Source organism: Capsicum annuum, chromosome 5 (genome assembly GCF_002878395.1).
Source record: "Capsicum annuum cultivar UCD-10X-F1 chromosome 5, UCD10Xv1.1, whole genome shotgun sequence".
Classification (NCBI taxonomy): Eukaryota; Viridiplantae; Streptophyta; class Magnoliopsida; order Solanales; family Solanaceae; genus Capsicum; species Capsicum annuum.
In genome coordinates, this window is record NC_061115.1 from 190,002,886 (window position 1) to 190,074,974 (window position 72,089).

Sequence of the window (72,089 nt, forward strand, 5' to 3'; positions counted from 1 at the left end):
TTAACACAACTATATATGATAGAGATATATGTTGTTTGCTGATGTTGTACAACAGAAGGAGATGTAAATAGGCTGTCATCTAAATAACATGAATTTAAGTTTGATGCATTATCAGTATATTTTTTTTATACACTATTAGATAACTTTTACTTGTTGTATCAAGTTATTCATTTTTCAGGTAAAAATATAAAAATAAATGACCTGCTATAACAAATAAAAATCATGTGATAATATAAAGAAATAAATAAACCAACAATGCATCAAAATTAAACTCAAATAACATACCTTTTGCGCTATGTTGTTGAATATGGATCAAAATACTGTGTTATACTTGTTGAAAAAGAAATAGAACACGTCAGATTGGAATGTTGTACTAAAACAAACATTGCTTGTACTGTCAATCCACATGTATGTACTATTTTGTAGATACATGTGCTAACCTTTTTATCAGCTGTGTGGGGGGACACCTGCTATCCATATCCATTTTTATTTTTTAGTTCTCTCTTCTTTCTTTAGATTTTTTTTGTTTCCCAAGATATTTCCACAGCCGACAGTCGTGAGACTAATCATCCATTTTTCTATGTTCGTTCTACTTCTCTCATTGTATTTTGAATCGCTATTATTAAATTTTCTAAATTTATATATAAAATAAAGGAGAATAGTTTAATTTAAAAGTAAGTCGAGTTGCATTTTGAGAATTAATCACTTGATATTTTATAATATAAAATTATTTTGTATATTATTTGATTATTTCATATATATATATATATATAAAGGAGAATATTCTAGCATGAAGTTATGTCAAGTGTCATTTTTAGAACTAGCATTTTACAACAAAAATTATTTAATAGACTATTAATTATTTCATATTTATTTCATATTATGGTTTAAAACAACTATGTTTGACACCTATTGGATGAAAACTATTAAGATTGACTCCTGTTGGATGAAAAATAACTAAGATTTGTCCTTAAAATTATCTTCGTCAATGATACATATTTAAAATCTGTTTTATATAAAAATCAATATATATATATATATATATATATATATATATATATATATAATATATATATATATATAATATATTAAAAGTGTGAAGACCCTTAGAAAAGTGATTTGAACTTTTTGCCCTTTATTAAAAGTCTCCTCTTTAGACAGAATCGTCTTTTCACTATTTTCCTCAAATTATTATTTAGTTCTTATTAATATTAGAACTTGGAAATTAATTAAAATTCTTATTTAAGTCAGGAAAGAAAGTTCTAAATCAATTCAAATCTTACCTTATATGTAATTTATTAATAAATTAAATAAAAAAATAATGTTAATTTGAATTGAAAAGAACAAGAAAAAGAAGGTCCAAAGCAAAAAAGAGAACAAAAAAAGGGGAAAATACATAATTGGAAACAAAATTAAATTGAATTGAAAAGGAAAAAGAAAACGTGTGGAGGAAAAAGGAAAAAAAAAAGGAAGAAAGAAAAAAAGAAAAATAAAATAAAACATAAAAACAAAAAAGATTTACATTAAATAAATACAAATTGAATTGACAAAGAAGGAAAGTAAACTAAACCTAAAATTTCTTATAAATTGAGAATTCTTCCTTTCTAGAATAATATTTCCACAATATAGTTCTCAAATAATTTTTATTTATTATCGTTGGTTATAAATTTGATTGTGATTTAAGGTATGTTTTTTAAATTTTTTGTTTTTGATATTTACTATCTTGATAATATCTATGATTAAATAAATAAATTAGCTTGTGATTTGAGGTAAATTTTTAAAAAAAATTAATTAGTATGTTCTTAAAGTTTATAATAATAAATCATCATGTATTCGTGATAGACAATTGCTAATTGAGAAGTTTTTGGTGAAATATTAACAATATTTATTATTGAAGAGACAAATTTTCTTGTGATTTGAGGTAAGCTTTCTAAAATTTAGTATGTTTTTTATGTTATAAAACTAAATTATCATGTATTTTTATTAGACTTCTACTAATTGAGAAGTCATCTTTCATGATTTTTGTATGTTCTTGAAGTTTAAATGGAGTAATAAATTATTGTCTATTTTGGATAGATAATTGATAATTGAGATGTTTTTTGTAACTTTTTTTATAATGACTTATATATAATAAATAATTTGAAATTGACTTATTTACAATTTTGACCAAATTCTTTGGATTATATTTCATCATAAAAAATTGGTTAGCCACTCTAATTGTATACGAATTTCTTTCTTTTTTCCTTTTATCCACGTGAGATATTATGAGATTTAGTTAAATTAACAATCTAGCTTTTAGAAAAGTACTAACTGAATTGAATTCTAATGATATCATATAATTTTATCCAAAAATAAAATTAAAAGAACTGAAAGTAGAATTTTAATCCAATGACTATATATTTATAGTATAATAGGCATGTTTATTTATTAATCAAGATATATTTATAGTTTATTCGTCATAAATAAATTTATAGGTGGTAGATGAATGTCGGTCGGCTTTGAGAAATTTTTTTAGATAAAGGTTAGGTTTAATTGTATTGTATTTATATCTTTGTTTTGAGAATTTTTTTTGTAAAGGTTAAATTTAGTTGTATTATTTTGATATCTCTATTATCGTATTATTTTGTTATAGTTCACATATGGTAGATGAGTATGAGACGGCTTTGAGAATTTTTTGTGTAAAAGTGTGATTTAATTATATTATTTTGATGTTTCTATCATCGTATTGTTTTGTTGCAGTTTACAGGTGGTAGATGAATGTCAATCGACTTTGACAATTTTTTTTGGTAAAGGTTAGGTTTAGTTAATTAAATCCCAAAAGATGTTGAATTTAATTATTGTATTCCTTTATTATTTAAACAAATATCCTACTTAGTGCACCGTTTGAACTCAATAAAGTGAGGTACACGCGCGAGGCGCGTACACCTAGACTTGTATATATAATAAAGGAGAATAATCTAGCATGAGGTTATGCCAAATGTCATTTTTAGAACTAACATTTTACAATAAAAATTATTTTATAGATTATTAATTATTTTATATTTAGTTCATATTGTGACAAAAAACAACTAAGTTTGACTTCTATTGGATGAAAACTATTAAGATTGACTCCTATCATATGAAAATAACTAAGAATTGTCCTTAAATTATGTTCGTCAATGATACATATCTAAATTCTATCTTATATAAACATATATAAAAAATAAATATAAATGATTTTAATATAATTGAGTAATCAAAAAGTATTGCAAGAAAATTAAGTGGGTAAAAACAATTAAAAATTCCTCCTATTAGATAAGATTGACTCCTATTGAATAAAAACTATAATATTTTGATTTCTAATATTCTAATAAGTATATTATTAAAATTGGTAAGATTCTGATTAAGATATTGAATTGTTAATTGTAAGAAAATATTTTTTTTGTGCTTAAAGGACATATATGAAAAAGATATGACCAAGAGCTATTCCAAAAATAAAAACCTTTATCAGAATAAAATCTTTGGCACTTATAAGGATACAATCTCTTAATTTAAATATTAAAATTAATTTTAATAATTTTTCAATTCTTATTAAGATTGAAAAAAAAACTTTTAAAAATTTTATGGTACATCAAAATATGAAGTGAAGAAAAAAAATAATCAAATTTTTAAAAAGGTCATCTTTTATAAACGAAAATTGATTTAAAACATTAAACTATATACTACCAAATTTGTACACTTAAATCTTCCAATAATTTGTATCATTATAATGTATAGGGAAATAAATATGCAGATCAAATTAAATTGTGACTACAAAGTAAATATATTATATCTTTGTTGTCAAGTCTAAATAGAACTAAAAATTTCTTAATTATAAAACATCAACATTAATTTATAATAAATTCTTTTATGATCAAATAAAACTAAAATATTTACATTTTAAATATTAATATATATTATATAATATTATAAGATAAAATATTTGTGATGATTTCATTAAAATTGATTAAATCAAGGAGACATGACATAGTTGATTGAAAACTATAATTGAAAAATAAATAATCAATTAACATTCAATAAATATATATGGAAAAGAATATTTCCACAAAGTTAATCCAAACGAAAAAAATCATAATTATTGTATCATGATTAATTTAAAAGTTCTAATGACATATTAATTTAGCACTATATATGAAGGCTATATTTAAAACAATACTTAATTTCTATCATCGTATGTTAGAGAAGGTGAATTATTCAAGTAATGCAACGAGCTACGTCTCAAGAATCATAAGTTGGATGAGTATCTCATGATTGAAGCCAAATCTTGGAACTAAAAATTCAATATCTTGCGTACTTAGTGATTCAGCTGTTTTATATTGTTTAGATCATGCTTCCTCAATTTTCAAGATCAATTGGACTTTTTGTCTTGCAATTATTTTTGGGTTTGAAATCGAGAGGGCATCATGCGGAAGCTAATAGTTTGCAAATCAAGACAGTGAAAATTGAGATGACATAAAACTAAACTAAAAAGCATAATATTATTTATGATTTGACCAATATAATTGGCCTACATATAAAACTTACTATTAAAAAAATATAAAACTAATGAAAGATAAAATCTCCCAATAAACTAGACTCTTTAAAAGACTACATTGTGGATGTTATTGTGTTATGACTTGAGAAGAGAGATGTTCTATTTATAGAATTACAAAACTCTTCCTCTAAGAAAGAATAAACCTAATAGAAATCTAATAGGAAAGAAATCTTTTTCTACTAGGAAACCTTTTCCACTAAGAAATCCTTTCCGAAGTAAAACACAATTATGGTAGAATCCAAGGTAGAAATTCAGGACAAATCCTAACAAATCTCCTATTGGCCTGAATTTTCTAGCAAAATTGATCATCATCCTTTTTTTGTGTGTAATCTTCATAACTGTTGCTTGTCATGGTTAAAAATAAAGTTTAAAATATTATGGGTTAAAAATGATTTTTAAAAGATATCTTATTTTTATTTTCAAAGATGCAGCAGCAGGGATGTTGAAAATATGTTTTAAGCTCCTTCTCCATATGTAGCTAGACAAAAATCTTCGTTATCGCCAAACTGTTGCAGCTTGATTTTGAAACTACTTTGGACCTTTTTAATCTCATCTCACCACACTGTAAGACCCCACAAAAATTCTTGTCATTTCAGTCCTATATAGCATGCCAAAAGAGGTCCCAGACTTAGAAAATTTCAGCTAAGTGTCAAGACTTAGAATCATTTTACCCTTCAAAATTGGAGGATCTTATTTTCGACCTTTCCAACCTTAGTATGTCAATTTTCAAGTTGATTCATGATCAAGGTCACTTGTAGGTCATCTCAGGCGAGTTTCAGATTTTTCGGACTAGCTTAAGGGTGAGTTTGGATCTCCAAAACAGTAAGGGGTCGCGATAAGGTCGCGCCGCGGGGGCCAGTTGATCCAGGCTCAGGGTCACGCCGTAAGGGTTTCTTGATCCAACTGGGGTCACGTCGCGAGGCCCGCTTGACCCAAGCAGGGGTCGCAACATGAGAACACCATCCAACATTCTTTAATCTAGATTTGTGGGGGCAAATGGCTCATTTTTTCCTTACATTATTCAGCCTTAACATGAAATTTGATATCCTAAAAAGGCAAAATTCATTCTTTATTGACAAATTCCTCTCAAGAAAGAAACCCTAGTTCATCAAGCTCAAGATCAAGTTTCAAAAAATCCCCAACAATCTTCACTAATTCTGTCATTCAGGTATGTTAGGTGTTCATCCTTGGGTTTTCTTCCACCCTTGGAGTTCAAGAACCTTTTTTAAACTACAAGTTTATTGATTTCGTGATTTACATGTTTGAATTGGATTGTTTTCATGTATGTGTTATTTTATGGTTTTCAAATCAAGATTCATATAAGTTTCAAGTGAATTAATTAGCAAGTATGTAGAATCATGTGTTCCTCATGTTAAACCCTTGAATTTGCAAGTTTAATGTTGTAGCCATGATGTTTATATTTTGATGATTTCTATGCGCATTAATTATGCTCCCCAAGTGTTTGATAGAATGTCTATGTAAATTGAGTAGCGAATTCATAACATGTTATTATGTGGTCCCATTCATGTAAAAGTTCATGCCTCTCAAATATTTGACAAAATGTCTAAATGAATGCATGGTGGACAAGTAACTAATGTAATGCCTTCAAGATTTTGCCATGTTTTACTATTGATGCTATCGAGTCCTGGAGGTATTCAATATCCGATAATCTAGTTGTTTACCTAGAATTACAGTAGCTATAGAATAGTCTCAGTAACATCACAAACAGTAGTACTCATTCAGTTATAGAACTCAGTGAACTCAGTCCAGTTCATTCAGTCAACATAATCAGTAACAGTTCAGTCAAGCTTAGTAAAGTGTAGTGATCCGTTCAGTATCTATTAAGTTGGGAGTAGGATTTAGCACTGATCTAACCCTGGGATGGGGGAATTCCTTCCAGCAGAGGGTTTGACCCTTACTAGTAGTCCCTGCGTTATAGAAATACGTAGCCAGCATAGGGTAAGTCGTCCTTCTACCAGATTAGGGTTGACGTAACTATATATACAATTCATGAGTCTTTCTGCCAGGTTAGGGTTGACACAACATTGTTAGTATCCCTTGTCAAGGTGCTAACACCCTTCCAACTGGGGTTACAGGTTAGACCCCAACTCAGTTTATAATCGGGGTATATCAGTTAGAAACACTCCCACACGTACAGTTTCAGTATTCAGTCAATAATCAGTATTTAGTCTTAGTATTCAATAAAGAACTCAGATAGTTCTACAGAACCATGGCTATCAGTTATTTAGCCATCAGAATTCAGTACTTCAGTATCAGTCTAAACTATCATTTATCTATATTCAGTTATCAGAACTTAGAACTTTAGTTTCAGTTTAATTTAGACAGATACTATATGCACAAGTATTGCATATTCAGCATGTTCAGTAGTTACAATTTTGCATGTACTCTCATTCAGTTACTTTATGATATTCATTCAGTCAGTTATCATCTCATGCATATGAACCCATGTATATCAACCTACCTCACTTAGCATACCAGTACATTTCACGTACTAACACATACTCTTTCTTTGTGCTATGATGTATCATACCATAAGTTTGGACGCTCAGGGTCCTAACCGTACTTAGCAGCTCAGACTATCAGCAGCAGATATAGTGGTGAGTCCTCATATTTTGAGGATAGGGTTTATTTATCTCAGTATTCCAGTTAGTTCAGTAGTCGGAGTTAGTTGGGGACTTGCCCCATTACTCCATATTCAGATAGTTAGAGGCTTTCAGACTAGTATAGACAGATATTCAATTTTTCAAATGTTCTTTTCAGTACATTCAGTTATTATTTCAGTATTTTGAGAACCTTATGGCATTTTCAGTTATACTTCCCTTATGATTTTCATTATTATTATTCAGTGCTCACAGTAAGTACCAGTCATGGGTTAGCTTGTGATCCTTCGGGGTCGTCTGCACCGTGTGACATCTAGGGTGTAGGCTCAAGGAGTTACACACACCATTAAACCATTGAACCACAAGCTCTGATACCACTTGTTGGGTTCGAAATTGAGAAGGCATTATGCGAAAGCTAATAGTTTGCAAATCAAGATGGTGATAATTCAGATGACACAAAACTAAACTAAAAAGCATAATATTATTTATGATTTGACCAATATAATTGGCCTACATATAAAACCTAATATTAAAAAACATAAAACTAATGAGAGATAAAATCTCTCAATAAACTGGACTCTTTAAAGGCTATATTGTGGATGTTATTGTGTTATGACTTGAGAAGAGAGATGTTATATTTATAAAGTTACAAAACCCTTTCTCTAAGAAAGAAAAAAACTAATAGGAAAGAAATCTTTTCCTACTAGGAAACCTTTTCCACTAAGAAATTTTTTTCGTAGTAAAACACAATTATGGTAGAATCCAAGTAAGGTAGAAATTCAGGACAAATCCTAACAATTATTACAGAAAAGTTATCATATTTGTTTCATACCATGAGTGGATATTGTAACAATACATGTAACGTTTGTAATAATTTTTTTTAATAGATATCACACTATAAAGTTCTTACTTTTTAGTTTTAGCGAATATAAATAGACAATTAGATAAATCACCTATCTTCACATTCAAAACTTCATCTTAGAATATTATTATTTTTGGGTTCAAATACTATCAATGTTGATTTATTCTTCTTTACTTAACACTCCCCCTCAAACTAGAAAGGGGTGAATATGTCACACAATCCTAGCTTAGAGCTAAGATAAGCATGTTATTCCTTGGTAACTCCCTTTTTGAATAAATGTGTAGGCTGTTGTTGAGTTGCTATGTAGCTGGTTGCAATTGCTCCTTGTATTATTTTTCTGATAAAATAATAGTCAATATCTATATGCTTAGTTATTTTATGGTAAACTGGATTAGCTGTTATCTGTAATGTTGACTTATTGATGCTATATACTAAATCTGAAAGTGTTATGTTAAGACCAATTTCCTTCATCTGGCCTAGAAGCCATACTAACTCAATTGTTACATCTGATAGACTTCTAAACTCAGCCTCAACTGAACTTCTAGACACAATGACCTATTTCTTATTTCTAGGAAACTACTGAGTTACCAACCATCACAAGATATCAAGTAATAGATCTTTTAGTTTGAGGGAATGAAGCCCAGTCCGCATCACAATAAGCACTTACATATTCATCTGTATTACTAGATAACAACATACCCTTCCCTAGTTGATTTTTTATGTACCTTACAACTTACTACTGCTTCCATATAGGACTTCTTAGGGTCCTGAAGAAACTGACTTAGTGTTTGGACACTAAATGAGATGTTTATCCCGGTCATGGTTAAGTGAAATAGTTTCCCAACTAGCTTCTGATAAGCTTCTTGATCTGCTAGAGGATTAGTAGTTGATTGTAGTTGTTTCACATGGTTAATAAATTCTCTTGTAGTCAAATTTACATTGTAATCCATAGGAGTCACAGCAGGCTTGGTTGCTCCCATACTAATTTCAGAAAAGGAGGCTAATGAATATTTTCTTTAGTGCATTAGAATTCCTTCCTCAAACATCCCTTTTCCTTAATTCGATGCATAATATTCGAAAAGTGTTAAAACCCCCTTTTTAAACTAAATACCTTCTCCAGATTGAAACATCGGGTGTCAACCCAATCATCATACAAGCCACACATCCCCTAAATCCCAAATAGGATTTTGCCTATCTCCTCGGTCAACCCCTTAGAAAGATCAATAGTATTTTGAATTACAGTCTATATAACGGCCTTTTGTTGAATCGGTGCCTTTTTCTTAGATGTGGTTCAGAAGACCTTTTGCATGGTAGATGTGCACAATGACTCCTCTACCTAACAAATAATCCTAAAATATTTTAAAAGCACAGACTACGACAAGTAACTCTTGCTCCATAAATGTATAATTGCATTATGCATCATTAATACTAGCATAATAGATTGGATAAGAAAGCTTGTCTTTTATTTGGCCCAACACTGAACCTAATGCCAAACCACTTGCATCACCCATCAATTTAAAAGGTGATGTACAATTCGGGGACACAATGATAGAAGACGACACAAGTTTCTCCTTAAGATAATTAAGCACTCTCACACAATTACCATCAAATTCAAACTTTATTTCTTTTTTCAAAAGCTTACACATTGGAGCAATCTTTGAGAATCTTTGATGAACCATCCATAGAACCCGACGTGGCCAAAAAAATTTCTAACACCTTTCACGAAGATAGGAGGGGTTAATTTAGCAATCACTTCAACCTTTGCTTGGCCAACTTGAATGCCTTTATCCGAGATCTTATGGCTAAGCACGATACCTTCTTTTACTATAAATAACACTTTTCCTAATTCAAAATAAAATTTATCTCCACACATCATTCAAGGACCTTACTTAAGTGTTCGAGGCATTATTCAAACAAGTACCAACAATGAAAAATTTTTCCACAAAAACTTCTATGGTATCATCCACCATATCAGAGAATGTAGACAACATGCACCTTTGAAAAGTGGTAGGTGTATTGCATAGCCTAGAGGGCAAGCATTTGAAGGTGAAGGTCCCATAAAAGGCATGTAAAAGTGGTTTTCTCTTGATTATCGGGCACAATATATATTTTATTATAGCCAGAATATCCATCAAGGAAACAAAATCACCCATGCCCCATAAACCCATCAAGCATCTGGCCATAAATGGCATGGGAAGTGGTATTTCTTCGGTCCAAGAATTCAACTCTCGATAATCCCTATATACTCTTCAACCCGTGACTAGGTGGATGGGTATAAGATTATTGTTCTCATCTAGGGCTACTATGTTACCACCTTTTTTGGAAACATATTACACTGGGCTCACGCATGTGCTATCTAAAATTGGGTATATGACACCAGCATCCAATCACTTGATTATTTTCCTTTTGTCCTTCTCATGCATTGGTGGTTTAGTCTTCATTGGTGCTCCACACTAGGCTCTCAAAAGACCAATAATTTTATTTTATAGGTGCAAATACCAAGAGCAATCCCTATGATGTCCGCTATGGTCTACTCTATGGCTCGGATAAAATTCCTCACAATTAATTTTATGGCCTCCACTTGCCAAGGCAATAGATTTTCTACAAATATAATTTTCAAAGTGTTACTCTTACCTAAAAAGATGTAACGAAGATATGTAGGAAACGACTTAAGCTCAGTTGAGGTGGTTCAACTATTGAGAGCTTAGTGGGAGGATTTTCTTAATTTTTTAAGTCAAGATCCATTTGCAAGAATTCTTAGTATAAGAGCCAATACCCTTCAATGATGCAATTACTTCATCATATTCTTTAATTTCCTCGCTTTCCAACTTCCATAAGACACCCGCCAAAGGCTCACTCACGAAATCTACTTTCATGGAATTATCCATTCCATCATTAATCACATCTATTACAGAGATAACTTACAAATCCATAGGTTGTTTCATAGACTTGTACACGTTGTAAGACACCTCTTTGTTGTTTACCTAAAATTTTATTTCACCGCACTCAATATTGACTAAAGCCCATTTAGTAGCCAAGAATAGACTACCAAGAATGATAAGGACCTCATAGTCGATTTCACAATTCAAAATCACAAAGTTGGATGGGAAAATAAAATGACCCACCTTTACAAACACATCATACAATACTCCCAAGGTTTTCTTGATAGAATGGTCTACCACTAAAAGCCTTATAGTGGTGGGCTTGGTAGCACCCAAGCCTAGTTTTCAAAACACGGCTAATGAAGTCAAATTAATACTTGCCTCAAAGTCACATAATATTTTTTAAACATGCACACCGGGATGGTATATGGGATGGTGAATGCTTTCGGATCTTCTTTCTTTACAATTATTGTGCTAGCTATTATTGCATTACAATTATGCTTCACTTCAATTATTTCAAAATCCATGACTCATTTCTTCATTACCAAGTCCTTTATGAATTTAGCATATTCGAACATCTCTTGTGAAACTTTCAATAATGGTATATTTACTGATAAGTTGCTAATTTTCAGAGGAACTTCTTGAACTTTGAATCATCTTCATCCTTCTTGAGTCTTTGTAGGAATAGATGAGGAATTTTGATTTGTGGGTTTAAGACAACCAAGCTTTTCTTTGGTTTTGAACCATTACCTTTAACCTCTTATCGTAGATCTTCATCTTCAACCCTATCCTCCACTACTTTTGGCTTCTCAATATTTGGATCATTTGAAATATTGACATCTTCATTCGACTTATCAAGTTGCTTTCTCTTTCCACTCATTTGTTCATCACTTACTCTCTCGTTAAGGTCTTCATTAAGATTAACCATATAATTATTGAGAGTCTTGTCACTCCTAGTGACAATTGCCACAATATACACATCATTTATTGGATTCGCCATTGTATCACCTGGTAATCCACCCTTTTGCTTGCATTTAGATAAGCCGAATTTGGCCGAATTATATTTTAAGTTGCTTGATGGTGGCCGAGTATGAGGTGACGGTTTGATGAAGTTGGGAAAATTCACTCTTCATCTATCTTAATATCTTATCACTTTCCTCAACTCCCATAAAAATACGAGCAAGAACTTTTTTTTTATAACTTTTCAGGTCAACGGTGGTAGACTCTTTGCTTTTTTGCATATCGCGGGGAGGGATGTATCTATCATGGTCATGTTTTTCATCTCTCCAATCACTATCCCCATCTATTTTTTATCCCTCTAATCTTTATCACTATTACAATCTCTCCAATCACAATCTCTTTTCTTCTAACCTTGATTCCTACCTTTCCTTTTATAGGTAGGTGAGAACCCCCTATTTGATTTGACAAGTACCGAATCTCTGCATCAAGTTCCTTTGCATCATTATATCCATATGTTTTAGGTCTTTTAAATGCTATGACATTGACTGCCTTTGAAGATGAGCCAATTACATATTTGGTGAGGAGGTCCAATGGTACTATTACTTTAGACATATTTTCATCTCTATCCTCGTCCTCCTTTATTTGTTCTTGGCTCACAAAATATGTGTCAGGATCCCCCATGGACACCTTGTTATCTCTTGTGTGCCATCCTTGACTTAATCCAATAACACTGAAGCAACACCATAAGATTGTTTAACTATAGATCCTCCGACCGCATTATTCTCTACCGATTTATTCAATTGATCTAATGCTCTACAAAAAAATTAAAAGGAGCATCTTGTAGAACCTCATAGTTTGGGCATTGCAACAATTTATTATTAAACCTTTGTCATGTATCATGCAATGGCTCACTACTCAATTGCTGGAAATTTATGATTTTATCCCTCAATTAAAGCATTGGGGATTGTGGAAAGTATGTCTAAAAATGCTTTCATCAACTCAACCCATAAAGTTATAGAATCTCTAGGTAACTCCCATAACCACAATACTGCCTCACCCATCAATGAGAATGAAAAGAGTCTCAAATGGATGAATTCTTATGAAATATGAGCTATGTAGAATGAGATACACACATCAGTAAAGTTCTTCAAATAGCGGTTGGCATCTTCGTAGGGTTGACGAACAAATAGACCCTTTATTTGAAGTAGATGGAGCATCACACTAATGGAATGAAACACTCCATTACCTTTCGCATGTGGGATGCGGATTACGCTATTCCTCCTGGCATCTCCTTGGTGATTTTAATCCTTAAGATGTCCATTAAAGGTAGCAATGTTGCTACTATTTTAACTCATTGTGCTGTTAAGACTTTGATCATCACCTATTCAAAATAAAAACAAAAATAAAGTAAAATTACACTACGACTAACAAATGAAAACTTATAACACTAAAAAGAATGAATGCTACTCATTCTCCAACAATCACACTAAAATTTGTTAACGATCAAATTATACCTTAAAAATACAAGTGATCATTTGTCAATATAAATACCCAACTTGGAGTCGTGATCGAATCCACAAGGAATAAATGTGATAGCTTCACCTTTAATATGATACCATGAGATACACTTCAAATCAACGAAAACTAGAGGATAATTCAAGCTTAAATGATTAAAAAATTAGCAAATTGTCAACTTATCATTGGACAACTCCCGCATCCATCGGTGATGTATCTAATTTTCATGGATTAAATAGTTTGATAGGCGGTTTATTAAAGTATTAAACACCACAGACGCCTCCTTGACTAAGGTGATCCGAAAGGATACTCCTTTCTGTTGGGGTGGGAAACAGGTAAAGGACTTTTGTCATCTTGAAATAAAGGCTTAGTTCTGCAGTGTTGTTGTAATTACCTAATTTTCATAAAACCATTTAAATGGAATATGATGCAAATAAAGTAGGCATTAGGGCTATTTTGATGCAAGAATTAAAATCCATTGCCTATTTTAGTGAGAATCTTGGAGGTGTGACGTTGAATTACTCCACCTATGGCCTTGAGTTTTATGCTTTTATTTGGGCTTTGGGTAATTGGAAACACTATTTTTAGCCTAAAGAGTTTGTCATTAGGACCGATCATGAGTCATTGAAACATATTAGGGCCCAAAAAAAATTAAACAAGCGGCATACCAAATGGGTTGAATTTCTTGAAACTTTTTCTTATGTGATTTAAACACAAAAACAACACAACAACAACAACAAACCCAGTGTATTCCCACCTAGTGGGGTCTGGGGGGGGAGGGTAAGATGTACGCAGTCCATACCTCTACCTCTGATGAAGTAGAAAGGCTGTTTTCGATAGACCCCCGGCTCAAGACACGAGATACCACACAAACACATAGTAAAGCACAGAAGCAGATTACATAACATAAATACGGCACCCATAAGTAATATAAAACAGAGGAAAGCAAAGGAAAGCACACAGATTCGTAAAAAAACATGGAACACGGAAGACGGAATCATAACAGGAATAAAACCCCCACCAAGTAATTCCCTACACTAGCGACCCAAATTGGCCCTAATCCTCTGCCGAAATTCGCGCCCTCCAGACCTTCCTATCTAGGGTCATGTCCTCGGTGAGCTGTAACTGTTCCATGTCCTGCTTAATCACCTCGCCCCAGTACTTCTTCGGCCTACCCCTACCCCGCCTAAAACCATCCAATGCTAGCCTCTCGCACCTACGGACCGGGGCATCCATGCCCCTCCTCTTCACGTGTCCGAACCATCTCAATCGTGCTTCCCGTATCTTGCACTCCACTGAAGTCACACCAACCTTCTCCCGGAAGGAACCATGTTTTGGTTTCTACTTTGGATTCTAAGTAGTTGGGTTTTGAGAGATTAAAATCTTTGTAGCCCAAGGACCCTATTTTTGCTCAAATATACAAAGATTATGGAGCATGGAAAAAGTAGCATAGGCTTAAGCATAAACCTACTACCTCATTGGCTAAATTTGATGGTTACTTGTTTAAGAACAAGCGACTATGTATGCCTATGAGCTCTTGGACGGATGGGGGTTTGATGGGGCATTTTGGTATTGAAAAAACCTTGGGGATCCTTGAAGAACATTTTTATTGGCCTAAAATGCATCGTGATGTTGCTAACGTTTGTGGTCAATTTGTAGAATGTCATAGTGCTAAGTCTAGGCTACTTTTATATGGTTTATATACCCCTCCCCTAAATCCTCAAAGACCTTGACTTGACATTTTTTATGAATTTTGTATTGGGCTTTCCAAGGACTAGGAGAGGCATAGATATCATTTTTGTGGTTGTTGATCATTTCTCCGAAATGGCACATTTATTGCATGTCATAAGTGTGATGATGCTTTTGATATAGCATCCTTGTTTGTTGAACATATTGTTAAGTTGCGTGGTATTTCTTAAATCATAGTGAGTGATAGGGATCCTAAATTCCTTATTCACTTTTGAAAGGAATTGTAGGATAGACTTGGAATAAAATTATTGATTTTTACATCAGGTCACCCATAAATCGGTAGTCAAACCAAGATTGTGGATCGCACCCTTGGGTTTATGCTTCAGGCCATGATTAAAGAAACACACATCTTGAGAAGAACAATTGCCTTTAGTTGAATTAATATATTATCGTGTCATTTATAATCTTATTGGCATGTCTCCATTTGAGGTTGTTTATGGCTTCAACCCCCTAACTCCTCTTGATCTAACCCTTTTGTCTCAAGATGTTTTGTTGAGTTTAGATGGTATCAATAGGCTCGAGGCCATGAAAGCTTTGCATGAGAAAGTGCGACTTTAGCTTGAAAATAAGAATCAAGAGACGGCCAAGAAATTCAACAAGGGGTGAAAAAAGGTGGTGCTTAAATCAGGTAATTAGATTTGGGTCCATTTTTGAAAGAAAAGATTTTCCAACAAGAGAAAGACCAAGCTAATACCTAGAGGAGATGTCTTGAAGTGCTTGGGAGGTTAATGATAATGCATACAAGTTGATCTTTCCCGGGATTACCAAGTACACAATACCTTTAATATTTTTTATCTTTCTCCTATGGATATGCTTGATGAAGACCCCTTGAATTTGAGGGCAAAACTTTTTCAAGAAGAGGTGAGTGATGCAACCCAAGGTTCTCCAAGGCATTTCACAAGGCCTTTAACAATGAGTCAAGCTCACGAACTTCAAAACTAGTAAGAGTTAGTCATTAAGAAGGATGCACTTAAGTGCATTATGGAGTCCTCCCAAGATATTCATATGTTCGTGATAGCATTTTATGGAGCATACGTTGAGAAGAAGAAGATGGATCATGCAGAGGTGGAGGTAGGATTTAAACTCAGGGGTTTGATATTTAAATAAAACCTAGCCGAAATGAGTTCAACACCTACTATAAATACACAAAGAATAATTTTAATCATGTATAAATAATATATTTTTTTGTTGAAGGGAGTTCGGATGAATTCCCTTCCAGAGTTGGTCTGCCCCTGGGATCATGCTTCTTGATGAATTCTTGAATTCATCCCCAAAAAAGGCATTCAAACAAGGCCCTTACTTCATTAAGAGTAGAAATATGATAACATATGACCTTTTTTATTTGCTATAAATAACTTTCTTTTATTTTTTGAAGGCTTAGAATATTCATAAACCAAAAACTCATTCTTATTGAGAGACTATGAGAGCTTGCCAAAGCTTTTAGTTGTTTCTTGTTTGAAAAGAAGAGTTGTTTGGGATATCAATTTCCTTGAGATTCTTCTTAGAGTTAGGTGCTTATTGAGATATTCGAAGAAGGTCAATTTTATTATTAAAGTTGGTTGACTTTAATTTTCTTTTTGTGTTTATATTTTATCTTCTCTTGTTTCCTTATTAATTTCTAATTCTATTCTAATCGTGGTTTTATTTTTTCTTGTTCATCTTAACTTTTGTTTTTAAGTGTATATCACTGGGTGTGTTTAGTACGGAGGAAAACTAATATGGAGGAAAACATCTCTTGAAATGTCTTTCAATTTTTTATGTTTGATGGATAAAAAATTTGAATTTTTTTTTTTTTTAGGAAATAAATTTTTAAAAAATAAAAAAATAACCTTTTTAGTAAAAATAGAAAAAACAAATTTTACAAATAACATTCCACATTTATTATGTTTTTCTACCCCAACACATATCATATTCACCGCACCTCAATAGTTATCTACCCGCCAACCCACCCTCCACTTATCATAGTACTTGTCTAGATAATATATAAATTTTATTTAAGTAATACTATTACTTTTTACTTACGTGCAAATATTTAAAGACTTAATAAAATAAGTTACGTTAACTTACGTTATTTTTCTTTAAAATATTTTCGATCAGAACATTTTTCTTTGTACCAAACACACCCTCAAATATTTAGCCCTACTTGTGTTTTTCCATTTCTTTTTATACTACTATCTTTCTTCTTGAACCAACTCAACACGCCAAAAGCCCCTTCCTTTTTTCTGTCCACTTCTCTACACCAATAACCATTTAGTCTTTTCCTTTTTCATATAATAAAAACTTCAGAGTACTTTCTAAATTTGACTTGCAATGGAAGATCACAAAGAGGTAATAAAATGTCTATATTGTTATCCTATATGCTTATATTTTTTATTTTTATTTCTAATTTTTAGTCTTACTTCTTTTTTCCGTCAAGTTTTGCTTCTTCTTCTTGCTGTTGTAGAATGAATTTGGAAGGAGTTTAAAGTTCACTTTCTTGTTTTTCTCTACCTTTCTCCACGTAAATATTTACTGACACTCTGTTATTTATATCTAGTCAAGCAATTTAATCTTTAACAGTTAAAAAAAATATAAAATATATATACTCTATTGTTTAACCATAGTTATAAATGTTTATACAAAACACACATGACTTTTCATCATGTTTCTTTATGTGCATTACGGTTGTGTCAGAAACATATACTTATGCTCCGCTCAGTGGCGGGCTTAAGATTTTTACTAAGGTAATTTAGAAGATAAAAATGTAAATCCCACAAAGAAATTAAGGAAATTTAATATTGTGAAGAATTTATGTTAGTTAATTAATAGGGGTAAAGTAGTCAAAATTCTCTCTCTGTTTTTTTCTTGCATACTCTTCTTTTGGGGTTGTCAAAGAAGTAATGGGTATCACGACTATAATTTCCTGATTTCTATTCTTCCATTTAAATCTCTTTTTTATTGAAAAAAAATTGTGGCTCATATTTAGTCAAATTTGGACTTTGAATGCAAGCAAAATCACACAAAATATTTGAAAATGTAAAGGTCAATTAAAGGAAATATATATATATATATATATGTACTTAGCTGTTCCAGCTGGACCATACAATGAACATATAATTTTGTTAATATTTTTACAAGTAATTTATAAATGTATTAGTGATGTGATATGCATATATCTCTGACTTGATCTTGTATCACTTGGCGTGATAAATCTGAATACTTAAGTGGACGTTTAGACCTTCTGAAGAATTTTGTGTTTAGTTATTTCTAATTAAGGAGTAATTGCAATTATATGGGATAATGGATTGTGTTTAAGTTAGTACTTATGCTTGGACAAGGTATAAAAAGTGCTTCCGGAAAAAACGTTAAATTTTCAACTTTTGAAATAACTTCCGCTACGACTGTTCCAAGTCACTTATTATTTTTCTTAAAAAAATTGGTCAAACATTTTAATTATTCCTGCTCGATGAATATAATATCTATTCCTAGATATGATCGTTTACTGTTAACTTCAAAATTCTAGATTAAGCACTTATTAAAAAAAGCACTTTTAATTTCCTAAAATTTGACTGAAATAGTAAGGGTGAATTCGAAACAAATACTATTTTATTTTACTTAAAATAATTTTTCCAAAACGATTAATATTTTGAAACAAATTCAATACACTATTCTTTTCGTTATTTTTACTCGTTTAGTATTCCAAAAATAGATGTTCACTTCTGCTACTTATCACTTTGAATATTCTTTCTCCAGTCTAAATTATTTGTCCTAAATTTTTTATAGTTTCTCATTTTACTTTTTTTTTTCATTAAGTAAGAACAGACAATTTTTTTTTTCTTGTTTTACCTTTTGCATTAATTACAATTTCTTCAAATTAAATTGTAAACATCATTTAATAAGTGTATTATGATAAACTAGGCATGTTATTAATTATTTTTGTTAATCAATATGTCTCTCAATTTGAGACGGAGGAAGTATTAAAAAAGAACAACTCTTTTTTTTAATTTGTTTTATCCTTAACATTAATTACTTATTTTTCAAAACCTAAGAATACATATCAATTAATGAGGGGCGGATCTAGGGGGTATGAGAGGGGGTTTTCAGGAACCCTGTAACTTTTGTGAGGATCTAGTATTTATATAGAGAAATCTAGTAAATATATAAGAATTGCATGTTGCAACTCATAAACAAAGTGTATTATTGATTTGATAGAATAAAGGGGCTTGTAAAAGTTTTACCAACCTCTTGGTTGTAGTTTCTAATCTCGTTACTTACTATTTACTTTTATTTTTATTTAACATGGAGAATCCACAGCGAAGGAGAAGGAAGTAATAGATTTGTTGATATGCAATTGATAATTTGTCTTCATTTTACCAGAAGGCATGGCTATCAGTGCCAACATTTGGGGACTGGGATCAAAAAGGAGTTGTGCCAGACTACTCAATGGATTTCTCAAAAATAAGAGAGAATAGGAAAAGGAACAAATCAAGAGCCAGTCTAGGAAATGAGGAAGAACTCAATTCCTCCTCAACTACAAGTAATAATAATGTGAATACAGTTCATTCATCAGCCCAAAGCAGTGATCAACATTACCATCAAAAACACTCTCCAAATGTAAGATTGTGCAACATTAATTCATTTACATATTACCCCCTCCGTTCCTAAATAAGTGATGTTTAGATAATTAAGAAAATAGTACTCTCTTCGTTTCATATTAATGGACCCTTATAGACTTGACACACCCCTTAAGAAAATATTTATTGGAGTTTATTTTACCAAATTAACTTTATTAATTATGCTTTGAAAACATAAACTTGAGTATATACACTTTGTTTAGTCATTTAATAATAAGGATAGTATTGAAAGAATATAATAAAATCCTCTTGATTTAATCAAAGAGACAACTAAATTGAAACAAAGATTTTTAGAAAGAGGTTCAACTAAAACGAAACAGAGAGAGTAATGATATTCTTTCAATTTTAACCTTCATTCGTTAACTAAAGAGAGTTTGACATAACCAAGAAATTAATAAAGATCTACATCTTTTACAAGGTACTTACTACGGATAAATTAATAAAATTATTCTTTAGTTTTTAGAAATGAGCAGTTTCTTATGGAGTGTGTCTAAGCTAAAACAACTTATTTAGAAACGATGGAAATATTATTTTGCTTAGACTTGTGTTGCATCATTTTTGGTTTGAATGTTGATATAGTTTTGAACTCTCCTAAAATGTTGTTAAAGGTGTGTGATCCTTCAAAAGTAGTAGATTTTGGAGGATTCGATATGTGTGTAATAATATATTTTGAAAGTTCAAGCAATATAAATTAATACTTCCTTCGTCTCAAATTATTTATCGTGATTTTCTCCCTTAAGAAATACTGCCTCTAGTCGATACTAATTGAATGTATGATGATATCAGTCTTTTGATTATTTCCAGTCCATTCTCCTAGAGGATATTACTCCCTCTAGTACCCCTTCTGTTTTTAGTTAATTAGCCAAACCAATATAGTTAGAATGTCGACTATGAATTCAATTAAACTTAATAACTTTAGCTCAAATCTTATATTTATTTTAAAAACATATTATAGAAAGACATTATTATTTAGAATTCAGTAATTTTAAAAATTCAAAATTTAAACTCTATAAATTTTAAATTCTAATTCTGTCGCTACAAATATGCCATTCAATAGTCAATTACATAGACGAGACAAGTAGTTGTCAATTATGTACTTCCTCTATCCATATTTATTTGTCAACAACAATAACAACATCAACAACAACACACCCAGTGTATTCTCATGTAATGGGGTCTGAAGAGGGTGAGTGTACGCAGATTATACCACTACCTCAGGTGAAGTAGATAGGCTGTTTTCAATAGACTCCCGACTTAGGATCGATAACAGTATAACAAACACAAAACATAAATGCATATAAATTAGTATAGTATGCAAAATAAACTAATACCGTTAGCCACAAGATAATACTAAAAACTATCTAACCAAAACAGACATCACACAACACCACAAACAAGAAACTTCAGACACAAAAGAACACTCCCCCACTGTTACCGACGCACTCCCACCCCCTAACCCTTTACCCTAATCCGCGTTCTCCACACCTTCTTATCAAGGGTCATGTCCTCCGGAAGTTGTAACTGCCCCATATCATGCCTAATTCCTGCCCTCCAATACTTCTTCAACCTATCTTTATCCCTCCTAAAATCATCCATAGCCAAGGTCTCACACCCTCCACACTGGAGCATCAAAGCCTCTCCCCAAAACATGTATGAACTAACGTAACCTCACTTCTCGCATCTTGTCCTCTGCCGAAGCAACTCCCACCGTCTCTTGAATAATCTCATTCCGCACCCTATCTTTCCTGGTATGGCCACACATCCATCGCAACATCCTATCTTTATTTGTCCATATTATTAAATATCTCATATCATTAAAAATAGATATTTAATAATATTTATCCAGTTTGAAAAATTAATGGATAAATATCCATTTTTGCCCATTTACCCATGGTATTAAATATTATTCATTACTTAATGCATTTCTCAGAACATTATATTAGGAAAAATTACCTAAAACCACAACATAACTATCTAAACTTCTAAAAATCTCCCCACTTCTTAAAAATTACCTAAATCCCAACATTTCATATTTTTTACTATTTCTAAGATACAAGTTAACCCTACATGTATTTAATGTATGTATCTACTGTGATACAAGTTAATCACATTAGATACATGTATCAGCAGTATATATCTAATGCAATTAACTTGTATTATCAGAGGTCAAATGTTGGGATTTTAGAAGATTTTGAAAGATATTGAAATTTTTGGTAAGTAATGGTAAACATGTCGGTATATATGTAAAATTTACTATTTTTATTATATTTAAAGGGTGATATAGCTAGTAAAATTATCCTTCTTGTTTATTGTTTCTTAAGGTGTGTATTAAGTTAAAAGTATACAAATAAAAATGAACGGAGCGAATAGCATAAACAATAAGGGAAGGTTGAATACATTGACAACTCATTCAATATATTTCATTTAAACACTCAATTATGACGTGTTCAAATCAAACACTAACACATGATAAAATGTTCCTATTAGACATTTTTGGTTCAAATTTTAAATCTTTTCTTTTTTTGTGTAGGCTCACGCTCGTTACATAGATAAATCAATCACACAAACTATATATGTCACATATTTTAATTATACATATCAGCCTCAATCGAAACAGACTTGAGATCTTTCATTTATTGAGACTAATATATATAATTATGAGAAATAACATATATTAAGTGATTAACTTATAATGTAATGAACTCCTAAAAATACACAAAAAAGTTTTTTATAACTTAAGCCAGAAACGTCACTAGATATAGAACACTATATTATGCAATCAGGTGTTCAATCGTAACATATCAAAATTTAAAGAGAAAGAAGCATAGTTGTTTGGATACATGTGTGCCCCATACATAAATGGTTTAAATTAGGCACAAAATGGTGTTCTCGTGTGAATTTCCTCTCATTGATGTTGATGGTACGTGTGTTGTCATTGGATAAGTACAATATATATCACATGAACTCTGTATACAAGTTGCAAGAGAGGGATGTTTGCAATGCCTTATTGGGTAAGCAACTTATCTTGTCCAGAAAAAAGTTGTTTGAGCAAGTGTTGTATTTGCAAGGCACATACAATTGCTGTTATTTATGTAAGGTAGTGTCTGGCTTGTTGTGAAAATAGTGTTTTAGGTAGGACAGAACATTTTTTTTAGAGTGTATTAGGTAGGACAGAAAATATATTCCTGAAAAATGTTTTTATGAAAATAAGTGAATTTTTTATTCATCTTCTTGTATTTGATATGTAAGTAACACAAAAATTATTTTAAAAGTACTTATATATAATCTAAACAAATAATAAGGAAGGTGAGGGTGATACGTGTGGGATGATGGAGATGGGGACTAGAAGGAGTGGGGTGCAAATGATGGTGTGTTGGAGAGTGCGGAAGACATAATTAATGTGGAATGTCTCCCGTGAAACTTGTTTGGTCAGTCAATAGGTTCAGATTTTTGGTTGGTTCGCTTCCGCCCTCTCATGCTCCATAAGTGGGCAGAATGATCAACTTAGAGGCGTCCACCTCCTCTTGTTCAGACATGTCCTCGTGATATATCAGAGGGAAGCGTTTCCTCTTTTATAGACTCTGCACATGCAACTCGATTTTAGATTAGTCGGATGAGTGAGTTTTAAATATTAAATGATTATACTAGAAGAAAATAAAGAAGATAAACATACTAGATTGAAGACTATGCTCAAATTCTTAGTGCTATATATGTTTCACTTAATTGATATGAATATTTTGGAATAGCTGTTGCTTCTTTGTATTTCTTTTTTTAACATTCATTTTATTTCTATTTTTTTTTTTTTTTTGGCAGACAAGGAGAAGCATTTTCAGTTGCTTCAATTGTTGTGTGAAAGCTTGAAGCTTCATGCGATTAATTTTGGTGTTCTATGTATTGATAAATGTACCAATTATATAATCAAGTTGATTTCATTTCCCATGTTTTGAAGTTGTTAGAAATAGGAAATTAATATTGTTTTTTTTTTTTATCTTCACATTTGATGATCTAACAACTTTTGTCAAGAACAGGAGTCAAGTGCTAATGATGATTGCTTCTTATTATCCACAGCTTCATGCTACAATATTTTTTTCTTAACAACGGTGGTATTCGGGTCAAATTTTAATGCATTTGAACTATTTCAGAGTATTTGTTACATAAATTAAGTGTTAGTGATGATTGCTTCTTGTTGTCCACAATTTCATGCCACAATATTTTTTTTCTTAACAACGATGATATTTTAGTTAAATTTTGATACATCTCAACTATTTTATCGAGTATTTGTTACATAAATCAAATGATCGTGGTAATTGTTTCTTGTTGTCCACAACTTCATGCTACAATATTTTTATTTTTAAAATATGATGGTATTAGGGTCAAATTTGGATGCGTTTTGACTATTTTATTGACTATTTAATGCTTATTGTATTTTTGATGTGAATAGAATTTGATTCTATGACCTTTAAATTAGATGGTGAATCGAAACAAATAAGTAAAGGAATTTATCATCCAGTTTAGATGATCTTTTAGAGCTGACATAATTATCTAATTTGCAGCTAGCTAGGTATTAATTTTGAGATGGCCGAGTTTGTCTAAGGCGCTAGATTAAGGTTCTGGTCCGAAAGGGAAAGGGCGTGGGTTCAAATCCCACTCTCAACAAACAGCTCGACTTTTCTATGATCACATAGGGGTGTGCATCAGTCGGTTCGGATCAATTTTATATATTATTGGTTTGGTTTATCGGTTTTCAATTTTTAAATATGCAAAACTAATAACCAAATCAATAAGATATTTTTTAGCGATTTTTGTTTTTTAGTCCTTAAAGGTTTGATTTTCGGTTTAACCGATAAGAAAGTACCCATAAAATAAAAATAGTAGTAACTAACATGAAAAAGACCTGAATCTTAGTTTCAATCAAAAATCCTACATGATGTGTTTTAATTGACAAGAAGTTTCAAGTTTGAACTAAATGTTATTAGGAGAAATTAAGAATTTATATAATTGAAATAGAAATTAAGAGAAATATATAATAAGTCATTCATATATATATATCGATCGATTCGCTTTTTGCACACCCCTATAATCACAGGCATTCTATATTTTTAGAGGGAAAAAAGAAGATTTTTTCATAAAACTTTGTTTAGGAAAATAAATCGTTTAACAATGGACAATATAACTTCTCTAATGAAAGTATCTACCTAGAGGTAGAGTCAGAATTTCAACTAAGAAGTTCGATAAATATCACTTTCATCCACCACATTGCTATATTCTCACCACACCAATGGTATTTGAATAGACTGCATACAGATGTTTTTGAGATAATATTTTCTGCTATACTTATAAATATCAAAAAGTAAGTAAAGAATCACTTATTTTCGAGAAAACTAACTCATTTGTACCAAAAACACTCTTTATGACGTGAATCTAAAACAAATATAGTAGTACCCAATAGTCATTTTTAGAAACAAATATTATAGTACCCAGGAGTCATTTTTAGATAATAGTTTAATTTCACGTGCCTCACATGTGTAACTTTTAACTATTTAAAATTAGATGATTTTATCTATAGAGATTGTTAATGGAGTGAAAAAAGTTCAAATCACTTCTCAAAGATCCTTCATACTTTAATATAATAATGTAAATATAACATGTATTTTATTGTAAGCACATGTATATTTTATCACAGAAGTTTCAAGTGGTTAATGAATCGTCACTTTTGCGTTTATCATGCAGTACCTCTTTTCTTACTGCTAGAGGCTAAGAGAGACGCATCGATTTGATCATATTTGTAGTAAGGTTATTTTTTTTATATTTAAAAACTTTTCTTATTTTTAATGTCAAATCTTTAAAAAATCTTTGATTAGTTACTTAAAACTTTTAAAAATTTGGTACTTTTTATATTTTCTTAATCTAATGCTTTCATATTTATTTCTAAATTTTTGAAATCTTCTTAAATGAAAACGATAGTAGTTGTCATTAATTCTAATGACTTTTAATAAGAAAAGGTTTACTATAAATATTTAGTTATTTTTCAACATTTAAATATTAGGAAAATAGTGAAAAAACGATTTTATCTAAAACAGAGATTTTTAATAATGGATAAAAAATTCAAACAATATTTCTAAGCCCCTTCATACTTTTAATAAATATAGATCTAGATTTATATTAAGCTATTTCATTTCCTTACTGTGAATCCCTGATTGACACTAAAATTGAAATAATTCTTTTCCTAAAGTTGATGGCTATTATATATATTAATTTATAATGTAGCTGAGGAATCTACTGTTTCATCTAATTACAAAGCGTGGACCTCAATTGACAACAAACACTCTGGAGAAAAAAGGGGTGTACTTAGATATGAACTTTGTTATTAACCGATCTCTAAATTGCTAGTCGATAATTTCTTTTGTAATTCGTTACTAATCAACCACAAAATATAATTCGCGGCAAATTTTACTGTTTAGCTTTTCATCAATATGTGTTTATTTAGTAGTGAAATAACTAAATATATAAAAGAATATTTCAGTAGAGTATTATTTATTATTATTCTTATGCACCCTATACGACATCTTAATGCCTTCTTTGGGAACTTTAAGATTTAAATAGATAATTGTGTGGAATGACACATCTAGACATAAAAAAAAATCATAAATATTATAGGTCTTTGTAGTTAAATACCTCGACTTAATCCCAAAATTTTCCAGTAAGACGGTAATTGAGAAAGCCAGTGAAACTAAAATTAATAGCTTTATAGTATCATTAATTAGCACCAAATACCTTTTTGTTGGTCTAAACACTTACTAATAAGATTAAAATATATGATTGATCCTTTTTGTACTTTAATATTTAATCATTTCCTTCTTATATAAACAATTTAATATCTTAGTATCTATATCTATAATCTATAATATATTAAAAATGTGAAGGGCCTTAGGAATGTCGTTTGAACTTTTTGCCCTTCTTTAAAAGTCTTTTCTTTAGATAAAATCGTTTTTTCACTATTTTTTTTCTAATATTTAAGAGTTGAAAATTAATTAAATATATTTATGGTAAAACCTTCTCTAATTAGAAGTCATTAGAATGAATTACAACTAATACTTTTTCCATCAGTTTAAGAATTCTAAATCAACTAAATTTGATTTTAAGAATATTTAAAAAATAAATTAAATATCTTATGGTAAAACCTTTCTTTATTAGAAGTCATCAGAATTACGGCAACTAATACTTTTTTCATTAGTTTAAAATGTTTAAATCAACTAAATTTAATTTTATAAGATTTGAAAAATCTAGAAATAAATATAAAAGCGTTAAAATAAGAAAAATTTAAGAAGTGTCAAATTTTTAAAAGTATTGAGTACGTAATAAGAATGTAATCAATGATTTTGTAAAAATTTGACTTTAAAAACAAGAAAAGATTTTAAATATAGAAAAAACGGAAAAATAACCATACATTGACTTTCAAAAGAAGAAAAGATTTTAAATATAAAAAAAATAATCATACCACAAATATTGTTCAAATGAATGTGTCTCTCTTAGCCTTTGATGGCAAAGAAAAGAGGTACTGAATGACAAACGCAAAAGTAATTATCCATCAACCACATAGAACTTCTGGTGATAAATATATATGTGATTGCACTAAAATATATGTTTATGTTTATATTATTATATTAAAGTGTGAAGAATCTTTAAAAAGTAATTTAAACTTTTATACTTTATTAAAAATCTCCGCAATAGATAAAATTATTTAATTTTAAATGATCAAACGTTACACGTGTGAGACACGTGCGGTTAATCTAATATATATATATATATATATATATATATATATAATATACACACACACACATATATGTATGTATATATGTATTGTTGGGTTCGAAATTGAGAGGGCGTCATGCGGAAGCTTATAGTCTGCAAACCATTGTTGGGTTTAATTGGTGTGAATGGAAAATGGAGGGACACAACCTTTTGAGGAAAAGACACATTATTTTGGAAAAGGAGTGACTGTTCAGATAGTTGTGTCTGTTCAGAAAAAAGACACAATGTTTCGAATGAACAGACATGACTCTTCCAAAGAATGCTCCTTTTCGGATGAACCATTTCCACCTTTCGGAAGGGGCACTTTATGGCTATATAAACCTGCATTTTTTTTTCCACAGATTTAGTATGACAAATTTCTGCATAAGGAAAATATTCTCTTGCTTCTAAAAATTTTGTGTGATCATCTCCCATTGAGTGAGTTCGAAGAAAACCATAAAGTTTAAGGTACTGCTACATTCTGGTTGTGAAGCTATTTTATCCTGGGAGGAAAATTCCGCAACCTCGGGTACTTGAGGGGAGTTATTTCCTTAAGGACACTCCGCGAATTCGGAGGACTTAACTTTTTTCTGCTTATCTATTTTTCTTTAAGAAACTGAAAACATACTTCTTTGAAAGATCATTTTGATCTTGTGTTGAAGGTATTGGACAACTTCATAAGTGTTCTTGATTTATTCTTGAACTTGTGTTGAAGTAGTGTTGCGAAAATACAGATTTTGTGTACATTGAAAAACAACAATCTTAAGGAAATAATTTACTAATATGTATATTTACTATTTTTTCAGTAAATAATTGAACTTCATATTGATAGTTCTTCAACTTTTTGGACTTGTATTTGAAGTTCTTGAAACTTCATTTTAATAGTTCATAAGTTGGTTGAACTTGTGTTGAAGTTCTTAACATTTGGTTTTGCTATTTTTCAGAAAATAGTTTGAACTTCATTTTGTTGATGTTCATAAGTTGGGTTGAACTTATTGTTAAAAGTTCAAAGTTGTAAATACAGAGTTAAAACTTCGTTTGATTGTTCATATGTTAATTTGAACATGTGTTTGAAGTTATTATTGAAAAATACAAATTATATCAAAATTGAGAAAAACAACAACATTAAGGAAAATATAAAAATATTTATTTTTGCGCTTGTTTGGTGAAAGAAAAAAAATTATGGCCATTTATAAATCAAGTGTTTGGTTAATCTGTATTGGGTCTGATTTTATGGAGACTAAAATCTTTTAATTTCTACTCCGCTGATTAGAAGAATATAAAAAATTCACCGATTCATTAAGATCTCTGTATTGATTTCTGGAGTTCAAAATCTGTGGGATTTCACTCTGTTTGAATTTGATTATGATTTGACGTCATAAAAACTTTTTCATGTTTCATAGTTCATTCGGTTGATGATTTGAAGATATAAAAACTTCATCATTGACTAGAAACAAGTTGGCTAAAGATTAAATTCTTTATTGTTAGTATTCTGAAATACTAAAGAGTATGTCAAATATAGACAAAAAAGTGACGAATAAAACTGAACAACAAACTGATTTGGTTGTGAATGGTGTTGTCCAAATGACTACCAATGTTGCGTCATTAAGTTGTTCAGGTATTGCTCTAACAATGAAAACGACAGAGAAATAGAAAAATATTTTAGTGTGAACTTCAAAGAATGGCAGCAAATGATGTCATTTTGACTGGCCAAACTTACAATGCAAATGCTCGCAAGTATAGATCCTCATATTCTTAAAAACAAATAATTTGAAAATCAATTGTCTTATTTGAAAAATCTTATGAGTCATTTCAAGATAGACGAGGATATTGAGGTGAATGAAAAAAAATCATCAATGATGGTTGCAAATCCTGTTAAGGATGATGCTCCAAACAATAAGAAGATGAAGAAGTTTTCTGGACAAGAAAAGAGATTAGATAAACATGTTGGAAATAACTAGAAAAATTGAAAATCTATGTGATATGATCACTGAAAGCAATCTAGTTGGATATCCAAATGAATGGTGGTTTAATTTAGGAGCCACTAGACATATTTGAGCAGATAAAGAAGCTTTTGCTACTTATGATTCCATTGGTCCCAAAGAAGTGATCTTCATGGAAAATAATACTACAACCAAGGTTGAAGGAAGTGGGAAGATGTTCCTAAAAGTGACTTCCGGCAATGTGTTGACTCTCAACAATGTTCTCCATGTTCCTACTATTAGGAAAAACTTAGTGTTGACAACACTTCTCATTAAAAATGAGTTTAAGTGTGTGTTTATTTTGGATAAAGTTGTAATAAGCAAGAATGAAATATATGTAGGAAAGGGCTACCTCAATGAGGGCCTTTTCAAACTTTATGTAATGGTTGTTGAAATGAAGAAAGTTGAGGCTTCTTTTTACTTGTTAGAGTCAAACAATTTGTGGCATAGTCGTTTAGGACATGTCAACTACAAAACCTTGCCAAAAAACTTACTAACTTAAAAGTTTTGCCAAACTTTGAGTTCAATAAATCAAAATGTCAAATGTGTGTGGAATCAAAGTATGCTAAGCTTCCGTATAAGTCCGTTGAAAGGAATTCAAATACCTTAGACTTAATTCACACAGACATCTGTGATATAAAGTCAGCACCATCTTGTAGTGGGAAAAATATTTTATACTCCCCCCGTTAAAAAAGAATGACCTATTTTGACTTGACACAAAGTTTAAGAAAATAAAGAAGACTTTTGAATCTTGTAACTTTAAATTAAAGTTGTGTCAAATACCAAAATACCCTTTAATCTTGTGGTCCTAAATATGCTATGTGAAAAGTTAAAATTAAAGTATTGCCAAAAAAAGAAAGGGGTCATTCTTTTTGAAACGGACTAAAAAGAAAAGTAAGTCATTCTTTTTGAAACGGAGGGAGTAACTTTTATTGACGATTGCACTAGATACTATTATGTCTATTTGCTAAACGGTAAGGATGAAGCAATAGATGCGTTTAGGCAATATAAAACAGAAGTTGAAAATCAGTTAGAGAAAAAGATCAAAACAATAAGAAGTGATAGGGGCGGAGAATATGAATCTCGCTTTGCGCAAATATGTGTAAAGAATGGACTTGTCCATCAAACTACAACCCCATATTCACCTCGTTCTAATGGTATTGCAGAAAGAAAAAATGAACCTTGAAGGAAATGATGAATGTCTTGCTAATAAGTTCAGATTTACCGCAAAACTTGTGGGAGAAAGCGATCCTTACAGCTATCCGAATACTTAATAGAGTGCCCCATAATAAGACACAATCAATTTTATATGAACAATGGAAAGAAATAAAACTCAACTTAAAATATTTCAAAGTATGGGGTGTCTAGCGAAGGTCCAAGTTCCTATACCTAAAAAAGTAAGGATAGGACCTAAGACGGTGGACTGCATAATCATAGGATATGCTAAAAGTAGTAAAGCATATTGATTTTTGGTTCATAAATCCAATCATCCGAATATCAATGAAAATATAATAATTAAATCAGATAATGCTGAATTCTTTAAACACATTTATCCGTATAAAACTAGACATGAGCAGTCTAGTGGGGGATCTAAACGACCTCGAGATGAACCAAGTGATAATGTACATAATGATGAGAATCCAAGACGTAGTACACGTCAAATAAAGTCAACTTTATTTGGATCGAATTTTCTAATATTTTTCTTGGAAAATGAGCCTCAAACGTTTAAGAAAGCGATGTCGTCGTCGAACTCATCCTTTTGGAAAGAGACAATCAATAGTGAGATTGATTTAATCTTCAGCAACCATACGTGGAATTTGGTTGATCTTCCTCCAGGAAATAAACCTTTAGGTTCTAAATGGATCTTCAGAAAAATGAAAGCTGATGGTACTATTGATAAATACAATGCAAAACTTGTTGTAAAAGGCTTTAAACAAAAGAAAGGCCTTGATTATTTTGATACATACTCGCCTGCAACGAGGATAACATCAATTCGGATGTTAATTTCCTTGGTGGCAGTATATGATCTTGAAATCCATCAAATGAATGTGAAAACAACATTCCTAAATAGAGAATTGGAGAAAGAAATTTACATGAAATAGCTTGAGGGTTTTGTGGTTCCAGAAAAAGAAAATAAGGTGTGTAAACTTGTAAAGTCACTGTATGGACTAAAACAAACACCTAAACAATGGCATATGAAGTTTGACCAAACCATGTTGGCAAACGGGTTCAAGATAAATGAATATGATAAGTGTGTCTACATTAAAGAAACTCCAAATCACTAAGTCATTATTTGTTTATATGTAGATGAATGATGACATTTCTGACATAAAGGCCACAAAGAGAATGCTCGAGAGCAAGTTTGATATGAAAGATCTTGGAGTCGTGGATGTGATCATAGGAATAAGAATCCATAGAACTCCACAAGCTTTGACATTGTCACAGTCTCATTATATCAAAAAAGTACTTGATAAATTCAAGTATTTGAAATTTGGTATTGCCAAGACTCCATTGGATGTGAGCTCCACACTTCAAAAGAATGAAGGCGAAAGTGACTCACAGTTGGGGTACGCAAGAGTATTAGGATGTTTAATGTATATAATGAATTGTACACGACTAGACATACCATGCGCTAATAGTAAGTTGAGTTGGTACACGAGTAATCCCAACAAAACTCATTGGATGGTAATGAAAAGAGTTTTGGGGTATCTTAAATACATCCAAGACTATGCTTTGCATTATAATAAATATCCTGCAATACTTGAAGGATATAGTGATGCAAACTGAATCACCGGTTCAAATAAAGTAAGATCCACGAGTGGATACGTATTTACAATAGGTGGAGGAGCAATCTCTTGAAAATCATCCAAACAAACATGTATTGCTCGCTCTATAATGAAATCTGAGTTTATTGTATTAGATAAAGCCGGTGAAGAAGCAGAATGGCTCCGAAATTTTTTGAAAGATATTTCTTATTGGCCCAAACCATTGGCGCCAGTGTGCATACACTGTGATAGTTAAGCGGCAATAGGTAGGGCAGAGAGCATGATGTACAACAGTAAATCTCGTCACATAAGACGAAGACATAGTACCTACCATTAGAGAACTTCTCTCTAGTGGAATTATCACTGTTGACTATGTAAAGTCAAAGAATATTGTGTCAGATCCACTTACAAAAGGCCTATCTAGAGAAGGAGTTGAGAGAAAATCCAAGGGAATGGGTTTACGGCCTAGGACAAGTTAGCATGGCGGTAACTCTACCTAGAAGATTGGAGATCCCAAGAGCTAGGTTCAAGAAGATCAAATAAAGTTGTGTCTGACAGGTTCAACATTGTCAATATACCCAACCTATTCTCATGATGTAGATAATGATTAGCAAACAAGGATAAGACTTTATGGTGTGAAGTCTTTTAATGATTATCTAAATTTGGCAGATTTGATCAAATAGTTTAATCTACAGGATTGAACGTTTAGAAATCACCTATGTGAGCGCGAAGTCGAAGTTGCTTTAATGAGAATGTTAGTAAAGGCCTATTCTCTAAGCTCTCATGAGACAGAAACATGTTCATGGCTGAAATAAACAAAACCGTGAGAATCATAAACGGTAAAAGGCTAGTTGTGTGACATGTATTATCTAGGTGTACATTAAAGCTCGACAGTTCAAATATATCAAATCTACCGATTGACCGAGTGCATCCGATGCATGTTCACTACGGAAAGTTCAAAGAAAAACCCACTTATCCAGATGCAATCAGTCTTTGCTTGATGATCACATACTTGTCCGTAAAGTTTTACAAAGAATAGTCATTCCCCATTCATATGGGGGATTGTTGGGTTTAATTGATGTGAATGGATAATGGAGGGACACAACTTTTTGAGGAAAAGACATATTGTTTTGGAAAAGGAGTGACTGTTCGGATAGTTGTATCAGTTCAAAAAAAAGACACAATGTTTCGAATGAACAGACATGACTCTTCCAAAGAATACTCCTTTTCGAATGAACCATTGCTATCTTTCGGAGGGGGGCACTTTATGGCTATATAAACTTGCATTATTTACCACAGGTTTAGTATGAAAAATTTCTGTATAAGGAAAATATTCTCTTGCTTCTAAAAGCTTGTGTGATCATCTCCCTTTGGGTGAGTTCAAAGAAAACCAGAAATTTTAAGCTACCGCTACATTCTGGTTGTGAAGCCATTTTATCATGGAGGAAAATTTCGCAACCTCGGGTACTTTAGGGGAATTATTTCCTTAAGGATACTACGTGAATTTGGAGGACCTGACTTTTTTCTGCTTCATCTATTTTTGTTTAAAAAACTGAAAACATACTTCTTTGAAAGATTATTTTGATCTTGTGTTGAAGGTATTGGACAACTTCACAAGTGTTCTTGATTTATTCTTGAACTTATGTTGAAGTAGTGTTGCGAAAACACAAAATTTGTGTACATTGAAAAACAACAATAACCATGAGATCATAAATCAGATGACAAAGAAAACATATATTAAAAACACATTATTAATATGATTTGGTCAACCGATCTATATATGAAAAACTATGTATCTCTCTCTCTCCCTCTATATATGTATATATACAAGCTCTAAGTCAAAGTTGTTAGGTTCAATAAAACCCATGGAATCCATATTGGATTCGCCCTCTATACAAACTATGTTGCACTCTCTCACATACATAGAGGACATCTACTTGTCGAAAATATAAAAAATGTGCATATTATCAAAAGGATTCTTCTTTGCCCCGTCGTTAAGAGTTTTAAGATTAGCTCTAACAACCTGGATAGAAACAGGAAAAAGTCTACCTGCATCAAGCTTGAGAAAAGTATACCTACATATATCAAACTTGAAACCTTTCGGTCTAGAACAACCTCTATCTCATACAAATAAAAGGCAAGTCATTTTGAAACAAACTTGGAACATTAGGGTAATGCCAGAGCCTCCTGCAAGCATTCCAAATCCTCTAATTTAGCCAGTTTGGTACCTAAATAAGCCCTATTTATATAAGCACATCAACATGTAAGTAGATGCGCATTCATAGTTCTGAGAGAATGAGTGTACTATTATGAAAATACTTCGAGTGTGAGTTCACACATTTATATTTAGATATTTTTTTTAAAAAAAAAAACACTACTATGTATGATCTAGGGAGGAAGCACGGGTTTAGTGAGCCCAATGATCCCCACCTAGATATGTCCCTACACGTGAGTCCCCAAGAGATAAATCTTATAGTAACTGTTTGGATGATGATTTTTCAATGGTATGGTGTGGTATGATTAGTAACCACCCCCACCTAGATATGTCATGAAAGCATCAAGAATCGATTGTACAAATTTTGATTAAATAAACATTGATGCTAGTATGTAATGGTTGGAAATCAACTTACCCTATTTCATATTATTTTGCCTTCATCTTCATCTTACAATTAGATTGTATAAAAAGAAAAAAAATTTCTTTGAAAGGAGTTGGAAGAGCGAAATATTTCAAGAAAAGCAACTCTTTGATGAGCTATTAAATATTATGAGGCCTGTTCAACAAAATTTAGAGACTTAATCCAAAGAATACAAAGATAATACCTTGTCACGGGACTTTTTAGGTTGTGTAATTGAGGTTGAGCAATCAATTTGGTAGTCTCTCAAATCTGAGCTTGGAACCAAGAAGCGACGCAGTAACACTTCTAAGATTGCTTTGTAGGGAGCTCTTAACCAGCGACGACTAACAATATCTTCTTGTCTTTCACCAAGTGTATGGTATTTGCAATTGATTTAGTTTAGTGCAAGGAAACTCGATACTTGATTAAAACATGATGGTAGTTACTAATAACCTATTACAACACAAACTGTTTTTGAACACCTTGTTAACTTGCGGTTTTCTTCCTTCTAAAATTACACAGCTCAATTGCATCCTTTAGTATTACCACACAAATAAAGGGGGCAATAATACAAAAGAAATTGTAAGTGCAAGATTTTAAAAAGGAAGACACCTACGTTTTATATCAATTATTTTTCTAAAAAATTTGTTGATAATAATAAATTCCTTGTTCCCTACTTTTTAGATAATAAAAACAATGTTAATGGACAATCATTGACTTCTTAGGGATACAAAGAAAATACCTTGTTACACGTGTTCTTGCTGAACAATCATTGACATGTTCTCAATTACCATAAACAAATTAGGGTTCTCTTAATCCATCGATTATTTCGACACTAAACAATTTTCGTAAAAAATAATTTTGAAAGAAAAAAGATAAATCTTTAATTTTTCCATGAGATAATCCTTAAAATAAATTCATTATATTCAAATCAACGAGTAGACGACTTTAAAATTATATATAAATACATTAAATAATATATTTAAATTAAAACAAACTTGGAACCTTTAGCTGCAAATTAAAACAAACTAATCGGGATTGAAGAAAAAGGGTAATAAATATGCAAAAAATAAATACCAAGATAAATGAATAGAAATTTTAATTTTAATGATTATTAGCCAATGCTGCAACCATTCACTCAACAACAATTAACAGAATTCTTAACTTCTACCTCCGCCACCGAATCTCATGTCTGTTGCATGAAAATTGAATTTTAGGGCTCTTGAAAATAGAAAACCACGTTTCTATGATTGTGTTCATAAAAAAGACAACTACCATATCTATTTTAGGATTTTTCATTAAAATCAAATTTAATTGAGTTAAAACTCTTAAACTAATAAAAAAATATTAATTGTTATTAATTCTAATGACTTCTAATAAGGAATGATTTTACCATAAATAATTTAATTAATTTTTAACTGTTAAATATTAGGAAAAAATAGTGAAAAGATTATTTGTCTAAATAAAAAACTTTTAATGAAGGGCAAAAAATTCAAATAATATTTCTAAGGTCTTCACACTTTTAATATATTATAGATATAGATATAGATATAGATATAGATATAGATATAGATTATAGATTATAGATACAGATGTTATTTAGGGGTCATTTGGTAGAGTGTATAAGATAATACTGAATATATTGTATTAGTAATGCTAAAATTAGTTGTGCAGGAATTAGTAATACTGAAATTATTTTTACGCAGTGTTTGGTTTGATGTATTGAAAACAATATGTATTGTTATATTTTAAAAAGATTATTGTTTGTTTACAAAAATATCCTCGATATGTTATCACTTTGTGTATTTTTTTGAGAAAATACCCAATTACCTCCCTGAACTATACCCAAAAAGGTTATGACACACTGCAACTTAAAGAGAGTCCTATTACCCCTGAACTAATTAAAAGTGTAATTTTGACACCCTTAGTGCCTACGTGGCACACACGTGTGCCTACGTGGACACTTCAGTGTGTTGTGCCACGTATGTGCCACGCAGGCACTAAGGGTGTCAAAATTACACTTTTAATTAGTTCAGGGGGGTAATAGGACCCCTTTAAGTTGAGGTGTGTCATAACTTTTTTGGATATAGTTCAAGGGGATAATTGGGTATTATCTCATAATTCTTTTTTAAAAATAACAATATAACTAATTATTTACTTTGGAATTTTAAGATTTAATCATTTACTTGTAAAATTTATTTCTTTTTCTTGTTATCTTTTCTTTATTTGTACGTCATTTACGTGTTGTTTCCACTTTGTGGTGTTCTTAAGTTGGGACAGATAAGTGTAACTTTTGAATGAGACAATAGAATTATTATTAAAATAAATTTGTATTCCATAGAGTGTTAAAGTTAAGTAGAAAAATTATTTTTATTTATGAATATCCTATTTACAAAATTAAAGCTTGTATGCAATCATGCAATTTGTTATCAGATTTTGACCAATAAGTATTTTTTAAGTTAATGTTGTAGTTTTTTTATGACTAAAATTATTCGAAGGGATATTATTATCTTGATAAATTGAAAAGAAGTAACTCACATTGAATAAATTTAAAAAGATTTAGAAAAAAAAAATTAAAGAAATTTGAGAACAATTTTGTCTTTACATATATTTATCCATAGATTAAAATTCATGGATTATTAATCTCATCAAATTGGGTGTATCAGTTATACACCTTATAATACCATGTAGGGTGTATAACTAATCCATATATTAGTTATACATTACTACAAATTTACCATCAAATAATGTATTAAATAATTCATAAAAATAAGCCACCCTACCAAACGGCTCCAAAAGTTATATCCAATTGTTTAAGGTACAGTACCCGAGAAAACCTTTTCCTTTGTACCTGATCATTCAAACTTCCAACCTGAAAATCAATCTGAAGGTATAAGGACTACTGGTTTGATGTTTGATACTTCAAATATAAGGTGTGGAAAGTCTAAAGTTTATCTGATTCCCACTTCAGAGGCAATTAATTTTACATAATTTTCATAAATTTCGATTATCTTTTTAAATATCCATAAATTAGGTTATTTGTGCACTTTGTCTGCATCTAAATTATTTAAATTAGTAAATATTAAATATCGAATGATTACAAAAGAAAAATAAAGAGGTCATCAATTCATCTAGAAGCTGCCAGCTTTGGGCACAAATACATGTGCTGGCGAACCTATTTGCCTTTGGTTCGCATACACAAAATACTTTTATAATTTAGTCTGTGTATTTCTTTCTTTTTTATTTTGCTTTTTTTCTCTTTTATAAGAGGTAGTAGAATAATAACAATAACATATCTAGTATAATTTAATAAGTAAAATTTAAGAAGAATAATGATACACATATATTATTATAATTTTTGAGAGATAAAAATAGTATTTTTCATAGATCTTTTTGACTTTAGCAAAAGAGTATGGAAAGAAATTTTAGGAGGATAAATAAATGCCCTAGATGCTTGATCTAAATGTGAATGGGTAACAGGCCTAGACTTATCAAGAAGCATAGGTTATACTAGAGAATGATTGATATATTTGAATCATTCCTTGTTAAAAGCCATGGGGCGTGCTCGAGTCGAGTCCAATCAAGCTAACTTGATGAAATCTAAATGAAAATTAAATATAACATTCTATTCTATGTATCTTCTAGTTGTGCACTAAATTCAAATGCGATTCAATTACATGAATTATATATTTAATTATGTTAGTAAAGAAATAATGCCCGAAGAAGTTATAAATTAGATCTATGCGTATCGCTAAATTGAAGTATTTAACAGTGAAGTTAAAATTGAACCGTATCATTATATCTTTTTTAAGAGCAGTTATTAGTATGGAGAGTATGTTTAAGCTAATTTGTAAGTTAGAAAACATATTTGAGCCAAAAATGTAATGATGAGGATATTGAGCTAAAAATGTAATGATAAGGATATTGAGCCAAAAAAAATCGCAATGGACAGTAAAACTTACCCTTTTTGACTAGTTTGAAATATATTTGATCCTTTTTCCTTTCCAAAACCTTGCACCTCCAATTTTGAGCGCTAAATTGAAGTATTTAAAAGTGAAGTTAAAATTGAACCATATCATTATATTTTGTTTTAGAGCAGTTATTAGTAAGGAGAGTATGTTTAAGCTATTTTGTTAGTTGGAAAACATATTTGAGCCAAAAATATAATGATGAGGATATTGAGTCAAAAAGAATGTAATGGACAGTAAAACTCACCCTTTTTGAATAATTTGGGATATATTTGATCCTTTTCCTTTTCCAAAATCTTGCACCTCCAACTTCGACCAAATAAAAGTGTCAATTTTTTCACACACACACATATATATAGATGTATTTGAGCCAAAAATATAATGATGACGATATTGAGCCTAAAAAAAAATGTAATGGACATAAAACTCGCCCTTGTTGAATAATTTGGTAAATATTTGGTCCTGTTCCCTTTTCAAAATCTTGCACCTCCAACTTCGACAAAATAAAAGTGTCAATTTTTTCATATATATATATGGGAAGGTTAGAAATTTTCTGATACGCATACTTCTAAGGCCATCATTCACACTTTATTTATATATATATATATTTTCTCTTCATTTCACTATATAATAATAATATAATAATATACTTAGAAAATATTTATATAAATCAGTCCACATAGTAGTAGCATCTCATGACTTTAATGTTAAGTTTTAATTCTTCAATTAATCTGGATACTCATGAATGCTTATTGAAGGTCTATGTTTCTTTCATCTTTTCCCTCTTTATAAGCCCCCTGTAGTAAGACTTGAATTATTTGATTACGTATTCAAAATAATAATTACTCTTGCAATTACTTTTTGCATTAAATTTTTGGATCAATGAACTTTTAATAATTTATTTGTATATGTATGTTTTCCATTCTTCTTCAACAGCAGTGCATGCTATCCCGTGTAGAAAGAAAGGCCAACTTGAATAAGTTATTCTGTTGTCCTCTTCATTTTAATTTATTTATTTTGTATTGGGTATTAAGTAGTTTTGATGATTGACAATGTGATATAAAACATGTCAGTCAAGTTAGTTCATTCACATAGTTCACTGATATGCAGTTTAAAACGAGATTGCTTAAGTTGATAAGGAAGTCCTGATAAACTCAAGATAGAGATCACGTGTGATAAAGAAGTTGTGGTTGAATACAACACGTGAAGATAAGCTAAAGAAAGAGTTTCACTCAAATGAGGAGATAAAGTTGAAGAAGAGTTTTACCTATAAAAGGAATTTGACTTGAAGAAGGACGTTAACTTAACAACAAACTCTGATGAATTGAAGAGTCCAACTGAAGATAAAAGATTGATGATACGAAGAGTCCAACTGAAGATAAAAGATTGACTATTTGAAGAGTTGTTGTTAAATAGAGAAAGTGATTGACATAATCATAAACGCACTAACAAAACTGAAAAGGGCAATTGACAAATTGACAAAGTGCTACTCAATCACTGAAGAGACATATTGAAAAACATGACCCTAAGTATAGAATCTGCCTAAGAGTTGTAGACACATAATTTTATCCCTTCGAAAAATTATTTTTCACCTATTTACCTTATTTTACCGTATACCCTCAACTATGTGATAATCTCTTTACAAAAAGATAAAAAATAATCAAATTCTCAACAAATTAACCTCTCAAATCCTAACCATCTAATAGAGCCGTCAATATGGGTCAAGGCCCGATGGGCCAGCCCGGCCCGACCTGTAATTTGATGGGGTAGACTTCAATTTTTGCAGCTCATTTAAGAACAGAGCTTTTTAGCCTTGCCCGGATAAGCTCATGGCCCGTAGGGCTTGAGGAATGTGGGTTGGGTTAGCCCGTGGGCCGGCCCGTTAGTCAACTAATAAATAATTTAAAAATAAAATAAAATACTAAAGAATAATAAAAAGGTTAAAAAACAATCAAATCCAATGATGACCATTGATCGGTTCCATTTACAAAGAAAATAGAAGCTGCAAAGTTTCCTACTTTCCTATCTAATAAATAATAAAATAATTAAATATCTACCACTAAAACATAAAGAGTACATTGTACTCTTCACTTTTCTAATTTCCTTAGTTCAGTTAGCCACCTCCTCTTCACTATATCTCCCTCAATGCGCTATCGACTTTCAACCGTGATATTTTTGGGTAAATAGTGCCACCACTTCGTTTTCTTCCTACTTTGGGTGATTCGAGCTCTGACTCCCTTTTGATTAACAAACATGAATACCATATGTTATTGTGTGATAAATATTTATGTTTATTAACAGTGTAAAATTTAATTATAAAATATTATTTTTTAAAAAGTAGGCTGACCTGTGAGGTCCGCAACCCAGAGGATAATAACGTGGGCTTGATGTTTTTTGATCCGTCATTTAAATGGGTCTCAAAACCCGTATGAACTAGCCTAAATGGACTGGGCCAACCCGTAGTGACAATTCTACTATCACATAACCCCACCTCACCTCCCCTACCCCTACCCATATCCTTCCTCAGGATTTCCATATAGGATAACAGAATTGGACTCCACTGGAATTGGTTTTCACTCACATAACCTCACGCCATTAACACACACACATATAAACAGAAGAACGCACACCATTACTGATTCTCACCAAAACAATACGCCATTCACACAACACACACAGACCTCACTACTCAATAACACGCTCGCATCTTCTACGATTTTGACACACGCATAGATGGAGAAGATAGAGAGGGACGGGGGATTTTTCTCTTCTTTTTCTTAAAGGCACACACCATTCACATTGAAAAATTCCCTGGACAATATAGGCACACTCCCATCGGATACACCAGACCCGATCGAGAGAGTGAGAGCTCGAGAGAGAGAGAAAGGAAAGAGGAGAAGATGGAGAGGGAAAGATCGAGTGAGTTGGCCTGAGAGAAGACAGATCGAGGGATCAAGAGGTTCGAGTGAGAGAGAGATCACGATTGAGAGAAAACGACGAGGAGAGGTCCGTTCCGGCGACCATATCTCGCCGGAGCTCTGGCAAACAGTTGAAATCGGCAACTAATACCCCTGAAACAGTAGAAATCGACGACCACCACTCCCAAAATCTCAAAACCAGTGGTCAGACGCCCCTCCCATTACTGTTGTTACACTGTTCCAGTGGTAGGGTCCGTCGCCGGATCCGAAAACGATTTCGATATCCCAAAATCATCTCAACAATTCCTCTTTTATTTGTTGCTAGTGAAATTCGTTCATAACATGATCCAAACAGACCTGTTTGTATATAATCTTTCTTCGTTCGGCAATTTTGGTTTGGATAAGGGAGAATTGAAGCGGGTATGGGTAGAAATCGAGTTTGATTGAGTTGGTAAGTCCGTTGTTGAGGTTCAAATAGAGGTTTCGGACATAGATTCTATTGAATTTAATCAAAATAATACATTACATCGCTTTGAAAAGCGGCATTGAGGTTCAATTCTACTCTTTCCCTCTTTTTATTTCATTGATTATTATATTTGGTGTGTTGAATTGAATATTGTGCATTGTTTGATCGTGATGAATGTGTGTGTTTCTTTGATTATGGTTTGTATAGTGAGATGGTATCTCGTTTGAGAATTGAAATTGGTTGTTTGGGGTGGAATTGATAAATTGATAAAAAAGGTAAATTTGGATTGATTAAGATTCATTGATTTTGGTTTAATTTGGTTTAAGTATGAATATTGTTGAACACGATAGTAGCATGATTAGGCCGTTAAATAGATAGGCAAATTCTAGGTTTTAGGATAGGCAACTCGTAGGATTCTAATCATCGAATATGTAAATGTTTGTGTTGAGTGATTTCTCTATTTTTATCACCTTAAAATGTATTCATTCGCCGGGGAATGCCCCGAGATTTCATGTGTTTATTCACCGAGAATGGCCTGACGTATTATGTCTTTGAAAGAGGTTCGTGATTAAGGCTCGAGACATCGAGTAAAGCATGAGAGCGTAGTTTAGGATTAGTGTAAGTTAGAATAGAACTTATATTTTCGCAATTTTTTAATATTTTGAACTGTATAATTGGATTGAACACTATATTTTTGGATTGTTTTGTTTTATTTGTTTGATTGATTATTTTATGTGTTTTGTGTGGTTTATACATTCTTAGTGCCAAAAATAACCGATACGCTCCATAAAGCGACCGTGGTCGAACTACGAGACCGAGGGGTGCCTAACACCTTCACCTCGGTCAACAGAATTCCTTAGCCGGAATCTCTGTTTGCAAATCAGTTTTAAAGAGTCAAACTATTTTGAAAAAGACTTTCCAAAGGTGACTTGGCACACCAGATTATGCCAAGTGGTGACACTGAATTTGATTGAAACAGTAGAAATTCTTTTTCGAAATAAATTTTCATATTTTGTCACTTTGCTAATAAAAAACTCTTTCGAACATAAAATCAATTTGTTTTGGTTAAAACAAGGGGTGTGGCAGCTCTGGCGACTCTGCTGGGGATTTTTTAGAATTCAAGCTTATTTTTTTTAAGTTATATCGGCTTAGTTTGACACTGTAGGAATATAAACATTTTGTTTCTGTTATTATTTTATCATTGTTGGATGCCTACGTGTTCTTTGTTTACCGTCTTTCTTTATGTGTTACCGCTTTATATCTGGCATCATTTGCATAACCCGAGTCATTTTCTTCGCAACAAGTCCCGGAATACATTCGTGTACACGAATTCTAATCAAGTCATCCTTATTTTAGGAGGGGGAGCCGTCGAACGTATGGAGTGGGTGGAAAGCTCTCACAGCCACTATCAACCATACGCTCCCCCGAACAGCCTTGTTAGTGGACCCCTGCTTAGGTCAGCCTTTAGGTCATGCTTTTGCGTCATATTGAGGCCTAGCGGGACCCATTTGATCTTTTGTAGGAGACTCACCTCTAAAACATTCCTACGTGTTAAATGTTGCATCTTTGAGGGTAACAGGGTCATTTGACAGATTGATTTGGAGAAAACATGTGCTAGAATTAAAGAAAGGTATGTTGGCAAGGAAAAAAAAATCGAAAAAAAAGATGGAAAAAAATAGTTTCGTAGTTGTTTAGAGTTTTTATGGCTTTTATTTTCCATAATCCAAAAATCAAAAAGAGTTTTACCTTTTGCACTCATTTTCTAAAAAAAACGAAAACATAAAAAAGATTTTCTTTTTGTTTCTTTAGTTAGCATTCACAATTTGAAAACTCCATTTTTTTTTTAATTTCAATAGGAGCTTTTCATATAGGGAAAATTCAAAAAAAGATGGTAGAAGTTTTGTACATTTCATATAGCGAATATACTAAAAAAGAGTTTTTCTTTCATAAGTTGGTGTTAGTTTTATGTGAAGTGCTAAATTGAAAACTCAAAAAAAGATTTTATTAACGTTGTTTGTGGTTGTGTCTCTTAGGTTAGGGTTCAGTCGGTTGTTTAACTTTCTCTTTGTTTAATCTGGACGAACTATGCACCCCTGATTCTCCTTTCTCCGGAGTGAGATATGTAGACAGCCTATTATTGATTCGGGGATCTTATTTGAAAAATCCAGAATGATTTTCTTCACTCTTTATTAGAGTAGGTGTCATATACTTTTTTAAAAGAAAACTGCAAAAAAAAATTTCTTTAATAGTTTCAATTTTCATTTTCATATGAAATTCAAAATTAAAAACCCAAAAGATTTTCTTTGGTAATCATAATTTTCATTTTGTATAGCAATATGAAAAAATCCCCAAAAAGATTGTATTCACTCTTCATTAGAGTAGGTGTTTCATATACATCTTTAATAGAAAACTACAAAAAGATTTTTCTCTAATAGATTCAAATTTCATTTTCGTATGAAATTTAAAATTGAAAATCCAAAAAGATTCTTCTTTGGTGTTAATAGGTTTTCATTTTGTATAGAGATTTTAAAGTTGAAAAAATCAAAAAGTTTTCGTCAATTTTTTTGACAGTTTGTTATTTTCTTTTCTTATTTAAATTTCAAGAAAAAAGAAAGAGTTTTATTAGCCCTTTGGTGGCCAAACTTCACGAACTACAGACACCCAATTCTCTTATTTCGAAAGTAAGATACGTAGGCGCCCTCCTTGGGTTCGGTGAAAATTTAAAAAAAAAGGAAAAAAATGTTTTGAGAAAGTGTTGAACTCTTATGCATTTACTATCTCTTGCCCAGTTAGTTTAATGTGCTTGATTTGTGGCATTGTGACATTATAGCTGGTTCTTCACATCACACCAAATCCAAGAAAAGGTTAATTGTGTCCAATAAGGATATAGAGTGACATCATGGATAAAACAAAGAGTTAGGAAAATGAGAGTTTAAAGGAAGAGAATTTGAGATTAAAACAACAAATATTGGAAATGTATTGAGCTTGGGCCAGTGGGATACCTCCCCATCCATTCCTCACTGTTGACCCTGCCAATATCTTAAGTTTTCCATCACAATTGCAAAGTTAGTTTCCTATTGTTGTTGACGCACCACAACATGCCTCGGAATTCATGCCATGCCAGTTGCATCCCAATACATCCACCACTCCTTCTTTAGCTCCTAAGTATAAGCCTACTACATTCACAACACCACATACCGTCTGTGATTTTGCTGCTCAACCCTCTACTGAGGCTTCCACATTGGCTATCCGTCTAACGGTTGTGGTTTCCCATGCCCCTAGTGAACCCATGTTTAATACTCTTAATGATCATTGTTATACTTCTGAGCCTTCTTTTAATTTAATTGGACCACCAAAATTTCTTACCAAGATGTCTGATATGGCAGAAAAGCAGGAGAAAATGGTTGGAAAAATGAAGAGCGCAGAAAATGCTATGAAAAGTTTTCTAGGACTCACGGGTAAAAAAGATGTTTCATATAAAGATTGGAGCATGTTTTCAAGTATTAACCTTCCTCCAAACTTTGAGTCATCAAAATTTGAAGAGCCTGATGGACATCAGATGAATTCTGTGAAACATTTGGGACGACATTGCAATTAATCAAGGGAAACTAAAGAAAAAAAGAAGGAAAACACACCTATTGTCATGCCAGGGCCAAAACAGAGTTTGAGAGGTCCAACCCACCAATACTGGCAGCCTCAATCCTGAGCTTACAAATTAGATCCACATAACCACTTGCAATAAGGTTTCTTTCTCCAAAATCCAAGAAATCCCAATTCACTTCCTCAATATCATTTGAACAATGCATAATTGGATGCTCATCCATCTTTTTATCCACAATGGCATACGCCTGTCCCTCAACATCGTCCTCGACCCCCACAAATTCCCCAAGGAACCTCTAAATCTAAGTTTATCCTAGTTTCGATGTTCGATCCAAGTCAAATAATGAAAAGAGACAGAAGCCTAGGGATTGAATCACACCAATTGGAGAGTCGTATGCCAGTTTATTTTAGAGATTGGTGCAGTAGGGTATGATCACTCCTCTCCTTGGGTATACTTCTGACCCGCATTCAAGAAGTTTTAATCCTAATGTACAATGTGCATATCATTCTGATGTCCAGGGTTATAGTATTGAAGATTGTCGTGCTTTGAAAAGAGAAATAGAAAAGATGATTCAAGATAAATTGATTATGGTGCAGAACATTGACAGTGAGGGAAACTCTAGTCATGCTGATATGCAAACCAGTGGCTAAGATGTCAAGCCAGCAATTAGAAAGTCACTCCTCTTCCTACTAGGAAGAGGTCTGGTAGTTTTTCTTTTCCCAAATTATTTCAGGGTTGTAATTCGAGATCTATCTTGTTTTGTCCCTTTGTCGTTTATGTTCAAACCCTTCTATCTTTTATTTCAACTAAATGAAGTTTCCCTTTCCCTTTGTATTTTAAATATGTGTTGTTTGTTTTCTTTACACAATACGTTTTATGTTGATTCTAGTGATACAACATGCTAGCGGAATTTTCATCCATGTCTTAAAATCCTGTTTAAGAATGAACTTTGAATCAGAGGGCTAAAGTTAGAAAAAAACATCTTACTAAATAGGTAGAGTGTTAAGACATTTGGTGATAAGTTGAAGCCTTCTTTGAAAATCAAGGCAATTATTTTGAGAATCACAAGAATAACTTGGTCACCAATTAAAAAACAAAGCTAAATTAGGTCAAATAGTGGACACATGATCCCTATATCTAGAGAAACAGAAAGATAATCAGCTCGACGAAAGCATGGATCATTCGATGTGAAAGATGTACAAAAAGGTGAAGTTGTATGTTTGACAAGTGTAGAAGAAGAAGTGACACACATGCTCAGTTAAAGTTAGTATTGTTAAAGTGTCACAAGTAATCTTCATCTTTCACTTCATATTGCATGATGTGTATTTGCATTGTCAAGGGTTGATATGACGAAGACATTTCATTCTGCTATCCAAACATTGTGTCATCTTTTGTTCATCCCATTTGAACCTTAGTGTTCTTTCATACCCCTCTTTTGGAATCAAGATAGAGCAAACAAAGCTCAAAAGAAAAATGTCGAGAAAAACAATAGAGTCAAAAAAGTTTCAAAAAAAAAAAAGAAAAAGAAAAATAGGTCCAAAAAAAAAGAAAAAACAAAAGAGAAGAGTGTTAAGAAAAATAAAGTCAGACTAGGCCTCAAAGAGAAAAAGAGTCAACAAAAGAAAAAAAAAAATCAGAATCAAGCAAAACAAGTTGTCAGAAATACGTGTGACCTGATTCTCCTCTCCCGGGAGTGAGATACGTAGGCTGCCCTACTCGGGATTCGGTCCAACCAAATAAATAATTTAGAGTCACCCAGCCAAGAAGAACTAGGGCATGAGTTAATCCTCATTGTTTGAGTCGATTCCAAAAATTGTAAGTCCTATCCCACTTCAAGTGTCGTTTGGGCTTTATGTATGTAACGCTCTGAATCTAGTACCCAGAATGTTACATGGTGCTCATGACCCCGAATAACCACAAGCTAACCCATGACTGATATCTGTAACTGAGTGCTGAATAATATACTGTAATTATGCGGAATATAAGCTGTAAGGCCATAAGGTTCAAAATTAAACTACTACTGAATATAAAACAATGTCTGTAATGGGGTATAACAATACCTAAAACTAAAATAAACTGTCTGAAACATGCTGTTCTGAAAGCCTCTAAACTGTCTGAAATCTGTGAAGTTGATGGGACATGTCCCCAACTAACTCCAAACTACTAAACTAATAAAGTAATAAAATAATCATGCTATCTTTGAATGACGAGGACTTACGGCTAGTCTGGCTGCTGAACGTCTGATCTACTAAGGATTCTCGAGAGCTCGTGCTTCTAAACCTATGGTATAAAACACCATAACGCAAATATGTCAGTACGTTGAATGTACTGATATGCAAGTAAGGTGGCTGAATGCAATGATTTATATGCATGAACAATACTAACTGACTGAATAACATGAACGTGAGAATACATGCATGAATACATGACTATGATTGAAATCGTGAAAACACTGACTCTAGAATTCTGATAATGAGGATTTTTTTATATCTGAGTACTAATACTGGGATACTGAATTACTAAGTCTATTGAGTGCTGAGGAACTGATATCATATTACTTATAAAGGAATGATTGTTTCTGCCAGTTCTGATTATGAAGAACTGGTCTGATTGACTGTATCTGACAGTCTTGAAATTTGAATATTGGTAACATGAATTTCATATAATTAATATACTATTAACTGGGTGACTGTGTCTGACAGTCCTAAAATCTGATGAAACTATCCTAGTTTCGTACTGTACTGAGTGATTGTATCTGATAGTCTTGATATCGGAAGAACTATCCGAGTTCTATAATTGAGACTGAGTGACTGTATTTGACAGTCCTGATTCTGTAACTGAAACTGTGGGAGAATTCATCTAACCGACATGCCCCGATCTGAACTAGTGGGGTCCAACCTGTAACCCCAGCTGAAAGGGTGTCAGTACCGTGCCATGGGTAAAGACAAGCTGGGAGTAAACCCTCTCTGACAGGGAGCTCTTCCATCAACCCTTCCTGTAAGGAAAACTCAAATGAGATGTATAGTCCCTATACTTGTAGAGGTACATCTCAACCTACGCCGATATGCCCCGAATCTGAACTGGTGGGGTCCAACATATAACCCTAGCTGGAAGGGTGTCAGTACCATGCCACGGGTAAATCCTCTCTGATAGGGAGCTCTTCCGTCAACCCCTCCTGTAAAGAAAACTCAAATGAGATGTATAGTCCCTAGACTCATAGGGGTACATCTCAACATACGCTGGCTACGTAGTTCTAGAATGCAGGGATTGCTACTAAGGATCACACCCTCTACTGGCTGACAGTGTGTGTCCTCATCCCTGGGTTCACTCGGTGCTGAATCCTACTCCCAGCTGAATAGACACAAAACTGATTTTCTAGTTCATACTAGGCTGGACTGGTCTGTTACTGATTTTACTGATTAACTATATTGAACTGAGTTCACTGGATTTCCATTGACCGACGGAATACTAATGAATTCTGTTAACTGACAGAATGCTACTGAGTTCTGCTTGTTGACACCTAATTTTTGCCCTCCATAACTAAGTTTAATTCGAAGTTTCTTTGATTTTCAAATAAAATTACAACATTTATTTTATCCGAATAAAGGATTTTTAAAGTATTTATTTGGGTAAATTGATCATTTTAAGTACCAATTATGTATTATCGTGTTTAATTACACGAAATTTTATAATTTTGTTACTTAAATATTTATTTTTATAAAATATCAAATTCAAATGATTAAAATCTTGATTTAAATATAATTTTCTCTCAAAAATAATTTAGTTGGATAAATGTTTTTTTAATTTTACCAAATCAAGAAGCTCAAGATTAAACAAGGCACTAATTCGTAGCGAATTTCGATTTGATCTAGTCAATTTATTAAATTTGACTCTAATTGAAATCAAATTGGCCCAATTGTAATGCAATTGATCAATTGGTAATCAATTTGGCTAGAATTTAAAGTTAATTGCCTAAATTGTAATCCAAAATCCTAATCCTAATTCTCGAAACTCTTTTACTCAGTTGATCCAAATTAAAACCCAATACCCAGGCCCAAAACAACCCATCCACTAGCGGCCTATTTTTGTTTTGGGAAAAATTCAGAAATAGCCTACTTATTCCCTTAATTATGAGTTTCATAGCAACAGTTTCATAATTACATAATATAGCAAGTTGTATTTTGTATTTTTGCAAATAGCTACAAAAATACAAATATATATGATTTTTACTGCTTTTATGATATGTATTTTATAGTTTTGCAAACTGTTGCTACAAAAATACAAATACATATGCTACAGAATATAATTTGATAAAAGTGTTGCTATTTTTTTTGTAATTTAATATTTAAGTATGCTACTTTATGTATTTTTTTCTTTTGTTTTTTATTTAAATTAACAGCCCAAAGTCATTAAAAAAAAGCAGCAGCTCCTTTTCTCCTTTTAATTTTAACTACCAGCCCAATTAAAACCCAATACAATCTTGACCCGGCCCATTCCCATATATATATTTCTCGTCAGCAAAACACAAGAGGAAATAGCAATTCCACGACAACACTAACGTCTCAACCCAGATCCGACCCGAATTTGCCAGCCCCGATTAACCCTTAACCACGTCGACCTACGTCTAACAGCGAAACCCGACCCCAACCCGTTTCTTTTTCACCTTCGTCACGCATCTCACGCATCCGTAGGACGAGAAAATGATCCAAAAATCTTTTGAACAAGCTAGGTGACACCCCCCAATGGCTAATTGCATGAATCTCTGCCACGATGGTACTATTTCGTACATATTTTGTAAATTTTCGTTGGTTCTTGGGGAAATTATCCATTTCCCCCAATTTCTGTTGGCCATTTTTTGAAATCCGTTCCAAAAAATCCAAATTAGGGTACAATCTGTTATTATCCTCATCTTTTGAATTTCGAAATTCCCCCTGAAAAATCCCTAAAATACCCCAATTCCGTCTTCTATATAAGAACCCATTGGGTCACTATTTTGGGGGATTGGAAATACTGGATTTGGAAAAAACTAAGGAAGAGAGAAAAAGAACAAAAATTCTTGGAGAAAATTCGGTCTTTAGTAGAAATTCTGTTCTTGTTTTGAAAGTTTATCGACTAAATTAGAGCTTCGAGTTGACGGTGAAGAAGTTTTTACGGTGGTCGTGATCTCCATACCAATTCTTCGTCTCGATTTGCTGCCCTTAAAGAGGTAAATACACTCTGCTTTTCCTTTAATTTGACCGCTTTCTTCTTCGTCTCTTTTTCTTCGTAGCTAATGTAGTCGTAGTCGTAACCTTGTTTTGCTGGGAGTAGCTAATTTGTCATAGCTGCCTGATATGCAATTTCTGCTAGTTTCGCCTCAGCTTTGAAATCTGCCGCTTAATCTTGACATTGTTGATGAATTTGCGACGTAACACTCTCATTTTGTTTACTGCCTGAGGTGAATAGTTGGTTTCATAGCTAAAGTTTCGTGCTTTGACTTTGTCTAGTATCTAGGGCTGATGGTGTCTTGTTCCTGGTTAGTATTTGACGTTGTTTTGTTTGTCGTCATTATCTTGGTTCTGTCTCGTTTTCGCTTTGAAGTAGTAAAAAATGGTAATTTAACTCTTTCTTGTATGCTCGGTGTTCTCTGTAGAAGGCCTCAAAGGCCATAGGATCTATGTGCGTTAAAAATGTGTAATGGTTGCGTTGTATTAGATTCATTGTTTGATCTCCATGTCGAGCTTTTTTTCCTTTACCGTTAATTCACGTTTAAAAGTGTAGAATAGCATGAAATCCATGTTCTACCCTAATGTTCAATTGTAAACATTTTAGGATGTCTGCTTGGTTTATTGGAAAGTATTCTTGTTGAAATATCATGATTTCCCTTTTTTTTAATCATCGTAAGCTCGTTTACCAAAATGCAGTTAGTCTTAGTTAGTCTGAGTCTGATATGAGCATAAAGAAATTTTTTTTCTTTTCTTCTTTTGGGTTGCTATTCGATAAAGTAGTGAAATATTCTAGTGACAAGATGGGTGTTTCTTCCATAATACCTTTGCATGAGCTTTCCGAAAATCTACCCATCTGATTGGATTTTGCGGATCTTTCCCCAATTTCAGATCTTGGCAGTAGTATACTCCCGAAATGTGGTTGTAAGAGTAGCTCGGATATGGTGGTTTTGTTACTATATCTAAAACGTTTGCTTCTGAGAGTTTGATTGCTTAAGTTTGTTCCGGTCTTTCTCTTTTCTCTATGTGATGATTTGAATAGAAGATGCATGCTTAGAGTCGTTTGTCCTCCTTTCTTGAAGTTCACTGTAACTAGTCGAAATTAGATGTGAATGGTAATTCCCATAACATAGGATTCACTAACTTATAAACTAACTTGCTCTTTGGGTTTCTTGAGTTCTTATCTGTTAACTTTCTATCACCCTCGCTAAATCTTTGGGTTTCTTGAGTTCTTATCTGTTAACTTTCTATCACCCTCGCTAAATCTTTAGGTTGTCCGGTCAAAATCCTCGCTTAATTAAAATAATTTCCACAGCCTTAAAACGTATTGATCTAACTCCTTCTACTTGAAATCGTGTGACTATTCTCATCCTCTCTGTAAACTAGAATTTCTTTGATTGTGCGCTTTCTCTAGCCATTATGAGTCGTATTTCTTTCCGCATTCATGTGTTTTCTTCGATTATCCCGCATCACATGTTGCGGATACAGACTGAACCTTTTAATCACGTGGGGTTAGGAAGGGGAAAGTCTTATTTAGTTATTTCTTTTTAAGATAACTGATATACAACATTTGCATCTTGCTAAATTTACCATGTGCAGCTTATCTTTATGTAAATGATGCCATTCATCTTTACTCGCAAGTTGTGACATATCTTTGCACAAATAAAAATTTTTCTAACGCTTAACATTATTTGAATCCATATTTTGGGAGTAGTTTCTAGGAGAACATGTTACAGTTATTCATAGGCTACTGCTGAAGTCCCTTTCTTGTTGCCCTCACTATGTTCCTGCAGTAGTTGATGACATGCATTTGGGTTTATAATCACTGCCTAATACATAGTAGGAGGCAGTACTTTCTTTTTTTTAGTATTTGGTATTTAAGTGGTACTTAAGAAGCAGATTCGTGTTAAAAGGTTAATCCAAGTCTACGAGGTTGTCTTTTAGTGCGTTACGTGGAGTATCTTGTTTATTGTATTATTAGACATGTTACTTGTTGTTGCATTTTTTTTCCGCATTTATGCTTGAATCTTTCATTGTATCATTAATTTCTTTAGCATGTTTATCCCTAATTCGGAATACTTATTAATCCCTTCATTTTTCTTTCCTTCTCATCTCTGCATGTACTTGCTTTGGAGTCCAAACGAACTCCTCCTCTCTTTCATGAACGGGCCAATGAGGCCTCTCTTCTGAGTCAAGCCTCAAAGAAAGTCAAACGAATTAGATGGCGTACGGATACGAGGAATCAGAAGGAGAAGAATGGGTTAAAATCCCACGTTTGAAGTGGCTATGAGACTTAAAAGTCTCATTTGTTGTTTTATTTATTTACTTATTGTTGTTTTTATTTATTTGTTTATTTATTCATTCATTTGGGCCACGTGGAGCGAGACCCGAGCCAAGCGCTCGAAAACTAGATTAGATTAGGACAGGTGAAAATGGGTCGAAAGCCTAATTAGACTAGGACAGGTCTCGTTGATTTGGGTCCAATGGCCTAAATCCTTTACTTTCTCCTCCCTTTCCCTTTTTATGTGTTTATTTGCTTGTTCGTTTTGTTTAGACTTAGTTAAAATTCCTACTAAGTCGCCTAAATTTACAAAAGTCTTTTCTAAAAATCAGTCAATTTTTAACAAATCAATCTTTTTGAAGTTAGTCAAAAGACGTTTGCAAACAGTTTGGATAACCGCAAGTTAGCGGATGTTTTAGGTGCTTAATACCTTCATAAAATGTTAATAGGAATCGCTTGCTTAGAATCTTCAAAATTTAAACAAATTTTCTATTTTGGATCGTTTAAAGTATTTATAAAGGTTTTTTAATTCTTTTCAATATTAAGTGGCGACTCTTTTAAAAAGTTAAAATTTCTCCTTAAAACACTGCTAACTGATTGAGTTTACTAAGGTTCGAACTAAATACTACTGTGACATGATGAGAGACTGAGATTCCTGAGATTAGTGAATGGAACTGGACTGATACTGAGTTTTTCTGAGTCACATGACTGATTGAATTTTACTAAACATGGCTTGACTGAGAGTATCGTAAAAAATGACACAGGCTCTAGACACAACTAAATTATCGGGTACAAGTACCCCCAGGACTCGATAGCATGAAACTGACAAGACTTGACACTTCTTGAACACATGACCAATATCAACAATTCTAATACAATAAGTTGGAAATTTCATGAAGTATATGGTTATCATAATCTTGTACATGGAAGGAATGCATATAATCAATGTCATAATTTCATATTCTAGCACCATGAGCATTTCAACAAACATTTACATTGCACATCAATAGCATGGGAGTAATTTGAACATAAGGGTAAAACATGAATCCATCACTTAAGTCACAATTGAGCTATATTTTATAATTTTTAGTATTCTAGGCATTTTATCAAATACCTTACATGCACCACTTAGGGCATAGGTATGATGATAAATTAACACCTCATAAACTACTCAATTTATGGATTTAAACTCGTTTACTAACGTAATTCCATAAAAACACATTGGGATTCCAACTTGGGAACCATACAACAACAATCACATAAACATAATCAACCCACAATATAATATTCATAATACATGATTTAAAACTTGATTCTTGGGCTTCATGGACGAAAGAAATTCATGAATTAACACTATGCATACCTAGACATCTAAATTCTTGGAAAGATTCTTGTAATTGGCCTTGATTTCTTGAGCTAGGGTTTTTGCCTCTTGAGAGAGAAGGATTTTGTTCTTGAGAGAAAGTGGGAAAAAGTGATGTAATAGTGTTTTTAGGGCATAATTCCGTGGTTAAAGGCTGATCTGGGTCATGAAAAAAGACTCAATTGCCCTTAGAAGGTTTTTATTTTTTGTCGCTGAAAACTCGATTCAGGCACCTGGCGCGATGCGGTGCTATCGCTTTGTGCCACTGGAAATTGCCAACTCGGAACTGGGCTGATGAAGCGACTCGGTGAAATTGCGTTGCAATACTGGATGGGACCTGGAATCTAAATGCGACGTGGTGGTATCGCAATGAGACACTGGAAATTGACAACTCTAGATTCGAAGCTTGGCGCGATGCGCCATAATCGCGGAGGCCCACCGGATTTTGATGATTGCCATTTTAGCATGCTCCGTGACGCGTTGATGGCTTAGGTGATACACTGTCTTACTAAAATGGCTCTAACTCTTCGCCCGGGTGTCGGATTTGGGCGAATTTGGTATCGACGGGAAACTTATTCAATTTTTCACATGATAAAAAGTAAAAATCTTGAAAATTACACATGTATAAAAATGGATTCATATGTTAAAGCAAGTCTTTAATATTTTTAGGATGATTTTAAGCTATGTAGAAGTATGGGGTATTAAAATATCTTCCCCTTGGGAACATTCACCTCGAATGAGACTTACTGAAATGGGAGAAACGATAAGCTGAAGTACATAACTGAACTTGAACAAATGGAACATGACTACATGACTAACATTGCTGAGATTCATACTGAGCATGGATATCTGATGCATGATTTCATGACTAAACTGACTCATGAATACATGAATGAGATTTCTGATAACTGAGTTTCTCACAAGGAGAATGCATGTCTGATGCATGAACACATGACTGAATATGCAATGGTAGTTGATACCAAGTTTATGATGGGAATCTGAGCATGAAACTGGTTTGTAACTGAAATTTGGACATGAAACTGAATAAGCATAAGGAAAGCTATAAACTTAGGCTGAGTCTGAATTAGCGGAGAAGAGGTGAGGATACTTGGTTCGCATATCTGCTTCTGCTTCCCAAGTAGCTCCCTCAACAGACTGATTTCGCCAAAGAAATTTGACTAGAGGGACCTCTCTATTCCTCAGTTTGTGAATCTGGTAGTCAAGAATTTTGACTGAAATCTCTTCAAAAGAGAGGTTGTTCCGAATGTCTACGCCCCAACAGGGACTATGACTGCTAGGTCACCTATGCATTTCTTAAGCAAGGAGACATGAAAGATCGGATGCACTGAAGCTAGATCTGAAGGCGACTCAAGATCATAAGCTACTTTGTCAAAGTGACTAAGAATTTTGAAGGGACCGACTTATCGGGGACTGAGCATTCCCTTCTTGCTGAACCTCTTCACTCTCTTCATGGGAGAGATTTTCAAACACATAAAATTTTTTGACCTCATCTCGAGATCCTTTTTGAACACACATAAACGGAAACATGAGAACATAACTGATTCTGTAACATATGACATGAACTGGGTATCGTGAAATAAATTGAGCCATTGAGCACATGGCTTACAACTGATATTGGAGCTAGAGGGTCAAAATATGGGTATCCACAACTCCAAACTGGATTCATTATGCAAAGATAAATTAAAGGGTTTAGGGAATGATAACTCGGGGTTATAAAACATCTTCCCCTTGGGACATTATGTCCCTAGAAGAATACTGACTTGACTGAGATACTGAGTAAAACTGGGATGATGAATAGGGCACCTACGAACTGAATCGTGACTGAATATCTAGGATCTAGAATGCGTAAAACTGGGACGATGCACAGGGAACCTACGAAATGAACTGAGCTGATCTTGCAACTACTGGGACTTTCTATCTTGGAATAGTTACATTCCTGAGATTTCTTATAGTAGGACTAGGTAGAAAGATGGGAAACAACACCATACGAACTTGTTGCCTGGTTGCTAAACTGAATTACTGGCTGATCGATCTAACTCATACTGAAAACTTATGCTTAACTAAAGTACTTCTTCTTCACCCGAGACTACTGAAAATATTTGCATGAGCGCTGAGCACGAATGCCTAAACATACTAAATTATCTGATTAACTGAGTGACTGATAGCTGAATACTGGGTTCGCAAGATAGAACTATACTTAGTATTGAATAATTGGACTACAACTGCAGAGCATTATGCATAAGAGATAACGACTGACTGAGTGACATGAGATAACTGAGCATGAATTGAGGGCAACCGTATTATTTGAGAATGCAACACCAGGATTACAACATGATTCTGGAATAGTCTTGTAAACTGAGGTACTGGAAGACTGACAATTAAGTGGCTAATAACTGTACACTATGGTCGAGTAAACTCAAAACTGAATTGAGTTACCAACCCGATTCCTAGGCTAGGACTGGGACTGAGATTGTAGCTAAGACGATAATTGAGACTGTAAATATAACTAAGACTGTAGCTGGGACTGAATACTGTTTTTTGATAACTAAGTTTTAGACTGGTACTAAAGTACTGAATTCTGATGGCTAAGTAACTGATAACTGAAAGTCATGGTTTTGTAGGACTATCTGAGTCCTTTACTGAATATTGATTACTGAACTGACTCTGTAACTGAGACTTGAGGGATAGAACATCATCCCAATGGATTCACCAAGGGATCTAAACTGAGGGTATATGTGACATAGTTTGAGTTCGGCTGATCATTAGGAGTGGAGCATGAATCATGTGGGCTGAACATACTATAAGACAGGACATGAGTGCATAAGTCATAAGCTGCATGACCTGAGTCTGATGTTCCTGTACTCATGGAACATGATTCGTAACACTGAGTGAACTAGGATTCCTTATACTAGGAACTTGAAATGCACACGATCCTAAGGAAAGTGCGTGAATGTAAGCTGTGTTCATGGAACTGAAACATAAAGCATACATAAGTATCATGATGACTGAAGTACATAACTTTGCACTGAGGTAGGAATGGGTCGACAATCATCTTTCCTTACTAAATTTTCCTACACATACTGGTATTACTACTAGAACCTGAAGGCCTGTCTTTCTGAGATTTCATAACCAGACAGTTCCTATATACCTGTTGGACTGTGTTAGACTGACTCGCTGGGGTGGAGACTGGAAAAAAGTCCAGTTAACATTTTGTCTGACCTTAAGGTTGACTGCTATGCAAAGAGTTACAAAAGAAAAGAAGCTCCTGAATCTGAAGAAGCGTAAACATGCAAGTGAAAGAACTGTAACATACCAGTGAATACATCAGGAGAACTTTCCTGATCTTGTCAGGACTGAAGTGCATAGAGTCTATTTGGGTGTTGCCCACTGATAGCGCTGGAATTGGCACCCTACTGAGTCGAGTGACCGAAATGAGCTGAAGGACGATCGTGCTGGCTTCGAGGATCAGGTTTAGGACAGTCTCGAACCTTGTGACCTGACTCGCCACATCTGAAACACACATTACTGCTGGCTCTACACACACCCATATGATACTTACCACATTCTTTGCAAAGCGAATGAGTGCAAATAATGCTTGCACTATTTTGAGATTTGGAGCCTTGCGCCCTATCTTTGCTACCGTTTCTAAAATTAGGAACTGAAGCACTGGATGAGGAACGAGCTGGAACTGAAAACTTTTGGCTATGCTGAGAATGGTTACCACCCTACGACCCTGGCTAAGAAAAACTATAACTACCTATTCTGGCTCTCTTATTCTCTCTCTCCTTCTTCTTAAGTTTCTGTTTTTCAATCTGTTGAGCATGGACTATAAGTCTAGATATGTCCATTTAATTAATCAACATCACACTCTTACACTCCTTATCCACTCTACCTGGAACCCAGACATAAACTTACTCATTTTGGATCTATTATCTGCTACTACATGGGGAGCATACCTGGCTAACTAGGTAAACTTGAGGGAGTATTCTTTTACACTCAAGCTATCTTGTCTGAGATTGATGAACTCTAACACTTTGGCTTTTTTCTGCTCTAGGTAAAGAATCTATTTAAGAAAGTTGTAGCAAACTCTTCCCATTCTATGGGCCCTGCATCTACACCCCTATCTACCTTCCACTGCTTAAACCATATATGGGCTACATCTTGTAGCTGATAGGAAGCTAACTTTGCACTCTCACTAGAAGTCACTCCCATGATGTCTGTGACTTTCTGAACTTGATCGAGGAACTCCTGTGGATTCTCAGACTTAAAACCTGAGAATAGGGGAGGATTCATTCGGGTGAAGTCCCGAATCCTGGCTACCGCAGAATTGACCACTGGGTTGGCTGAAATAGCAACTGGCCATTCATTCTGAGTTATGACTGAATTTGCTAGAGTAGTAAATGCAGTCCTGAATTCTGCATGGGAAACATGTTCATCCAGGGGATCTTCCTGAACGGGCTGAGGTGATGACTGATTATCGATTCTCCTTTTGCTAGCCCTTTTAGAAGGCATATTCTATAAGCGGGAGAAAGAAGTGGATTAGACTGAGAAATTAATTGGAGATTATGCTCACTGGCATGACATGAATACTGAAAGAAGGAAAACTGTTCCTAAAATATCTCGTAGCTTCCTGCACATAAGTGTGGTGCACAACACACCCATGTACAAGACTCTACTAGATGTAGCTTTTCAGACTTCCCAGGACACTGTTGAACCTTAGGTTCTGATACCAAGTTTGTAACACCTCGAATCTGGTACCCAAAATATTACACGGTGCTTATGACCCTGAAAGACCACAAGCTAACCCATGACTGATATCTGTAAATATGTAAAAATCTTGAAAATTCCACATGTATAAAAATGGATTCATATGTTAAAACAAGTCTTTAACATTTTTGGGACGATTTTAAGCTATGTAGAAGTACGTGGTATTACACTGTCATCCTTTCTTTCTAACCTTATCCAAAAGCCAAGTTACAATCAAAGAAAGACCTTCAGATCAATCTTTAAGAATGTTAAGGCTAAGCATGCAATGCATAGGATGATGCATTTTTGAAATTACTTGTCTTCCTCAACATCAAGAATCAGGAGAGAAATAAAAATGAGAGAGTCTTATTGGTGAAAACCCTCACGGGCATCGTAAGACGATGGTAAGTTAAGAGATAAAAATGAAAGAGTCTTATCGGTGAGAACCCTTACGGGCACTGTAAGATGACTGTGAGTTGGGAGAAATGAAAATAAGAGAAAAACCCTTACAGACATCATAAGGCAATGGTGAGCTCAGAAAAAATGAGGGAGGCTTATTGGCGAAACCCTTTAGGGCGCCAGTAGCCGAATAAGGTCTCCGAATACAATTGCCCCTAGGAAGCAACTCAGTTTCAGGGTCATTAACTCAAGAACAATTGGTAGAAAGTTGGATGGAAAGATCAGATAGCTTAATCCAAAATGCATAGCAGTTATCCAAATAAAAATTATTGTCATTCTTCTCTTGTCTTTGAGTCAAATCCATGTCAAAACAAGTCAGAAAAGATTTCAAAACTGACTACTAGCTTATTCAATTGCACAAAGCAAAACAAAAGGGTAGCATATAAAAGAGACATGATTTTGAGCTAAAATAGCGCATGCAGAAAGTTTTGTCAATAGACAAATCTAGGAACTCGTGAAAATATCAAGGTTTAAAGGGTTTATCTGATAAGCACGGTAAAGCAGAGATACTGTATTTGTTTCAGAGTCACTCTTAATAATCTGAGTTTGGGGTCAATGATGCGCAAGTCAATGACATATGTTAATGATTGGAAGCAAGGTTAATGGGATAAGTGCAAGAGAAATTGCCCAAAAACAATGCTACAAGCTAACCACCCTATTTTAAACTCCTAAGTTTTCTTTGTATAAAACAGGAATGGTTGTTACCTTCTAATCAAAAGCTTTAAAGCACAAGTATCCAGAGTTAGAATTCCTCATTTCTACAAATGCAAGAGCATTGTTGCTGTACAAGTTTGGTATTCACATTTATGGTGAAACTCATCATCTTGTACCCCTAAGAGGCATATTCTCTAATTTGGGTCCTTCATGTCTCATGGCTAGGAGGTGCACTTTCTAATTTGAATCGTTAACTCTAAAAGATGTACTTTAATAAAAACCTTTCACTTTCTCTCTTAAGAGAGGGACTTGTTGGTCTCAGTCATTTAATTTTACCTCTAAAAGGTGCATTTGTTGATCAGAATCTTGATTCATCTTTGCATTATTCACTGTTGCAAGTAGTTGTGATTGAGTTTGACTCCCACAAAAGCTTTTGATGAAAACTCGGGCAAAAATTAAAAGTAATTCATATTATATGGAATTTCACTTTAGGACCCTCCTATAAAGTGAAACTTTATTTTTCTGAAATATGGAATCTTTCTTCATCATAATCATTGTTTGGGATAATTTTTGTTCTAGTTTTGATTCTGATTTCAGGAGCCCACCTGAAAAATAGGGTGATGAAATTAAAAGTCAGAAGCCTACCTGAAGAACAAGGGTGATGAAAATTGAAAGTCAGGAGACCGCCTGAAGAACAAGGGTGATGAAAATTAAAAGTCAGGAGCCCACCTGAAGAACAAGGGTGATAAAATGGAAAGTCAGGAGCCCGCCTGAAGAGCAAGGGTGATGAAACTTAAAAGTCTGGAGCCCGCCTGAAGAACAAGGGTGACAAAAATTGTACGTCAGGAGCCCACCTGAAGAACAAGGGTGATGAAATTGAAAGTCAGGAGCCTGCCTAAAGAACAAGAGTGATAGAATTGCAAGTCAGGATCCTGCCTGAAGAACAAGGGTGATGAAATTAAAAGTCAGGAGCCCGCCTGAAGAACAAGGGTGATGAAACTTAAAAGTCAGGAGCCCGCCCGAAGAACAAGGGTAATGGAACTTGAAAGTTAGGAGCCCGCTTGAAGAACAAGGGTGATGAAATTGAAAGTTAGGAGCCCTCCTGAAGAACAAGGGTGATGAAATTAAAAGTCAGGAGCCTGCCTGAAAAACAAGGGTGATGAAACTGAAAGTCATGAGCCCGCCTGAAGAACAAGGGTGATGAAACTGAAAGTCAGGAGCCCGCCTGAAGGACAAGGGTGATTAAATTAAAATTTAGGAGCTCGCCTGAAGAAAAAGGGTGATGAAATTGAAAGTCAGGAGCCCGCGTGAAGAATAAAGGTGATGAAACTGAAAATCAGTAGCCCGCCTAAAGAATAAGGGTGATGAAACTTGAAAGTCAGGAGCCCGCCTGAAGAACAAGGTTGATAAAATTGAAAGTCAGGAGACCGCCTGAAGAATAAGGGTGATGAAATTAAAAGTCAGGAGCCCGCTTGAAGAACAGGGGTAATGAAATTGAAAGTCAAGAGCCCGCCTGAAGAATAAGGGTGCTGAAACTTGAAAGTTAAGAGCTCGCCTGAAGGACAAGAGTGATGAGATTAAAAGTTGGGACCTCGCTCGAAAAATAAAGTGATGAAATTGAAAGTCGGAAGCTCGCCTGGAAAATAGAGTGATGAAAATGCAAGTCAAGAGCCCGCCTGAAGAATAGGGTAATGAAATTGAAACTCGGGAGCTCACTCGAAAAATAGAGTGATGAAATTGCAAGTCAGGAGCCCACCCGAAGAACAGGATAATGAAATTAAAAGTAGGGAGCTTTCATGGAGAACATTTGAAGAAATTGCAAGTCAGGAGCTCGCCTGAAGAACAAGGTGATAAAATTAAAAGTCGGGAGCTCGCCTGGAACACAGAGTGATAAAATTGTAAGTCAGGAGCATGCCCGAAGAATACGCTGATGAAATTGAAAGTCAACCAACAAGGTGGAGGAATTGAAGGTCAAGTAACAAGGGTAAGAGATAGAAAGTCAAATAATAAGGTGAAGCAATTGTAAGCCAAGCAACAAGTTGAAGAAATTGAAAGTCAGGAGCCCGCCTAAAGAATAGGGTGATGAAACTCAAGTCAAGAGTCCAAAAAAAGCTGCATAGATAGGATTTTTGTAATTTCATTTATCTTTTAATATGTAATTTTCATTTTTGATGTAATAATAGAGCAGTGGACTGGAACCTCGACAGGGCTTCACTCGACTCTCTAACTCGGTATAGTCACTCTCCTTCCAACCCTTTGAGATATCTGTGACTTGATTTCCTCATAACTGGGGTAGGTAAGATGTCCTAAGTCAAGACTCAATTTCTTTTCTTCCTTTTGAATAATGTTCGGGACAAAATTCTATCTCATTGTCTACTTCTTTGTCTGAAAATACTTTGTGTTTATATCCAAAGAGGGCATGATGTAGACACATAATTTTGTCCCTCCAAAAGATTATTTTTCACCTATTTACCTTATTGTTCATTGTTTTTGAACTATTGATTTAATATTAGTTTCAGTGTGTAATAAACTAAATTAGGAGCTAGTCTTCGAGTTAGGGAAAACTCATATACTTTGGGAACACATACCTTGAGTGTTGTGCGTGTAGTTAGGAATTAAAGTTTATAATTCCTAGGTTACAAGAGTCTTGTAACCAGTCATTGTTGAGGCTCTGAGTTATTTAGTGAAGTTGGGGTTAAATCCTGTAGAGGTACAACTCATGGTTTTTTGCACTTTTTTGAGCCGAGTGTTTTTCACGCAAAAATATTTGTATTCTCTACTTACTGTTATTACTATTTTTACAGGAACACGTTAGGCAACCCATTCTCTCGATAGGGAACTGCTAGGCTAAACTAAGGTAATCAGTAGGGAACGTACTCTAACAAGTGGTATTAGAGCGAGGTTATCTTTTGAAGGCTAACACCTTAAGATAAGATCAAAGATGAATTATACACTGCCAACTGGATACTGTGAAGGACAAGACATCAATAGGCGTTCGTTATTCAATGGAAAATACTACTCAGGATGGAAAGAAAGAATGAAAGATTTCCTTCAGGCTGTGGACTATAAACTCTAGGATATAATTATCGATGGACCTCAATACCCCATGAAGAAGGATGCTGAAAAGAAGAACGTATTAAAAGACAAGAATGAGTATGATGAGGATGACTTTGAGATGCTTGAAATGAATGCAAAATCCAAGTATATCCTTATTTGTGAACTTGGAATAGATGAATACAATAGGGTCTCAGGTTGTACTATTGCAAAATAAATTTGGGATACTCTTGTGGAAATGTATGAGAAGAATATGGAGAACTTAAAAAAGGATGAGGGAACTAAGGAAAAGTCACTAGCATTAAAGGCGTCTGACAAAGAAGAATCAAATCTGGATGATAAAAATCTTGTCAAGAACTTTAAAAGATTTTTTAAGTAAGAAAAATGACAGGACTAAAAAGGAACAAGTAGAATGTGTTGTTCTAATGATAAGTCTCAAGTTGGTTGCTTTAAGTGTAAGAAGATAGATCATATGATCAAGGATTCTCTATTCTGGGAAATTCAGTGGGAAAAGGAAAGAGATGAAAAAGAGTTGAAGCTAAAAGAGAAATCTAACTCCAAAAGAAAGAAATCTTTAGCTACAATGGCTATATGGTGATTAAGCTCAGATAAATCTGATGATGATGGAGTTGATGAAGGTGTACTTATGGCTATAGGTGATTCAGACATGGAAGAAAAAAAAGTAAAATCTGAGGTAAGTCTATTTGATCTTAAAGATAAATTGCATCTTTGTTCTAAGAAAAAACTAATTCCCTTGATGAATGCATTGATTGATGATTTTCACGAGCGCATATCTGAAAAGGATCAGTTATTCAATGTTTTTTCAAGTCTAAAGTTTGATTATATTGATCTTAAGACTTGAAAGAATGTAACTTATACAGAAAATTATACCCTAAAGGAATAGGTCAGTCAACTTGGTTCATCTAACCTAGATCTAAAATCAAATATCTTAATGCTGTCAATTACTGAAAAAGAAAAAGGAGCCATGAGTGAATATCATCAAAGAATTGAGTCTGAACTTAAAAAAAGAAAAAATGAATTATTTTATTAAAGAGAAAAGGTTAGAAAGCTAACTCAAGAAAACTCTAGGATAAAACTTGATCTTGAAAAAGCTAACCGATGGACCAAGTTATCTAGAATTATTAATCATCTAAGTAGTAAGACTCAAAATGAGAGGGTTGGCATAGGTTTTCAGAAAGAAACTATTTCCTATAAAGACTTTTGTTATATTTGTGGAAAATTAGGATAACCCACTACTGAATGTCCAAAAGCTAATGGAATTAGGAATAAAAACATAAAATCGGTTGAAAAGAAAATTTCTAAAACTAATAAGAGAAATATGTATACCAACCTACTACCAACATGGCCAAAAAGAAATTTGATTCATCCATTTGATCATAGAAAGGACCCAAGCTTGTATGGGTACCTAAAAATAACATTTGATTCAGTTGCAGGAAAACGTGAGAGAAAGCAAGCAGAATTGCTACAAAGATAGCGCTTTTCCAACACAGATGACTGGAGATAAATAAAAATTTCTCTCACTTACTGAAAAGGGGAGTGAAAAAGATAGCATATGAAGAAGATTGCAGGATGAAGATATTTTCACTAAGTTGAGTAAGATGGAACAAGTTGTGCCACCTTTTCATCAGATAAATAAGAGAAAAGCTCATTGATAGGAGGAATATCAAAATCAGTAAGTAGGGTTACCAAGCATATCATCGCCTGTTTACGAGAGTAACCCAGTACTTCACAAGAAAGGGCATTGAAAAGATTGAAAACCTTATGATAAGGGGAACTATAGATGAAACAAGTGGATTGTAATACCCCGTACTATTCTTAGCTCAGTTTAGACTCTAGTTGCATGCATAGAGGGCTTAAGGCTTGAAAATTTCACTAAGTGTTGGGGACTTAGTCATTTTTAAGGCTTCTAAACTTTGAAGATTTTAATTTAGTTTTACCAACATCGAGACATTATTTTTTTAGTTGATTCATTTCAGGGATGTAAAAAGTGTGTCTCGGAGAAGTTTCAGATTTTTTGGATAAGGTTTGGGACATATTTGGATCACGGAACCAGAGGGTTACCGTGATAAGCCAACGTTGTGGCCCTTATCTCGTTCTCATGTTCACCGCATCGTGTTGAGAGAAATGATCAACTGTGTTTAGACTGCATCGCAGTAAGCGTGTTACGTACAATTTTAAATTTAAATAGCTGAGGGGCAATTGCGTCTTTTCCCCCTCAACCCAATCGCTCATAACACAACTTGGGCATCAATTAGAGCATAATTTTGCCCTTCATCTCTAATTATCCTCCCAAGAAAAACCATTCCCTTCCCCAAGAACACAAATTTAATTCCTTTATCCCCAAGGAATTAAGAATTTAAGTTTCCCAAGTCCAAGAAAGCATTAAGATTTGGTATTTCTCTTTCAAGTTAAAGGTTTAAGATATGTCTGATATTCATCCATGGGCCACTTTCACCCATGGAGTCCAAGAATCCCTTTTTGATTTTTAATTATGATTTTTCTATGTTAATGTTGAAATATCTCTATGAATCTCTTGTTAATTCAATTACAAGTTATGTTCATACATGTTTTCAATGGAATGAGCCATTATATGTTTTAAATGTGGTAATCTTCATGTTAAATCCCTAAGTTATGATTTTAGTTTTGTAATCATGTTATTCTCGCATGCTTTACCCATTCCCATGCTTAAGTTCATGACTCTCATATGTTTGATGAAATGCCTAAGTGGTGGATTTTGAATAATGATCCCCTATTATGGTTTTAAAGCTTTTTATATGGCCTTCTTGTTAATTCCATTCAGTGTTGGTGGGTTGTGAACACCCGATACCTATGCGATTTGCATAAATTTAGCATTTCAAGTATTCAGACATTTAATCCATGAATCTTATTAGTATAGTCAGATATTAATATTCATGATGAGCACTATCAGTTATATAATAACATTCAGTTGAGTTTAGTTCACTCAAGTATCAGTATCAGTTTAGTTGGGAGTAGGATTTAGCATCGAGAGAATCTAGGGATGGGGGCTCACCCACCAATTAGGACTGGGTCCTTAGAAGCAACCCTTAAGTTCCAGAACTACGTAGCCAGCATAGGATTATGAGATGTCATTCGCTAGTTTAGGACTGACTCTCTCTTAGGGGTCACTCGCTAGTTTAAGACTGACCCTAGTCCTTCGAGACATCAGATTAGTGGATCCACACAGCCAGTCTTAGTATCCGTGGTAAGGTACTGGCACCCTTTCAACTAAAGTTACAAGTTAGACCATAATTAGCTCATATTAGGGCATGTCAGTTAGATTATACCTCCCACAGTCTCAGTAAGTATTCAGTGTATTTTTAGTTCAGGTTTGCTTGACTAAATGTACAGACTTTCAGATATTCAGTTTACAGCTTTTCAGTCTTTCAGATTTTAGATTATCTCAGTAACATAACAGATATATACTTAGTCTTTCTTTCTCAGATATTACAGTTTTTATGTATACATATTCAGTTATTCCTTATTTCATATGTACAACTCCCTATGTATATCAGCCTAACCTTATCTCATATACTAGTATATTCAAAGTACTGACCGCATACTCTTTTTTATGCTATGATGTCTTATATCATAGGTTCGGAGGCTCAATTTCCCAATCGCAGTTAGAAAACCAGCGCTACTCAGCAACCTAGTGGTGAGTCCTTATCCATTGAGGACATAATATTTCTCATCTAGAATTTCATTATGCCAGTGAATCAAAGTTAGTTGGGGACTTGTCCCATCAACTCCTTAGTTATTCAGTTAGAGGCTTTTTAGATAATCAGATAGTCAATTAGATGGTTATTCAGTTTATCAGACCTTTCAGTATTATCAATTATTTAAATTAATAGTTAATGTTTAGTATTACATAAGATATTTCAAACTTGTGGTTGAACCATATTTTCAGTATTCAGATTTGTATTATTTTCTTACTGTATCTTCCGTGTAAGTGTTATGTTATTATTATACTCAGTGCTTACAGTAGGTACCAGCTCATGGGTTAGCTTGTGGTCACTCATGACTGTAAGCACCATTGTCATGACTAAGGGGTAGCTTCGGGTTGTGAAAAAACTTGATATCAGAGCCTAAGGTTTCAGAGAGTCTTAGGGAGTCTAAAAGCTTCATTGAGTAGAGTCTTGTGCATGGATGTAAAGCGTGCCATACTTATGGACAAGAGGCTACAAGACGTTTTAGGAAACACTTTTCTTCTTTCAATTTTCATGTCTTGCGAGTGAGCATGAGCTCTATTTAAACTCTTTATATAACTCATCCTTCATTCCATTTTTAGATAATGCCTCACAAAATAAACAATGGGAATCAGCCTGGACCAGCACCTATTCAAGAAGATCCCTTGAATGAGCATATCTCTTACGCTAAATTTAGAGCTGCTTTTATTACCTTAGCTCATTCAGTAACTATTCAGAATAATCAGCAAACTGTTGCCCTAGCTAATCCATTGGCAAATATAGCTGTATCTCAAATTTGGGACTTTACCCGAATAAATCCCCCTCTGGTTTTGAGATCCAAGTCTGAGGAGGATCCATAAGAGTTTCTCGATATAGTCTAGAAAGTGATGGATATTATGGGTGTCACTTCAAGTGAGAGTGCAGAGTTGATTGCATATCAGTTGCAGGATGTAGCTCACACCTGGTTTAAACAATGGAAGAAGGATATAGGTACTAAGGCAGGGCCTTTAGAGGGGGAGGAGTTTGCCACCACTTTTTTAGATAGGTTCTTTCTGTTAGAGTTGAGGTAAGCTAAAGTACAAGAGTTTATTAATTTGAACCAAGGTAATATGAGTGTGAAGGAATAATCTCTTAAGTTCACTTAGTTGACAAGGTATGCTCCTTCGATGGTGGCTGATAATAGGTCTAGAATAAGTAAGTTTATTTCTGGTATATCTGATAGTGTGGTTATGAAGTTTAGGATTGCTATGTTGATTAAGGAGATGGACCTATCAAGGCTTATAGTTCATGCTCAGCAAATTAAGGAAGAGAAGCGTAAGGAGAAAAAAAAAGAGAACAAGAAGGCCAGAACATGCAGTTTTAAATTTTCTCAGCCAAGGTCAGAAGGTAGTAACCGTTCTCAATTCCATCAGAAATTTTTAGCCCCAGCTCCATATTCAGCTAGTGCACCAGTTTCAAAGTTCAGGAATGACAGTTAGGATAGAGCACTAGGCTCTAAATCATAGGGTAGTGTGAACAGTAGTATCAATCCTCTTTATGGAAAATATAGTAGGAATCATCAAGGTGTATGTAAGGCTGGTAGTGATGTATGTTTTAGGTGTGGCAAGCCAGGCCACAGGGTTAGAGAGTGTCCAGTAGTTGCTCAAAGGGGAAAGGATTTGCACCAACACGATCAGTCCAATCTGTCCTCAGCTCTAGAAGGTCACTTGACTTAGCAAGGCACCACTTCCAGTACTACCAGTGGTCAGCACCAAAATAGATTGTATGTACTCTAGTCTCGATAGGATCAAGAAAGTTATATTGATGTGGTTAAGGGTACGTTATAGGCTTTTCATGTTCATGTTTATGCTTTGTCAGACTCTGGAGCTTCACTTTTTTTTGTGACTCCTTATATAGCCATCAACTTCGACATCATTCCTGAAACATTAGCAGAACCCTTCTAAGTATCTACTCCTGTAGGTGTCTCTATTATAGCCAGACAGATAAACAGGAACCGTCCAGTTATAGTATCCCAGAAAGTTACCTCAGTTGACCTCGTGGAGTTAGAGATGACGGATTTTGATGTCATTCTTATTTGGATTAGCTCTGCTCATGTTATGCCTCAGTTGATTGGAAAAATAGTGTCATTTAATTTTAGTTTCCCAATGAACCAATCATTGAATGGAGGGGTAGTACCTCAGTGTTTAGGGGTCAATTTTTTTCATATCTTAGAGCAAGAAAAATGATATCTAAGGGGTGTGTTTACCATCTTGTTTGAGTAAAAAATTCCAGTTTTAAGACTCCAAGTCTCGAGTCAATTTCAGTAGTAGGGGAATTTCTTGATGTATTCCCTAATAATCTTCCCAGAGTTTCTCCTGAAAGGGAAATTGACGTCAAAATAGATCTCCTTCCAGATACCCAGCCTATATCTATTCCACCTTATCGAATGAATCCAGCCGAGCTAAAGGAGTTGAAAGAACAATTGAAAGATCTCTTAGATAAGGGATTCATTAGGCCCAATATTTCCCAATGTAGATCTCTATTCTTGTTTGTGCGTAAGAAAGATGATTTTCTCAGAATATGCATCGATTATTGTCATTTGAACAAAATCACCATCAATAATAAGTATCCACTTCCCAGAATTAATGACTTGTTCGACCAACTTCAGGGTGCCAATTATTTCTCTAAGATATACCTCAGATCTAGCTATCATCAGCTCTGAGTCAGAAAATGTAACATATTAAAGACAACTTTCAAAACAAGGTATGGTCATTTTGAATTCCTAGTTATATCTTTTGGACTAATGAATGCCCCTCAGATTTCGTGGACTTGATGAATAGAGTGGTCAAGCAGTATTTGGATATGTTTGTCATAATCTTTCTCGATGATATCTTTGTCTATCCCCGTAGTGAGAATGATCATGTAGACTATCTGAGAATTGTGTTACAAACCCTTAGAGCTCATCAGTTATTTGCTAAATTTAGTAAGTACGAGTTTTGGCTAAGTTTAGTGGCTTTCCTTGGCCATATTATTTCAAGTGATGTCATTAAAGTTGAACCTTAAAAGACCAAAGTGGTGAGAAATTGGCCTAGACCTATCTCTCCATCAGATATCAGGAGTGTTTTAGGTTTAGTTCACTATTATAGATGGTTTTTTAAAGGTTTTTCTTCTATTGCATCCCCTATGTCTCAGTTTACTCAGAAGAAAGTCAAGTTTTAATGGGCAGATTCTTGCAAGAAGAGTTTTTAGGAGTTGAAAACTTGACTCACTTCAGCCCCAGTATTGACCTTGCCAGATGGTTTAGATGGATTTGTAGTTTATTGTGATGCTTCCAGTGTTGGTCTTGGTTGTGTTTTGATGTAGAGAGGTAAGTTCATAACCTATGCCTCTAGACAACTTAAACCCCATAAAAAGAATTATCCTACCTATGATCTTGAGTTGGCAACAGTTGTATTTGCTTTACAAATTTGGAAACATTATCTTTATGGTGTTCATGTTGATATGTTTACGGATCACAAAAGTTTACAGTATGTGTTCTCACAGAAAGATTTAAATCTTTGTTAGAGAAGGTGGCTTGAGTTGTTAAAAGATTATGATATGAGTGTGTTGTATCATCCAGGCAAGGCCAATGTAGTGGAAGATGACCTTAGTAGACTATCTATAAGTAATGTGGCCCATGTAGAGGAGGATAAGAAGAAGTTAGTCAGGGAGGTTCATCAATTGGCTAGATTAGGGGTTCGATTGGTTGATTCAACTGAGGGTAGTAGTTGGGTTCATAATGTTTCAGAATCTTTCTTGGTTGCTGGAGTGAAAGAAAAGTAAGATAGGGATCCTAGTTTGGTTAGGTTGAAGGAAATGATTGGCGATCCAAAAGTAGAGATTTTCTTCCAAGGGGGAGATAGTGTATTGCGTTGTTGGGGCAGGTTATGTGTTCCATGTGTTGATGATTTAAGGCAACAAATTTTCGCAGAAATGCATGGTGCGCAGTATTTCATTCATCCAGAAGCCACTAAGATGTACCGTGACTTGCGGGAAATCTATTGGTGGAATGGTATAAAGAAGGACATTGTGGAATTTATAGCTACGTGTTCAAACTGTCAGCAGGTCAAAGTTGAGCACCAGAGGCCTAGTGGCATATTACGAGAGTTCAGCATCCCCACTTAGAAGTGGGAAGTGGTGAACATGGATTTTGTAATGGGGTTGCCTTATACGAGTCGTCAACATGATTCGATATGGGTCATTATAGACAAAATAGCCAAATCAGCTCATTTTCTTCCAGTTCATACTTCTTATTCAGCGGGGGATTATGCCAAGCTTTATCTTAAGAAGTTGGTTAGATTGCATGGGATTCCATTGTCTATCATAGCAGATAGAGGTACTCAGTTGAGTTCTCACTTTTGGAAGGCTTTTTAGAAAGGTCTTGGTACCCCAGTTCATCTCAGTATAACTTTTTATCCTTAGATAGATGGTCAGATAGAGAGGACCATTCAGACCTTAGAAGACATGTTAAGGGCATGTGTTATTGATTTTACAGGTAGTTGGATGACTGCTTACCTTTGATTGAGTTTGCCTGCAATAATAGCTATCATTCCAGTATCTAGATGGTTCTGTTTGAGGCTCTTTATTGAAGGAGATATAGATTTCCTATTGGTTGTTTTGAGGTAGGTGAGGCTGCTTTGATAGGGCCAGATTTAGTGTTTGATGCGATAGAGAATGTTC

The 72,089-nt window shown here is 33.6% G+C and overlaps 1 protein-coding gene and 1 long non-coding RNA gene across 3 annotated transcripts; both read left to right on the plus strand.

The window, feature by feature from the left end:
* Positions 1–17,332: 17,332 nt before the first annotated feature.
* LOC107871046 lies at positions 17,333–23,836 on the plus strand. 2 transcript variants are annotated; one of them, XM_016717841.2, is made up of 3 exons: positions 17,333–17,490; positions 19,519–19,755; positions 23,589–23,836. In XM_016717841.2, the coding sequence occupies exons 1-3, from the start codon at positions 17,473–17,475 to the stop codon at positions 23,634–23,636; spliced, it is 303 nt and encodes a 100-aa protein (XP_016573327.1). In that variant the 5' UTR covers positions 17,333–17,472; the 3' UTR covers positions 23,637–23,836. The 2 variants fall into 2 exon arrangements, with proteins under 2 accessions (XP_016573327.1, XP_047269267.1); XM_047413311.1 differs by lacking the exon at positions 23,589–23,836 and having other exon boundaries at positions 19,519–19,921.
* A 26,584-nt stretch (positions 23,837–50,420) lies between these two features.
* Positions 50,421–53,544, plus strand: LOC124898960. The gene is made up of 2 exons (XR_007056107.1): positions 50,421–52,307; positions 52,360–53,544. It is a non-coding gene; the product is annotated as an uncharacterized LOC124898960 (long non-coding RNA).
* Positions 53,545–72,089: the final 18,545 nt, after the last annotated feature.